At 34.6% G+C, this 72,089-nt stretch overlaps 2 protein-coding genes and 1 long non-coding RNA gene across 3 annotated transcripts; all 3 read right to left on the bottom strand.

Annotated features, from left to right (window-relative positions):
• Nucleotides 1-11,582: 11,582 nt before the first annotated feature.
• LOC109120702 (uncharacterized) lies at nt 11,583-12,101 on the bottom strand. Its single transcript, XM_019214718.1, has one exon. It carries the CDS (start codon nt 12,099-12,101, stop codon nt 11,583-11,585), a length of 519 nt encoding a protein of 172 aa, XP_019070263.1.
• A 31,877-nt stretch (nt 12,102-43,978) lies between these two features.
• Nucleotides 43,979-44,638, bottom strand: LOC138337500 (uncharacterized). The gene has a single exon (XM_069287414.1). It carries the CDS (start codon nt 44,636-44,638, stop codon nt 43,979-43,981), a length of 660 nt encoding a protein of 219 aa, XP_069143515.1.
• Nucleotides 44,639-48,227: 3,589 nt separating this feature from the next.
• On the bottom strand, nt 48,228-49,803 carry LOC112941833 (uncharacterized). The gene is made up of 2 exons (XR_003247475.2): nt 48,614-49,803; nt 48,228-48,429 (listed from the first exon to the last, which is right to left on the bottom strand). It is a non-coding gene; the product is annotated as an uncharacterized lncRNA (long non-coding RNA).
• Nucleotides 49,804-72,089: the final 22,286 nt, after the last annotated feature.

Raw genomic sequence — 72,089 nt, 5'->3', positions numbered from 1 at the left:
AAATGCTAAAAGTCTCATCAATTACAATTTCTCAAAATACACCAACTTTCATCTCTTTCTTCTTTTTTTCATCATGTTATAAAAAACACTCTTTTCTCTATTCCAAATTTCTTAATCTTTTTTTTTTCTTCTAACCACTTCTATTAACCAAAATAAATATCCAATTTTCACTAATTATTGTTATGAGAATCACGGAATTAAAGAAGTACCACATCTATAAAATTTCAATATCAATTTTTCACTAATTATTGTTATGAAAATCATATAATCAAAAAATATGATACCTCATTCTCACTAATTATTATTATGAAATTTTATGATAATACATTATAGTTTTATCTATTAAGTTTAAAAATTTTTAACATAGAAACTTGAACACCTATAGTTTTATCTGTATTTGGCATACTTTTCTCACAGTGTATTTGTTTTATTTTTTAAAATTTTGTATCCTTGCTTAAATTGTATTTATTCCAATATTATACCGTTTGTATTAGTATTCATTCTAGTTTTCATATTTTATTTTGTATAATGAAGCTTGTATTTTTTTATTATTTTGTTTTCATTCCGATAGGTATGTCAAATAAATGTATAGCTATTTAAGAAATACATTTGTATTCGTATATTTTTCACTGTTTATTTATTTTTCTTTTCAAAATCTTGTTTCCTTTTCTAAGTCGTATTCATTCTAATATGTATATTATCTGTATTTGTATTCGAATACAAATAAACTAATAGAAAGTTGTTTTTCTTATAAATAAAATATATAACTAGTTGACATACATTTGGATGAATACAAATTAGGGACAAATACAAGATTCATAGAACATGCAACATGAAATTTTTAATAAATACAAATATTGATAATATATTTAGTGATTTGAATACAAATTGAGAAAGCATATCAAATTTTAAAAAAGAATTATAAATACAAAAAAAACAAATAGAAAATTGTTCGACAACTATCCGATCTTTGTCGTCTTTTTCAATATCCTCACGAGTAGACGAAGATTCTACATTTGCGTTCTGAATTTGAGGAAAGTTTTGCACACCAATGAGTCTTGTAAATGTTCTAATCCTCTTTCTTCCCTCATTTTAGTAGAGGATCATACATTATACAACTATTTCTCGAGTAATAAATAAATTGAAGGATGAAAAATCACTAGAGATTGGTTGATTAAGATGAATACCTCTAGTTAGTCTCTTGGATTCAGCCATTGGAGGGTAAATCATAATGGAAATAGAAAAATACAAACCAATTCTTTTTTAAGATTTGAAAAAAACCAAAATCAGAAAAAGAAATCTGAAAAATAGGATAAAGATTAGGGATACCTTAATCAAAGGGATTCTTGTTAATCCAATTTTTGATTAAAAAAAGACAACCAAAATGTAAGGCAAAAAAATATTTGCAACTTGAATGTAGATAAATATGAGAGAGAGAAAAAAAATTATAAATGGGAGAGAGAAAATGTTTGTTTTTAAAAAAAAAGATATATATAATTAATTGAAAAAGGGAGATAAAATAGGAGGAAAAATGGGATACATAAATTTTTTAAAATAATGACTTTTTTGACATTATAACTAATATTTATAAAGTATGAATATTTTTACTAAATATGTTTTTTTACTAGTTCATTAATTTTTCCTTCAAAGAATTTGATAATCCCATTAGATTTCAAGATGATTAGTAGGTTTTATTTAGTTTTATTTTTAAATCTAAATTTCAATTAAACTTTTTCAATTTTTGGATTATTCATTGATTCTTTCAATCATTTGTAGTTTTGAAGTTATATGAAAATGATATATCATTTGTAGTTTTCAATCATTTGTAGTTTTGCTATCAGTAACTCAACAAAGTCTACAAAATAGTATGATTTTTGAAAGAAAAAAATTTGACTGAAGAAGATGAAGAATAAAACAAATAATAGAGAAATGGACGTAGGGGTGGAACAAGTTGAGGGTGGGAGGTGCAGAAGAAGAAAAAAAGAAAGAAAATGGAGGGAGGGATAGCTTGAAAGTAGGGGGTGGAAGATGAAGCATAATTTAAAATATAATTAAAATTAAAGTTAATAACATTAAATTAATCCAAAAAGTAAGAGAGAAAAAAAGAAAAACTAATAATGAAAAGAAAATTCTATTTCGAATCAAATTAACACGTGTCAGATCGGTGTGTGATAACACCTGCTTCTAAAATATGAAATTGATTGAAAAATGATGTAATAATATAAGTTCAGAATTGTTTAGGGTAATAATAGGACACCCACGTAGTTAAAATGTCTTTTTGAAAATTCAAGACATGTTTAGGTGTTACTTTATGTCTTTTCTATAATTATTTCTATCTTTTACGTTTTCTTGTATTAGCTTTTGACTAATAATTTTTCATATTATTTCACCACCTCTATATATGTGATAACACAGTGTTGTTATTTTTCTTTGGATGAATCATGCTTGATGAATAAATTGAAAATAGTTTACAAGTATATAAACTACATCTTTGTTGAGTGTAAGATAAAAATGTGATTATATATATGATTTCACAAATAGAATGTTGTCACATCTGGGATTACCACCTAGACGTAACCGGTGTCGTCGTCCTTTTTAAGGACTAAGACTAGCCTCTTAGTTTCATGTCATTACATCATAGATTGAAAAATACAGAAAATTTAAAACTTTCATTATAACTACTTAGAGGTTTACATAGAACACTACATACACATAATATATAGTCATATCGAGTATACATAAATCCTTCGTATAGGAAGGAGCTTTCTACTTTTATTGCACATACATATATATGAAATATAGCAATAGTCTCAACGATTGTGTCTTCTCTTACCATCTAAACAATTTATCACAATATGGGTAATAGCCCTTACATTAATCCAACAAGACCACATATAGGTCATACACAAGTATAGTACTCAATTGGAAAGGAAAGAAATTGAAGCGTCATTAAGATCATAACAAGTCTGTAAGATAGATGATGAAATTACCCTCAGAAGTTGAGGACCTACCTTACTTGGATGAAAGGAAGAATCCAAGCCTTCAACAATGTCTCCTTCCGAACTCTTCAACAACCGGAACCTAAAATGTTTGGGAAAAGGGAGTAAAATGGGGTTAGTACTCCATATATACTAAGTATGAGATCTTACACACAGACAAAATTAAAATATGCTAAAAGGGGACATTTGTCAAAGTATGTCATTTTACCCCCTTTAGGGACCTAGTGCAAAGCCAAAAATGTCATATCAATCAACCAAACATGCTTACTTTTACTAACTCAACAAGTAATACATATCCCAACATGCTTGAAAACCATGATTTACTATAACCCTAACATCAAGGAATAACATCACAAGAATGAACAAGAGTCAATCATATCATAATAAGCAAGACAACTACTCATGAATCCTTATCAAGTCAACATGTGCAATTATCAAGCAAAGCCCCATAACCTTGCTCAACCAAGTAAACTTAAGAAGAAACATAACCAATGTTCAACTTTAACAATATAGTCCAACCACATATATCAAGAGGATATTCATCATAATATGTATAGACATTTACATTGTAGTATCAACATATTATCATCATACACTTCATTATAATATACATACATAATATCAACTTCCTAAAGCTTCAACCAAAGTCAACTAGTGCAAGGCATAGGTAGAGTCCCATACCCCTACCTAGGCTAAGTTAAACCTCTCAAGTCACCTTAGGTAGTTTATAATCCATTACTTTATTTTACTTTAAGGAATACTCTTCTTAACCGACATAGATCACATGAGCTAAGTGTGGAATCAGGTGTTGTAAAACCTTACTTCGATGGAAAGTGGTCTACCAGCCAAAGTAGAACCAAACACTAACATATATTTCTAGGTGGATCCACTAGCTAGTCTACCTATAGGGGCAACATAGTTTAAGAACTAAGAGATAGTATATTCCCTCTTGATACCACTTGGTAGTTGGGACCTCCTCTCATGGGAATCCATTGGATGAGTATTCCTCTTTGGGAAGTCAACATCTCATATAGAGCTATAGGGCGAATTTTCCTCTTTGGGAAGTCATCACCTCCCTTTGTCATGTTCACTCGGTGCTAAGATAAGTCCCTTAATTGAAATGTCTTTAAGCCATTAATTAACAATGATAGCTTAGTTTAGGTCATAGGGTCTACCATTTCTATAATCATCATAATCAAAAGCTCAATAAGAATTGTATGAGTATAAGTCCTTTCATCACAATTCATATAGGCGAGGTTAACACATTAGCGTTTTATAGCATATCAAGGCACATTGATAATTTTAACCATCCTTATATTACCTACACCTTAATCAACCTCACAACATAGTCAATACATTTCAATTCAACATCATACTATCCTAAAAATCCTAATACGAGGCATACTCCAATATAATATCATGACTTAACCACAATTAATCACAATTGGAAGGAGAGATTGAGATTTTAAGACTTACCAAATATTCCTCATAGTTCATCATCAAGGTCTTACCATCAACCCATAACTCAACCCAATTTGGGGAGTAACATAATCTCACAACGATAACCAATAAGATAACAAGGTCAATTGCATCTCTATAACACTATTCAACACTAGATCAAAAACTTAAGACAGGATACATAGGCTAATTTCACAATACTATTCATAACCTTAATCACATCTCAAGAACTAGAATGATAGGACTATAATTCATCTTAATTTAATCATAATAACACCATAGAATAGTTATCTAATCAACAACCTAATCAATTGAATGATTATAATAACTTATAGGTCAAGATCACAATCTAGGGTTAGGGATGGAGGATCATGTTCTTCAATTTAGACAAAACCATCAACAATTACCATAAACAAGTTCAAATTCATTTTAATATACTCAATATAACCTAAAGAAATCATCATCAACTCAATCCATAACTTCAATTTCGTAATTGAATGAAACCCATAAGAAAACTCAACTTTTGAAATTCATTTTGAAGGAACTCTTTGAGGAAAGAGTCTCAAGGGTTAATTAGTTCCCATACCTTAATGTTTGAAAACAATTTGATGGTGAATTCGTACCTTTCCAGCCCTCAAACCCTTATCCTTGCTAGTCTTCAATGGTGAGTTCAAGTAGAGAGAGAAAGAAGAGAGAAGGAAGAGAGTTGATTTGTGAGTTGTTTTTAGATTAATGAGGTTGAGGGTATTTACATTGAAACTTAATCAACTTAATTATACACCCCCCCTAATTAATCAAATATCCCCTAACTAATTAAATGAAACTAACTTAATTGTGCAGGAAGTTTGACCCTCACAGACAAGACCTTGCACGACAGGCCGTCTGTGAGTAAACGGTCCCTCACCCCTCAATCCCGCACTCCGTCAATGAGTTCAGAGACTTTGCAGTCGGAGGCCTTCCTTAAAATGCCTAATTATGGTATGATGGTGGCACCGATTTCCCGTCAGTCCACACAAAAACCGTAGGTGGTCCCGTCGATGCCCACTATCCATGCCGTGTTTTTTCAAACACATGGGTCCTCCTCAACGGCCCTTGGTTGGTCCTAGGGTATTCTTACCCCGAAGTTTTAACCATGAAACAACTTAAACACATATTATCTACCCTTCCACCAATTTTCATATGTTTTTGACTCCTAGAAGTTAGTAAAATAGGCTAAGGTACACTAACATCCCTTTGAACCAACTTCCCGGATGTCATGGATGTTATTGCACATTTTGGTTCTTAAGCTTCCTAATTGACCTATATTCAATAAAATGGACTTAGAAGTAGTACTTAGACCTTATGACACCTATGTTAGGCTTTACGACACGTCTTGGCTTTTCAAGGTGTTACATTATCCCCCCCTAGGAACATTCGTCCCCGAATGACACTAAAATTCTTTTGAAGGAAGGAATAAACTCAAGATTAGCAGTCCAACTAATCAACAACATCGAATCAACATAAACCATGTCATTTCAACAATGCAAATTTCAAAACTCATATTGCTACACATAAGGCTCAAAATTCTTCATCATGAGGCATTTTCTTCTCACAATACTTATGAGCTCAATATACATTACATGAATGAACTAGCACAAAGTTCAACTTAACAACATGCTACATATCGTTTCATAAAGACTCATCATTCCAAAATGCGCAACATAACACAAAACAAGCGAAAGCAAAAATTTCAAGTTTTCAAAGGCAATGCTACAGTAACTTCACTATAAAGCTTCAAAATTACATCCTTTGTGAATCTTCACCCAAAAATCAAAGAAATTCATATTCTAGTCATATTTATATTATTTAAAAGAATGACTAACCTTAATTCTCCAAAAGATGAGGGTAACGGGACTTCATGTCGGCCTCGGCCTCGGCCTCCCATGTTGCACCCTCAACTAAGTGATTCTTCTATTACACCTTTATGGTAACCACCTCTTTATTCCTCAACTTCATGACTTGCCTATCGAGAACTTGAACCAGAACTTACTCAAAAGAGAGGTTATTCTTGATACCAAGATTCTCAATAGAAAAAAGTATACAAAGTATAAATATACCCCTAAACTATCAAAAATGGAATACGAATACCCTCCGTTATACTATGGGGATGCTAGTACCCCTACCGTTGAAAAAGTGGGACATTTATACCCTTCACTCTAACGGAAGAACTCATGTGATCATCCTATGCATCTACCCTTATTATTAACCGTATTCTAAACCCACAAAAGGAAACCCACCCGAATTTTAAAAAAATCACCCAAATAACCCCCTTTTTTCTAAGTGCACCAAAAAATTTCTTTTATTAGCAAAACAAAATTAAAGTGATTCTTGGATCCAAATTTCACATTGTATAAGAGCAACTACGGGAACCACCACTACATCACCACCACGACGACATAGTCATCATCATCCTAATCAAAATCATCGCAACTTTCATACGTATCATCAAAATCCTTCGATTTTCGGTAACAACTGCACAAGTCTAGGATGTGTAGTTCGTCGAATCTAAAAGTGATGAGCATACGAGGTGAGAATGGTGTGCATGAAGTTTTCTGGAAGATGAGTATTGTTGCACCGGTGGACCCAAAAAGTATTCCACAAGAATAGTCATCATGTGCTGGCGGTACGTTTGTTACACGAATTGGAAGAGTGAGATTTTTCACAGACAGCTTCCGAAAAAATAATCTTCATTGCCGGCTACAGCGGCAGCGGAGGAGGAAACGGTGGTGAATGAGATTTTTAGTGAAGTTTTATTGGTTAAGCTTTGAAGCCTAACTAAAACAGCCATGGTTGCTAAGATTGTTTAGCTCTAAAACCTTATCTTCTCCCATCCTCTAATTCTTCCTCAATTTGTTGCTCAATCATGTAATCTTCTTCTTCTTCACTCAAATCTGAGTTACTAACCCACTCCATCACGAGAATCTCCCCCGTATATCATCTTTTTTTTCATGTTTGAACTTGAATGCAAAATCAAATGCTTACCACTCCTTTCAATACCAATTTTGGGTTGATTAAGTTTTCTATGTGTTTTTGAGAAAAAAAAGAGTAATCGACAAAATTGCGTGAGATTTTTGAAGAACAAAACAGAGGATCAAGGTGAGTATTCACTGCTCTGAAGTGGGAAGAGAGAACTTAGAGTATTTTTGGTTAGTTTGGGTATATCATTAAGTGTTAGTAATGGTTGAGTTGGGGGCTATTTGGGCAGGTCTTTTAAATTTGGGTCGTGGGTTTAGGATTTGGTGAATAATAAGGGTATTTGCATAGGATGATGACACATGGCATTCCGTTAGGGTGAAGGGCATAAATGTTCCACTTTTTGAACGGCAGGGGTACTAGCGTCTCCATAGTATAACGAAGGGTATTCACATACCATTTTCGATAGTTCGAGGGTATATTTGCCTTTTTCCGTAGAAAGACTGGATTTGGGATCAGAGATACACTTCTTCAACATAGAAACATGGAAAAACGGATGAACCGAAGCCAATTCACCAGGAAGTGTCAATTCATAGGCAACCTTACCAACCCTTTGCAAGATTTCATAGGGACCCACATAACCAGGACTCAATTTCCCTTTCTTTCCAACTCTAACCACCTCTTTCATTGGTAAAATTTTCAAATACACCTTATCGCCTTCTTCAAACTCCAAATCCCTTCTCCTATGATCGGCATAAGACTTTTGCCTACTATAGGCTATTTGCAACCGGTTCCGTATCATATGAAACCTTTTCCAAAATCTTATAAAGAAAATCGGGACCAAGAAGCGATGGCTCACCCACTTCAAACCATCCAATAGGAGACCTAATCCTCCTACCATACAAGGTTTCATAGGGATCCATGGAAATGGATGTATGAAAACTATTATTATAGGCAAGCTCCACCAAAGGTAGATGTTTATCCCAATTCCCTTTAAAATCAATAATACACGCCTTAAGTATATCTGTCAGGGTTTGTATCGTATATTCCGCTTGACCATCCTTTTAGGGATGAAAAGAGGTGCTCAACTTCACCGTAGTACCCAACCCTTTTTGGAACGACCTCCAAAATCTAGATGTGAATTGTGTGCCCCGATCTGATATGATGGATAACGGAATGCTATGGCGGTACACAATCTCATCTAAGAAGATTCTATCATAATCCTCCGCCGAATATGAAGACTTGACGGGAATAAAGCGAGCGGACTTAGTCAATCGATCCACAACCACCCATATGGAATCATATGACTTTTGAGGATGAGGTAAACCTACTACAAAGTCCATATTGATGTCTTCCCACTTCAAAGTAGGAATTTGGATCTCTTGTAGTAAGCCACCCGGTTTTTGGTGTTCTGCCTTCACTTGTTGGCAATTCAAACACTTAGTGACAAACTCCGCTATGTCCCTTTTTAGACCTTCCCACCAATATATCTCCCTTAGGTCATGGAACATTTTTGTCGAACCCGGGTGAATTGAGTAGCGGGACCCATGTGCTTCTTCTAGGATTCGATCCCTCAACCCATCTACATCAGGACACATAATCTCCCTTGGTACCTTAGCACACCATCCCACCCCATGAGAATGATTCATTTAACTTGATGAGAACCAATTCTTTCAACTCCATTAAAGCTAGATCAAGATGTTTTTTGGAGTTCACCTCAACCACTAGAGATGACTCGGAGTTATGATGAACTATAGCACCCCCATCTGGAGAACTTTCCAACCTCACCCCAAATCTAGCTAACCTATGTACTTCGCTTGCTAGGTCCTACTTGGCTTCGTCAAGATGGGATAGACTACCCATAGTCATACGACTTAGGTCATCCGCAACTACATTAGCCTTGCCGGGGAGATAAAGGACACTCATATCATAATCTTTTAGCCACCTTCTTTGTTGGAGATTCAACTCCTTTTGGGTAAAAACATATTGGAGACTTTTATGATTGGTAAAGACATCAAATGAACCCCATACAAGTAATGCCTCAAAAATTTTAAAGCAAACACCATGGCCGCTAACTCAAGGTCATGAATGGGATAATTTCTCTCATGTACCTTAAGTTACCTAGAGTCATAGCTATCACTTTCCCGTGTTTCATAATCACACACCCCAAACCCACTCGGGATATGTCACAATACACTACAAAACCCTTTGTGCCCTTCGGTAAACTCAACACTGCAGCAGAAGTAAGCCTATCTTTCAACAATTGTAAGATTTTCTCACATGCCTCCGACCACTCAAACATCTTACTCTTTTGGGTCAAAGTAGTCAAAGGAGATGCAATGGATGAAAAACCATCCACAAATCTCTGATAATAACCCGCTAAACCCAGAAAACTCCTAATGTAAGATTGGAGTCAAAGGTCTAGGCCAATTGTTCAGCCTTTCCGTTTTCCTTGGGTATACCTCAACTCTTTACTAGAGATGATGTGCCTAAGAAATGTCACTGACCTCAACCAAAACTCACACTTGCCATATTTGGCAAACAATTGATGTTCTTTAAGGGTTTGCAATACCGCCCAAATTATCACCCTCATTCTTTGAATATACCAAGATATCGTCAATGCAGACAATCACAAATGAATCTAGGTAATTTTGAAACACTCTATTCATTAGTTCCATAAACGCCGTCGAGGCATTAGTGAGACTGAAAGACATGACCAAGAACTCATAGTGCCCATACCTAGTCCAAAAGTACGTCTTTGGTATATCCTCACCTCTCACCCTAAGTTGGTGATACTCCGACCTTAAGTCTGTCTTTGAAAAGTAGCTTGTCCCTTAGAGTAGATCAAACAAGTCATCAATCCGAGGGAGAGGGTACTTATTATTAATGGTGACCATCTTTAGTTGGAGGTAATCAATACACATTCTAACGGACCCATCTTTCTTCTTCACAAACAAAACCGGAGCACCCCTTGGAGAAATACTAGGCCTTATAAACCCTTATTTAGTAAATCCTTGAGTTGAGCCTTCAACTCCTTCAACTCGGCTGGATCCATCCAATAAGGAGGAATTGATATGGGATTTGTATCCAGTAGAAAATCAACGCCAAATTCAATTTCCTATTTGGGAGGAATATCGTGAGGGTCATTAGGAAAGACCTCCGGAAATTCACTCACTACGGGGACCGACTCAATGGGAGGAACTTCGGAGTCTAGATCTTGGACTCTTACTATATGATATAGACAACCTTTTAAGATAATTTTGCATGATTTTAGACAACAAATAATATGACCATCTAGGAATAGAATTTCCCCCTTCCACTCAACAATAGGTTTATTTAGGAAGTTAAACCTCACCACTCTTGTCCTACAATCAATGGAGGCAAAACATACATGTAACCAATCCATATCCAATATAACATCAAAGTCAAGCATATCGAGTTCTACTAGATCAACATGTGAAATTCTATAGGGCAACATTATAGGGCAATTTCTATACACCCTTTTTGCAACAACCGACTCTCCAACCGGAGTAGACACTACAAAAGGTTCATACAAAATAATAGGTAAAATATCAAACTTTTTAGCTACTAGCGGTGTAACAAATGATAAAGTAGCGTCGGGATCAAGTAAGACATATACATCAAAATAGAAGACTTTCAACATACCCGTCACCAAGTCTGGTGAAGTCTCTTGCTCACCCCTAGAGCGGAGAGCATAGAAGCGGTTCTTCTTTGGAGCATCACTAGAACCACTTGCTTGAGCTTGACCACTATCGTTGTATTGACTCTTCAAGTTTGGATAATCTCTCATCTTGTGACCTTTCTTTCCACAACTAAAGCGATTCCCCATTCCTAGAAAGCACTCACCAAGATGACCCTTTCCACACTTGGTACAAGTAGGCTTCTCATCTGGTGAATTAGTACCTTTTACCCTCTTGAATTCTGGGTTAGACACCCTATCACCCTTAGCTTTTGGAAACTTGGAAGGGACTGGATTTGAAACTTTCTTCTTAAATCTAGGATTTTCTTGTATGTCAAGCCTATTCTTTGAAGAATTTCCCTCAAATGATTTTGCTCTTTTAGCATCTCTACCTTTCGCTTAGCCCTTTCCTCCCCAACCCTTCTTGCATGCACCATAAGATAGAAAATATTCATGTTGCCATGTAACATAGCCTAATGGCACTCCTCTTGCAAGTCCTCTGACACACCCTCAACAAAATGGCTCATTTGGTCTCTAGGATCAGAGACCAAAGAAGGATCATATTTGGACAACTTAATGAATTTTAAAGAGTACTCATGGACAGTCCTTCCTCCTTGGAAAAGGTTGATTAACTCCACTACGTTTTCCTCCCTCATCTCTCTAGGAAATAAAGGATCTATAAAAGCCTCCTTAAAGATCTCCCAAGTCACCGGACCATCCCTTAATGGCCTATTATCCCTCAATTGAACATACCACGCTTGCGCCACCTCCTTGAGTTGATATGTGGACAACTCGACCTTCTCACTTGTAGACAATCCCATAGCCAAAAGTATTTTAGAGACTTCATCGATGAATTTTTGTGGGTCTTCATCAACCTTAAACCCATAGAATGTAGGAGGGTTCATTCGATTGAAGTCCCTTAGACGGAAAGCCATAGTAGTTACTTGTTGATGAGGACACGGCACAACCTCCTGATTTGCTTGAACCGTCATAGCTTAGGCTTGAGTCATGGACGCTTGTGCTTGAGTGGTGATAGATTGGGCCATTTGAAGAAGAGTGGTCCTTATATTCTCATCCGTCAAAAGAGGAGGATTGGCCGGTGCTTACTCCAATTAACATCTTCATCAAGTGGAGGAACTTCCTCACTATGGGGATGATCTGCCGCATTATCAATGTCCTCTTCAAGTCTTTGAGCCGCATTCCTTCGAGTGTTCATTCTTCCTATAAGCACAAAAATAGGATTAGATGTAAAATCACACCATAAGTATACTTTATCGGCATGATATAAGATTTCCAAGAAGGAGAGTGATTCCTAATCATCATATAGGATCCTACTCATAAGTGTGGCGCGCTTCACAATTATGAATACAAACCAACATAACGTGGTAGAGATAGAGAGATATAAGTCAACAATATTCAACCTCATGCTCTACTAACAAGTTTCTCATATCCGGGTTTACCCCCTAGACGTAACCGGCATCGTCGTCATTTTTAAGAACTAAGAATAACCTCTTAGTTTTATGTCATTACATTCATAAGTTGAAAATGCGGAAAATTTTAAAAATTTTCATTATAAATACTTAGTGGTTTACATAGACATCTACATACACATAATATATAGTCATATCGAGTATATATAGACCCTCCGCATAGGAAGGTTACATAGCCTTCTACTTTTATTGCACACACACATATATATATAAAATATAGAAATAGTCTCAATGATTGTCTCATCTTATACCATCTAAACGATTTATCACAATATGGGCATAGCCCATACATTAATCCAACAAGACCATATATAGGTCATATATAAGTATAGTACTCAATTGAAAAGGAAAGAAATGGAAGGGTCATTAAGATCATAACAAGTCTGTAAGCTAGATGATGACATTGCCCTCAGAATTTGAGGACCTACCTCACTTGGATGAAAGGAAGAATCCAAGCCTTCAACAATGTCACCTTCTAAACTCTTCAACAATCGGAACCTAAAATGTTTTGGAAAAGGGAATTAAATGGGGTTAGTACTCTACATGTACTAAGTATGAGATCTTACGCACATACACAAGAAAAATATGCTAAAAAGGGACATTTGTCAAAACATGTCATTTTACCCCCTTTAGGGACCTAGTGCAAAGCCAAGCAAGTCATATCAATCAACCAAACATGCTTACTAACTCAACAAGTAATACCTACTTAGTGATCCCTAGCCATAGAGATGTGAACCTAGAGCGTCGGACCCTATATTTTATAAAAATGTATGCAATAGTATGCATTGGTACAAAAATGTATTATGTATGATATCTATGCATAAAGTAACAAATCATGGTAAAAACACATTTTTGTGACATGCAGTGAAAAAGCTAAATCATGATATAAAAGGTTTAGAAACATAAATCATAAAACATTGTCAATGCAAGCTATCATATTTAGAACATTCATGAGATACTTATAAAACTAACCTTAGTTCATTCTTTTGAGAATTTTTTCTTGAACCGGCATTTAAGACCATGTGAGCTATTAACATAGATTTTGGTGTATACCCCACATTGAAAAGGGGTGTCCTACTTCCCAAGCTAAGACCTTGAACTTCTAGCTTACATGGATCCACTAGCTTATATCAATCTAAGACAATGATCCTATGAGGGCACATAGGTATGGGATATGAAGATTTCTACTAGAAACTCAACCTGTAGCTACGGGAGAGCTTCCATCTCAATATTTTCTAGTACTAAGCGTAAATCTCACGGAATAGTTATTATTGTTAACTTGTATTATCATTAAGAGGCATGGGTATCACCATTTTCTTTATTATCTATGGAAAGGTACAATTAAAAAACCAATCCAAGCTAGAGACATCATTAGAATAACACCTTAACTTTGATTCAAAGTTTAGTTGAGACAACCTTTCAACTCTAAAAATTCTTTATGTGAGAAAACCTTTCATAATCATGCTTTCATGTGTCTATGAAAAATCCTTTCATAACACAAAAAAAAACAACATGGATGCTTACTAAAATAATTTTTTCATCAATTTTATAAGAACATGCATATCTTTATAAACTTAACTTTCATGATTCAAAAGGTTCATCATTGATCAAATCTAGAAAACATGGATCATTCATGAGTTCATGGAGAATTCAACTTAAATCATGCAGATTATTCAATTTATGCATACGAAGACATAAAAATATCGATTGGATCAACATTGAAAAGAGCCCATAATAATTGAATAAAATCCTAACTCAATTGGGGAATCTAACTTTACGAAATTGGAGAATTTGGGAACTATGGAGGAAACGACTTCATAGGTGAATACTATCATACCTTAATGCCAAAATCTTGAACTCAATGGTGGAATTGGAGACTTGAATTGAAATCCTAACTTTACTCTTCAAACTTTAAAGAGAGAAATATATGAGAGAATGACTTGATTTCTTTTGGGAATTCGAGATAACGAATTGAATTGAGTAATTTTGGGAGTAAAATCCTTATATAGGTATTTGGGTAGAAGGTAAAACGACGTAGTACTGAGTTATAAAAATTAGAAAAAGACCCTAAAGACCTTGAATTAAAATACTAAATTGACTCACCAGAAGGCCTAAATTAAACGGGTCATCTAGAGCACCACCGCCCGTCTAACGGGTTGTGAAGAAATTCTTCCAGAAAGAACTTCACTATTCTAGGCATTACTTTTTACTCTGAGCTTGGAAATAGGCAAACTCGGTGGCATTGGAAAGAGAAATGTGAGATCTTTAATTTGATAGGTCATAGGCCGCCCAATTCATTTTGCGCTAAAATATATGACCATTTGAATTTATCCTAAACTTTAAGATGATAAACCCCATTCATGGTGTTTGTGGGGCTTCACAGGTTGTTTAGACATTCGTGGTCCTTGACCAGTGACTAGGAGAGAAGAACCTTCTGAGTGGGCAACTTGACGAACCCTTGGACGGCCCGTCTACCTCATCACGGACCGTCAAGGCATTTTTGGGAGGGATACTAGTCTAGGCAGGTTCTGGAACTCCTAACGAGCACCCTAACAGACCGTGGTCCCCTACACGTCCCTTATAGGGATCCGTGGAGGGTTCCATGGTCCACCTTTGGGTTCTTAACATGCCCATTTGACTCTTTTCTAGACTTTCTCTATTAGGAGGTGTCACAATCAGTTAGCAGGAGAATTAAATATTATTAGATTATTATTGTTCCTAGATATATGCATGTTTCAGCTAGAGTATACTTAACGTTAAGTGAACTCTAGGGATGAAGGTTTATGTTTGGGTTCGTGGACCTTTAGTATCAATCTCAAAGCCCCAGAACTATGTCCCGCCATAGGATTTGTCTTTATAGGCTTTAGCTAGTGGATCCACCTTAGCTCAGATATCAAGTCCCTTACCTTGGCAAGTATAGGACACTTTCATTTTGGTGTGAGAGTAGTACACTAAACTATATATAGTAGCTCACATGGTATATATACCTTGGCAAGTATAGGACACTTTCTTTTTGGTGTGAGAGTAGTACACTAAACTATATATAGTAGCTCACATGGTATATATCGATTTTAGTATCTCACACATTTAGATTTTCAGATAGTGCATGACCTTTTATATAAGTATTTTGGATCAGATTATCCCAGTTTGATGTTGTTACTTGGTCATTGCATCAAATATCATGTTATTTATGCCTTTTCTCCAGACTCAATACATTTCAAATACTGACCGCATACTTCTGCCTACATTATTTGATAATATAGGTTATGATGCTTATCATCCAGCCCACAGTTATTACATATTCAGTCAATATTGAAGCAGCTTTGGTGAGTCCTTATTATTCGAGGATGACCTCTTTGTCTTTGATTTCAGTATTTTTCTTCCTATTTCAGACAGTTAGATGTAGCTAGAGGTTTGTCCTCGCAACTCATGTTAGTAGAGGCTTTCAGACATTTAGTTAGATTTCGCCATATTATGTTGTCTTCCAGATTTTGTCGAATCTCAATATTTTGGTTAGTTTCCTACATGACAGAGGAACAGGTGAGATGAAGGCCCATGGAATGATATTTCTTTTGCGATTCCTGCCAGTTGAGTTTAATTTCACTAACTATGCAGAGCATTAATGTTGCTTTTAATTCAGTTTGTTTTGATTTCGAACAGAGTGTTTAGTTTAACAGTGTGAAATTTGTGTCTCAAATCTACATTGTAGTCCTCCTTCCCATGGCAAGAGCTTAAGTATCAAAAGTGTAATCTTGTGAACTAGCTAGCCATCCCTATATATATAGTAGCTACTGTAATTGCTTGGTCAAATTGTGTACGAAAGTAATAGGCTTGCCCTTTACAAGAGTGATACAGTGATATTTACATACTATAGTTATTTATGCAGATTATCATTAATTATGGTTGCTGTTTACCCAATAGTATTGATCCTATGGGAACTCATTGTTGTTGTTGTACTCCTTGTGATAAAACTTATGCATTGTGAACATTTGCAAGCCGCGTGGAACATATATTAAGTCTGCTTGGTTGCTTGCTCCGACCTCTCTGTGTTCTCGTTAACTGAAACTTAATTCACTAGCGAAAGAAAATAATAAACTGGTTGTGTTTCTGTTACTTGTTCTTTCAGAAAACATCTGCTGAATTCAAAAGTGGGTGAGTGATTACCTTCTCAACCTTTTTAACGGAGGCATTTTTATAATGAGGATATAGATGATGAAAACAATGAACATGATTTCTTTCTAATGTTTGATTTGTTGAACATGGTTTGTTTCTGATTTTTGATTTTATTTTGAATATGTAGGAAAGTGAAAGTGTCGGCGATTCGATTGATTGAGGAAGATGATGAAAATTTTTTGAACTATTATAGAAGTTTGAATATAATATATTTGGTTTTGTAAAATTTATTGGTAGCACATAAAGCATTGCTTTACAAGTACGTGTAGTACAAGACACATTGTTCTTTTTTTGTTTTATGTTTATTGCAAATATGTACATTTGAATCATTTATTAGCTAATTTAATGTTTATTTATTGTACAAAAATATTCTCATGATTTTTCAGTTAAAAAGTTTTAGCATTCTAAAATCGTTTATAGCCAAAATAACATTGCAACCCTTCAAATTGAAGGTGTTGCCATAGGATGCTAATTGTGTAGCTTATTAATTGAAAATCGTCATATGTATATTGGCAAAGACTAAATTCAAAGTGTTGTAGATAATTTAGAAAATGACACGCTTTAGAAGTGTAGCCAATAAGGAAGCAAAGGCTAAGCTTAAAAGTATAGTTACAGGAGCTAGAAATGTTGCTACAAGATGTAATGCAAAGCGTGACTTTTTTTTTACATTATAGACCACACTTTTGAAGCATAGTCTCGGGATATGACATTACCCTTCATGGGTTCATAATTTACCAATGATTTAGAAAATATATTCCTGGTCCGTGGTTAACATGTCATGTGATACATTGAGTATATAATACTCATATTATAAAGGTTCCGCTTCCTTGTCTGTGGTTTACATGCTACATGAAACATTGAGTATGTACTACTCATTTTTAAGAAGGTTCCGCTAACTTGTTATAAAGTGTGTACCTATCTATATGCACTCCTCGAACAAAAACTCTACAACATTGACAATTTTCACAAAAATCCAAATTAAAGGAATACTTGTTATAAGTATTTTGTTCTAATAGTTGAGCATAGTTTTGACTTACTGCTTCACACTGATCCTCCTATTCGAGTTATTAAGAATGATTGATATTCTTGATCACTTGTTATATTTCTTTTAAAGGAAAATTACGCGGCTAAACAAACTTATATTATTTAATTACTCATCATAGCTATAGTTTACTATAATTACCACTCGCGACTAATGTTATACATTAATTATGTGGGCTGACTTCGAGTTTGTATAATTAGTCACGTTTGTATATGTATAATTATCCGGGATATACAAATATGTATGATGTATAATTATTTAACCTATTTACATCTACAATTCACCTCTCTCTCACTCTCTGCCCTCTCTCGCTCGCCTCTCTCCTCCCTCTCCCAATCTCACTTTCCATATATACAAATGCATATGTATAATATACAAATATATACATATACAATTCACCTCTCTCCCACTATTTGCCCTCTCTCTTTGACCTCTCCTCCCTCTTTCGATCTCGCTCGCCTCTCTCCTCCCTCTCCCAGTGTCGCTCGCCTCTCTTCTCTCTCTCCCAATCTCACTTGCTTTTTATACAAATACATATGTATAACATACAATTATCTAACCAATATACATAAACAATTCACCTTTCTCCCACTCTTTTCCCTCTCTCTTTCGCCTCTCCTCTTTCTCCCAGTCTCACTCGCCTCTCTCGTCCATATAACATGTAGCTACAAATTGTAATTATCAAACAATAGCTATCGAGAGTAATATGCTATTTTTATGTGGCTATATGTGAAAGTTTCCCTTCTTTTAAAGATATTGACATATCATATTATCAGCCACAAATACTTGTGGGCTCCTTCCATGGAAAAAAATAGGGCAACTTTCACATATAGCAAACAAAAAATTCATATTTGTATATGTTATAACAAAGTTTGCATAATTGCGCTCCATAGCAAACATAAAACTGTATAATTCGCTATACATATACAATTGTATAATTCGTTGGCCAAAATTGTATAATTCGATGGCCTATTTCGCTGCAATTGTATAATTCGCTATCCTATTTCACTGCGATTGTATAATGCACAATTGTATAATTCGCTGCCTATTTCGCTGCAATATTTTTATAAAATTTGCTTTGCATACAGTTGAATCGAATTAAAATGTATGTATATTGCATAATTATAAGTTTATAGCAAGAAGATATATGTTTTTCTCTCACTTTATACAAAAACAGAAACACAATATATACACTTTTGTTGTATAGAACTAGAGAAAATTGTATTTCACTGGAATTGTATAATTCGCAATTATATAATTCGTTGGCCTTTTTGTCTGCAATATTTGAAGTAAAATGTTTGTAAATTGTATAATTAAGTGTATAACACGAAGATATATTTTTTTGCATGTGTATATACAATTTTCTCTCGCTTTATACAAAACAGAAACAGAATTATACACTTCTGTGTATAAAGCGAGAGAGGCGAGCGAGAATGGAGAGTGGCGAGCGAGATTTCATGGAGAGAGACGCTGACAAATTTTATCTAATGTTTGCTATGGAGCACAATTAAATCAAACCCTAGCTATTCCATTTATTTTAGGTTATTAGTTTGCTATTGTATACAATTTTCCCAAAAAAAAACACTTTATAAGACAGTTTCTACAATATCAAAAAAAATTGGTTTCCCATCAGGTGTCCAGAGCCCACATTGGAGCCCCGATTAAATTTGAATGGCATACTACAGGATACATTCGGGGGTGGCACTCGATCCCAACATAATTTTCTGCATACCCAAGGCTCGAACCCGAGACCTCTGATTAAGGATAAACCACTCCCACTTGTGTAGCACAATCCATGTTACGTTGGTCAGTATTAAATAATTAATGTCTCCCGTAGCTACAAGGAAAAAGTTTATAATGGGCCCCGTCCATACTAGAAAACAGATTATGAGAGTCCACTCTATCAGAGTCTTGTCTTGTAGTTTTAGGTGCTCCATCCTACCAGTGGACATTCTATCAATTGCCTTTGGCATATCAAGCTGATTTTGACCATGACAACTAATTCATATTTTGATCAAGTAGTTCCTTATTCAATTCACAGGGATAGGTTGACTCCTTAGAGGCATAGTCATAAGATAGTATTTTTATTGGGGGATATCCTTTTGGGGTAATAAGAGAAAAAAGAGAACTACGTAATCCAAGAAAGTATATATCACTAATATATGCATATACTAGATCAAAAAGTTATAGTACGGGTCCTAGAATTTATTTGAGAGTCACTTTAACTGCTGACATGTAAAAGGTTTACTTGCTATCCGTTGAGGTTTAATTTTTACTTGTATGTTATCAATATTTCTTGCAGATTTCATGCAAAATAAATTCATGTTAACATGTTATACACTTCGCAAAGAAACTATTTTCATGTTACATTTCTTATAAGAAAGATTACATGCTACATGGATAACAAATTACAATTGCTTACATTTTATCTGTCTTTAGAACACTTGATCACATGATTATGAGCTTACGCATTTGAGATTACACACTCATACGTTGTAGGTTATATGATCATACTGTAGACCTTATAAGCTACATGTTTATACGACAGGCCTCATATGTCATTATTTAATTATTACTCATTTTCCAAAGTTTTCATGATTTAGGAGTAAGTTTTTTCTCTTGAAATATGTACGATAAGTTATTTGTGAGATAAAAGTGTATCCATTTTGAATGTACAATTTATACGATTTTAGGAAACTACTCTTCATATGCAACAACTCATCTAGTTTTGTTGTTATAATAGTTGATAGAATTTTAGTATCTAGGTGGAGTTTTCCTAAGATGAGACTTGGCGAAATTCTAGGTAAAACCAATTTTGATGAAAATTTGGTGTTGTGAAGTTTAGGGATCTTCTGTGAGCCTTGATGTACGGTTTGATGATTTGTAACTTAGATTTTAGTAGTTGAGAGAATTAGTAATTGATAGAAAGTTTTAGAATGAGAAATGGATTAGAAGAACTCCACTTAGGGTGATTTCCTTTGTGGTATGTTTCTACATTATCCAAAAATCTTGAGTGTGTTATGAAAGGGGGGAGGGGGGGGGGGTCTAAGGAATTCTTCTCAATTTAATACTAGTCATCGTCATCGGAGGATCCCTATCGTCATGGCAAATGGCCTCTGCCATAGGTGCATAGTAGAGATCAGTTACCTGCCATAGCGCATCAAGGCCTCCATAGTGCCCATATCAATCTTTTATACCCAAGTCATGTTGTTTTATATTTATTTCTTCCTAATATACTATAACCTCAGTCTTGCAATGAGCTAAATTTAGAAAGAACAAACTTAGGAAGAGCTGAATAGAGATTGGTGTAAGTTACTCTAAAATTGTGAGTTTTGGGTTAACTTTAAATAACAATAACTTTTAGCATAGGATGAGTTAAGTGTCCCATGAGATATCAAATTGAAGATCGTCAAGTCATCTTTCCAACCCCGCCAATTTTGCTAAATTTAGAGTTTGGATAAAGGAGATATACCTGTTTGAGTTCAGCCTACTTAGTAAGATATTTCCATCCGTTTTAGGGAGGGTTATTTTGGTGTTTTCCATACCCTACTAGGCCCACACGTTCTTCTTCACCCCTTTTAGGGGTCTAAACTGATTGGAATCGGTATTAGTCATTCCAAAAACAATTGAAGGGTTAGGGAAAGTTTCAAGAGGAAGAAAAGGGAGAACGCTTCAAGGTCTTTGAGTTCTTAAGGTGAGGGTTATATGAATGATTCGAATGTCTTGGTAGATTTTTGTCAAAGGTGTCATTACAAACGTCAGGGTTATTAAATTTAGTGAACTTGAGCAATGGAATTGTAGTGGGTATGATTTGATAAGAATTCGAGAGAGGAAGAAAAGATCGAGCAAAAATATGTGCCCAGGTCCGTGTCACACAACTGAAAGACAATCTCTTATATTGTGATCCATCTTACTACAACCAAAGCAAGCAACGGAATTGTCTATAATCTACCTTCATGCTTCTTTCCACACTTAGCAGAAGTAGGCAATGAAGATCCACAACCATTTCCTCCTTGAGTCCTAGGGTTAGACACCCTATCTTAATTGAAGTTAGGAAGGGCGTCGGGGGAAGCTTGACCTAAAAACCTTTGTTGGAACTTGGAACGACCATGACCATCCGACCTTGAGTGGGAGAAGTTACCATCACCAGTTGTAGCCCTCCTTGACTCCCTAGACCTTTCCTTAAATTTCTCCTCTTTAATTTACTGAGCATGAACCATAAGATGAGAAATTTCCATATCACTAATAAGCATGGAGGCAAGACATTTCTTAACCATCATTTTGGACACACCCAAAACAAACTTACTCATTCTTACCGAGGATCGATAACTATAGTAGGAACATATCGAGACAATTGTGTGAACTTAAAAGCATATTCATTCATACTCATGATTCCTTGATGAAGGTTGATGAACTTAAGTACCTTTGCCTAGGTAATGTCAAGGGGAAATAACCTATCAAGAAAAGGAACCTTAAAATTTTCCCAATCGAGAGGATCCACAACAACTGCCCCCCTTCCTTCCATTAGTTAAACCAAAGTTGAGCAACACCCTTTAAGTTGTTTAGAGGTCAACTCCCGTGATCATCAAAACTTTATACACTTCATTGATGAACTCTTGAGGGTCTTTCTCAGCCTTACAACTATAAAACTACAGAGGATTCATTCTAGTGAAATCTCTCACTTAGTTACTTTTAACCCAAATTTGAGTTCACATAGACCAAAACTTCCCTATTGGTTTCAACCGTCATTTCTATCCAACACTTGAAAGAAACCCTACACTCCACATTAGTCATTTGTTCGACCAAAGGGTCTCCCAAACCTTGAGGAGCTTGAGAAGGATCTTCTCTTTCCACACTCTCCCGCATTTCTTCTAGATTATGCCCTTCCAATGGCCATATCCTGTAGAGGATCAGATAAGAATTGCGAGAGTAAATTAGAGTCAAACTTTATCACACCACCTTAGAGCAATGAATGAAAAGGCATTTCCTAAACATATTATAGACTCTTATTCATAAATATGACATACTTCACACTCATGAACAAGACACTATTCGGCATGGCTTATAAGACTTTCTATGACCTTTCTAAACCTCGTGCTTTGAATACCAAGTTTGTAACAACCCAAGGTAGACCCTAGGTGTAATATGGTGTATAAGACCCTGAGAGGCCTCATACAATTCACTTAGAATACATCATGCAAGATAATAGAGATCAAGAGACTTAAGAGACCATTTCAAAACATAAGAGTTTAATATAGTAAAGGCGAAGTCTAACAACGTCTCAAAAGATATCTAGTACAAAGTAGTGATGGGGACATAACCCGTACATTAAGTTCATAACTAAAATTTAAAGACAATAAAGAATAAAGGTTAATTCCTCGGTACATGAGGAATCACCAATCTTCAAACATCTACTTAGAGATCCCTAGCCAATGAAATGTGAATCTGAAGCTTCACACACTACATTTGGGAGAATGTAGGTAAGAGCATGTGTTAGTACCAAAAGGTACCAAGTATGATAGAGATGGATAAAGTATGAAATTCATGCTAAAGGTAAGTTTTCATGATATTCAATAACCAATCTCAAACATGAGATAAAAGAGTTAGAAAACATAAATCATAAAATATGGTCAATGTAAGGTAGCATCGTGAGATACTCAATTAAATAACCTTGATTCATTAGTGCGAGATATTTACCTTTGACCGAAATTTTTGTCAATGTGAGCTATAGAGGTGCCCTCGCTTACTAAGGTAGGAACCATGAACTTCTAGCATATTTGGATCCACTAGTTAATCTCTATCTAGACAAACTATGGTGGCACATAGTTTATAGGACATGGGTAACCACCACTTATCCACTCGGTACTAAGAAATACATCCTACATAATATTGATGATTCTTAACTCTTCTTAATATTCATGAGACATTGGTAGTCTTCACATGTCTTATCATTGGACTTCATGGATAATCACTGCTTGTCTCATTCTTATAATAACTCCTTAACTTTGATTAATTTTAAGTGAGAAAACCTCAACCTTAGAATATGTTATGTGAGAAAATCTTTCGCATTCATATATTGAGTAATTACGTGAGAAATTCTTCCATAACAATCAAACAACAACAACATCATTTATACTTTACTCCCAAAGCAATATATATCATATTTCATCAATTTTGTAAGAACATGCATATTTCCATAATTCACCTTTCATGGCACAAAACCCAATTTCATTTATCAAAACCTAGAAAACAAGGATCCAGCAAGGGTTCATGGGGATTCATCTTAAAACATGGAATTATCTCAATTCATGCATAACAGTTCATAAAACAATCAAATAAATTAAAATTAAAATGAATTCATGACATAAAAGAAAACCCTAACTTCAATTAGGAATTTCTAACTTCAAAATTGGGAAATTTAGGAACTTCATGGAGGAAAGAGATCCATAGATGAAGACTATCATACATTAATGCCAAAATCTTGACTTCATTGAGGAATTTGAGACTTGAATTGAAACCATAGGCTTCTTCAACCTTCTCTTGAGAGAAATATTTTAGAGGTTTACTTGTTCTTGCTTTGAGAATTTGAGAGAATGAGTTGATTTAGATAACTTTGGGGATAATAATGTGTATATATGGCTTCTAATAAAGGTCAAAATAACATAGTATTGGGCTAGAATAATTAGAAAAATACCCAACAACCCTTTTAAAAAGTAAATATCAACCCCATCGAAAGTCTACAGTCTACGGGTCCACCTACATGCCATCCTGGTCGAGCGTTGATAGGGTCAGAGGCTATGATTTTTGGACCCCCAATGACGGACCCATGTATGGTTTGTGGTCCACCTACGAGTCGTACATGCCTAGTCACGGGACTCATATTTGACCCTAAAATTTCTCTAAGGTAGGAACTCACCTACGAGACCTACCTACGACTCGTGTGATAGACAACAGACTGTACTGTTGAACCATTGGAAAGTACTTGAACTTGAAATACTTAGGAACCGTCCAACCACGAGCTGGCCTATGGACCATGTGTCAATCCATAGTCTATGGGTGGCTTCATTGGTACTGGCATAAGATCCTACAAATGATGCAATTTTTACCCTTTTTGAATATGAGGTGTTATAATTATCATTATAATATTTAGATGGTCCATTTTGAGGTGTTGTATGGCACAAAGTGTAGATCTTTGATTAGATGGTTTGTATCAGATGAAATGGAATAATTGGATTCATATTTTTTTAGAGGTGCTATGGGACAATGTTCATATGATCCAAGGTGGGCTATTGACACCCTAGAGTTGATTGAATAGTTATGTGGATCAAAGAGTTTAAGCCCTAATGTTCATAGAGGGTGATCACGTTTGTCTCTAAGTTTCACCCATGAAAGGAGTGATATGGTTCAAAAAGTAGAGCATGATTAACCCTGTATTCATTGAACCCTATCAGAATTAAAGGTCGTGTTAGAGAGGTGGCCTATAAGTTGTCTTTTCAACCTAGTTTTTGAGTTGTGTTTCATGTTTCCATGCTTTGAAAGTACATGCCGGAGGAGTCCCATGTACTTTCCTTTGATTCAGTTTAGTTGGGTCAAGACTTTATCTTTTGAGAAGGACCCAATAACTACATTGGATAGGTATATTCGAAAGCTTAGAACCAGAGAGATTGCTTCATTGAATGTGCAATGGAAGCGGTGTTCAATCGATGAGGAAACTTGGGTTACACAATTTAATAGGTGTGCCACATATCCTCAACTTTTTTAAGCTCAAGGTACTTTCGTTTACTTTATGTTTGAGGACAAACATGGATATTAGTGGTGGATAATATAATGACCCGAATGTTCACTTTTAGAAAGTTTTGTGAATTTACCATTTTTACCTCCTATGATCGACCCCGAGTCTTCTATCTTTGAGTTAAGAAAAGTTGATTTTGAACTTTGAGTTAAAATTGAGAATTTGGTAAGTTTTGTGTTTGAAAAGCTAAATTGTAAAGAAAGTGGCTTTTGGTATCTTTTGGAGTTTAGAGTGTTTGAATGAAATTCAGTTCTTTCCATCAGTCTTGATATGTGGAATCAGAGTTTTGAGAGTACTTAATTTCACATTTTGAGTCTCTTTGAGGATTTGAGGTCCCATGTTGTGAAATTGAGAAATTTTAGCCTTTGAGTTGATTTTGATCAATATTTGGGGGTTCAAATTCTTAGATCAGAATTCAGAGAGTTTCATTAGTTTTAGGAGATGATTTTAGGCATAGGTGAGGTCTTGATTAATTGTTTAAGAGGTTCCAAACTTGTTTAGCCTTTTAATGTGTTATAGTTTCTTGCGTTTTCCATGCATGTTGGTCTAAGAGACCTCAAATTCATGTTTTTATGGTTCCATTGAGTCTGAAACATCAAGTATAATTGATTTTCATATGTGATTTGTGTTCACGGGATTCCAAACGAAACCTGAGGGTCTTTTTAATGTTTTGAGAGTTGGTTGTGTTTTCAAGTGTTATAGGCTTCATTTTAGCTAAGAACGTGTTGCGAAAACAACCTCCGTATAAGAGAAGTACTTGTTCGCTTAAGTGACCTCGGCATTAGTGAATGTCGTTCGCTTTTGTGATATTCGAGATTTTGGTTGGGTTCCCTTGTTTTCAAGATATCCGAGAGAGGTTTAGACCTGCCATTTTTGGGGTATAAGCGATCCATTTTCCAGTTTTGAGCTTGGGGAATCCTTGGTGGCAATTTTGGAAAGGTTTTCTTGTTCTAATTACTAGGGTAAACTTCTATAATCCTAAACCTTCATTCCCTTTGATTATTTATGGATTTAAGTATCTAAATATGAGATTTTGATTGATGAATGATGAGTTTTTCAAGAACTCGAGTTCTTAGCTAAAATGGAGATTTTTAAATATTTCAAGTCCTTTTTTTGAAATGATTTTCTCTAACGAGTTTCTAAAGCCTTAGCAAATATTTTCAAGTATTAAATTTCATATTCAAACATTACTTTCGGTTTGAGTTTTGTTTTGATTGGTTTACTTTTCAAGAGATTTGATATGGATATTTTTGTTTCTAGAAATTTATTATGCATACTTTCTTGTGTATAGATTGTGTGTCTTCAGAAGTGATTCAAAAGGGAAAGACTCAGTAATTAGAGTGAATATTTATGGAGGCAAGTGATATTCTAAACCTTGTATTCTAATATTATTTGTGTACTTTATATGTTTCTTTGTGTTGAGAGTAATGGGGATAAGGTAAATAGTTTGATTGTCCACCTGATACATCTAAATGAATAAAAGTGAGTTGAAATGGAAAGTCTATGTGATGAGCATGATGATGTGAATTACCTCATTGTGACCCCTGTTGATTGATTGATGAAATGCTTGAAAGCACGATTGTGGACTTGAATGGTATGAATTGTTCCCTCTTTCGTGTGACATGATATTGCTTATCTATATTAGTTGTAATCGTCGTAATGAGACATGTGATGACTTATGATACCGAGGTCTTTGCCAGCGAGTGTTGTGATGCCAAGGTCATTTCTGACAAGTGTTTATATAGTCAATGAGAAATGATTACAGCTAGTGATTTGATATAAAGACAATCTTAAATGGTTTTGACTAGTGATTTGATATAAGTACTATGGGAAATGGTTCCATCTAGTGGAATTGTGCTGACGGGAAATGGTTATTGTGGATTGATGCATTTGATGCTTATATGTGACTTGCTAGTTACATGAGATCGATGTACTTGTTGTGTGTAACTGAACAACTTGACTTTGAGAATGACTTGATGCATTTGATTGTTGATTGTGACGCTTGAACTATAGATAATTGGCCTTATGACCCGTGTATTGTAGAATTGCTAGGTTGAGTTGATTTATGTGCATGATGTAGTTTGAAGAAGTTCAATTGAAGTCTAAGGGGAATACAATTTCTTGTTAGATGGCTTGTTTATTAGGTTGCTTGTTAGATATTGTGTTTTTGGTACTCACTCCTTTCTTTTACACTTTTATTGGTACCAAACCCGATTTAGCGTGATCACCCTTCTTCTCTTTTCTTTTTTTGAGTCTCGTGAAGAACTTGAGAGGCAACTTCTTGTCATCCTGGTGGCCCTCTTTTTCTTTTTTCCTGTTTGTTCTACTTGATGATAAAAGACATTTAAATCTTGTATTTATCTTCTGAATCATGTATTTTCATTAGTGGATTGTACACATGATAATCAGATTTTGAGGGTTATAATGAAATGTATATGATTTTCGACTTTGTCTTGTTTTTGATTTATTATATTTTGCATTTATCTCTTTTTGTAGGGTTGAGGCTTACTTGTTTTGGTGGGAATAGCCAGATATCATTACATCCATTTTTAATTCGTAACATTCACTTGGTCAGGTGAGGCACTGGATGCCTATCACACCTCCTAGTTTTGGAGTATGGCATTGTGTTATTAAAAAGGTTCAGATCCTAGGTTTTGATACTATTACCACTTCTCATCCAATATTTTATTATCATATAGGTAGCGGTTAGATAGTGGTTGTCCAATCATTAAATGTTCGTCCTTTGACTAAATCACACATTTTAAGCTTACATTTTGTATTACAGTTAATGAAGATAGAATTTTGTTCTTTCTTAAAAGAACATCAAGCTTCCTAAAGGGTGCTAGTTCAATGTAAACAACTATTAAAAAAAGAATATAACTCCATTTGCTTAATACAGTTTTAATTAATTTACAAATTAAAATTGATTATGCTTTAAAAATAAGATGGGTGAATAAAAAACATAGCTAACTTCATATTTAAATAGTTGGTGTATAAAAGACACATATTATATATTATTAGTCTGAAAGTAAATCAATTTGTGTTCGATACCAACTAGTGAAATTATAGGGAAAAAACATTAAATGTTATTTGCACGTCATAATAATAGTAAGACTCAAGGTTTGGACTCTTACAAATAAATTTAAGTGAAGTCAGTCAACTTTCTTCTACATCTATTACAACATAAATTGTCTTAAACAAGTCTAAAAACTTTATAGTGTTGTAATTTGATTATTATTTTCAGTTAAATTCATACAATATGTTTTTTCTATGATTAAACTAGATGACTTTACAAGTTTTGTAATCAACCTCTAGATTCTACATCTTATTTCTTATGTGAAGATATGCATAAATTTTTTAATTTTTAATTGTTTCTAGTTAATTTGTATTTTATAAAAAATAATTGTTATATAATAAAAATTTACCTGTTTACTCTATTTATTTTCTTATTTAAAAAAATGCAATGAAATAGTAATTTCTATGTTACTTATTTTGTGAACATATACTAGAGGCTCAAAGATAGATATTATTTAGGCCAATTCCAACATATTTTTGGTGGAACTTTTCATAATTTTTTTCCCTATAATATCTAAAGAATATAAAATGATCTCAAGAAAATGAAGAAAAATATTTAAACAGTCAAATTAAACGAAACTTGTGGTATTGTTCTTATAATAAAAGCATTTATTACATATGAATTTAGGTCCTCAATTGAACTGGCAAAACTACAAACTTAAACAGAATAACTCTTAGTCCAATGTCAGAATGGTAGACACTAAATTGTTTTAGGCAAACTTTTAGGAGGAATCCATAGTTTTCTTTTGGGAACAAACTTTCGCATCCACACATGCTTTCCGTTGATATTAAATTTAGCTTTGGAATCATCTTTGAGAATAAACTCAATAATTTCAGGCACAAGAAACACGATTCGAGCATAAAGAGCTTGTTCGTGAGAATGCAGTCTCCAAAATATAATTTAAAGAATTCCCTCATTTCCCATTCAGCAGCAGGATAGCCCTTGGATCGTAGAAAGTAACAAACATGGTACGTTCTTCATCTGGTACATACTCTCCGTTCATCCTTAAAATAAGACATGTCACCTCCATGTCCTAATTGAGAAAATATTTCAATTGACATGTTGCTATCTGTGAAAATTTGTTCAAAACTTATTTTCAAAGATTTCTCCATACTATCTAACAATGCAATGAAACAAACCTCATTTACAAATCTTTCTTATCCCAATTGTTAATGGAAAAATAAGAGCGATAATTTCCTTTTTAGTGACGTTTTGAGTTAGCAAAATCTCCCTTGCATAAGTTGAGGACAGGAACTGAATGTTTTCAATGCTAATATATCTGAGACATGTTTCACCCTCATCAGCAAGTTGATTCTAATTTAAAAAATGAGGTAAGGATAATATATTTTTGATAACATTCTTTCAACGATATGTTCTCTCCAACCAAATCCACAATGCGAATGTTTTCATTGATTCAAAAGGATCACACAAGAGGTCAATAACTAAAACATAATAAAGTTTTCTGTCAATCTTATGAAAAAGTTTGAATTCCTCCTTGGTGAATTGAAAAGTTGTATCAATCATACCAACTCGCGTTTAAAGTGAAATACCCTGAAAATATCACAAATTAAATTAGAAATGATCAAGATAAAAAAAAAAAAAGAAGGCATTCCTAATTATACAATTGAAAACAAAAAAAAGAGAAATTGACTAACAAGATTACAGTATGAATAAGACAACTGTGTGATCTGATTAAAGATTCAACTTTTGTGTTGTAAGGTAACGAATAAAAATTCTATGATAAAATCAAGAGAGAAAGAAAAATAAACTAAAGGCAAAATTTGTATGAGGATTAAAAAGGCTCATTCTTGAAACCTATAACTCAATCAAAGGGGGTATTTCAAGAACCTATTGAGAATTGCACATTTTCATCTATGTAGAGATTTAACCATATTCAAAATAAAGTAAAGTTTAGAGTACATAAATAGATAAAAGAACAAACCAAATGGTAACGTCAAGAGAAGGTTGTTCTCAAGAACTCAACTTGATAGATAACTTGACAATTCAATCCAACCTATTTATAGATGAAAAATATTTACTGAGCAAAGATCTAATGAAGTTGGTCTTATCTCTATACAACCAAAATAAAAGAAAGTAATTACAATTTTAAAAGCATTTACAAAAAGTATTGAGCAATAATTATAACTTTGGAAGTATTTCAGGAAAAGTCTAGAGTAGTAACTACGACATCGAAAGCATTTATGAAAAAACTCTTGTATGGTAAATTGCAATTAATGCACCTTTATAGAAATCTTGTTGAGAGAACTTCACACATGTTATGTACAAGAAATGGTGAGAACATAAAATAACAAAACTATCTATACTTTTTTACGGTAATCGCGAAGTGTAAAAAGATGCAACACTTTCTTTTCTACTTATGAATGAACTTTTTTTGGTTAATATATAACGAAATTATTCTAATAAATACAAGTTTTTAGAACGATTTGATATATAAATAAATAATTTGATATCATGATTATACTCCACATTCTATGAGAGTCATCTTAATGAATCATGTATTCTAAAAAACCTGTTAGATAACATAAATTTTGTTGACTCTAGTATAAATTGGGTAGAACCACTATGGTTGAGTTTTCAAAATCTTAATTCAAAAGAGACTACCACTAATTATTTTAATAAAACGAATCATCCATGTATCACAAACTTCTAGATTTATGTTCTGTGATTACTCATACTTGTCGAAAGACAACAAACATGCATTATATTTTCTTTTTGGTAATTTATCAAAAATTCAATATATTTTATGAAAATGACATATTTGCTCTTAGGAAATACATTATTTGTTGTGAAATTACTATGTGCACAAATGTTAAAACTATTTTTCTTTGACATAATTTGTTCAATGGTGAACTCAAAGCTTGTGTATTTACTACTCTTTCAAAATGGGGAGGAAAGTAGTTCAACGCGTCTTTATTATTCCTCAGATAATTATTAATGTTCTTCCATGGAAGAAGTTATCAATTTTAGTTATGTTATTACTTAATCATCTAATAGAAAGAATGTAATTAAGTTCATATGGTTCAATCCTCAAGTTTATTTCCGTGATTGGAAATACCTTGTAATTAGGTTTTGTAAGATATTTCATAATCCAAATTCTAATATGAGTTGGTTTTCTTGCAATGACGGTAACAACTCACAAAATTGTGCGCTTAAGATCTCAATTGTTCATGATAAGTGTATTATCTTGGGCAGGGTGATGTCTTAATAGATCATGAGTTTAAAGGTACGTTTCCAAGTGTATAAAATATATCATTTGTGATTTAGGATCATAGCGGACCTGTAGCACTAAGTCAAGTTTATATCTTTTATGTTGGTTAAATTTTGTATGTGTTCATGTATAGGTCAATTTCAAACAATGATATCTCCCACCATATCAAGAGTTAGTGGTTTACAACCTTCTAAAGTGTTGGGTATGTAGCAAGAATTGATGGAAAATAGAGGGAAAGGAGAGGAATTTGAAAAGTTGAAAACATAAAGAGTTGGGAACTTGAAAAGTCCTTTTATGCTTTAATGAAAAGGCATTTGTTCCTCATCGGTGATGAAAAGAAAATAGGAGAGTTTAAATACAGAAACACTCTTATTAATTGTTAAAAGGGTTGGATTATCTCAAATATACACAACCTTATGCTTTGAATTATAATACATATCCTGTTGTAATTAAAGGATATAGTGATGCAAATTACATCACCGGGTCAAAGGATGTAAAATCTATGAGTGGTTATGTCTTCATACTAGGTGGAGGAGCAGTCTCTTGGAAATCGTCCAAACAAACATGTATTGCTCACTCCACAATGGAATCTAAATTCATTATTTTGGATAAGGTTGCTGAAGAAGCTGATTGGCTCCAGAATTTCCTAGAGGATATTCCATTCTGGCCCAAACCTGTTGGACCAATTTGCATACATTGCGATAGTGAAGAAGCAATACCTAGGGCAGGGAGAGTTATGTACAACGGAAAGTCTCGTCATATACGACGGAGACATAACACCGTAAGACAACTGCTCTCTAGTGGAATTATCACAATTGACTAAGTAGAGTCAAGCAATAATGTGTCAGATCCACTAATGAAAGGCCTAGTGAGAGAGGCAGTTGAAAGATCATCTAAGGGAATGGATTTACGGCTTAGGACAAGTCAGCATGACGGTAAATCTATCTAGCAGATTGGAGATCCCAAGAGCTAGATTCAAAGAGAAAAACAAAGTTGTGGCTGACGATTAAACATTGTCAATTAACTTAATCCATTCTCATGATGAAGACAATGTTCAATAACAAGGTTAAGACTTTAAGGCTTGTTAATGAGGTAATAAATCTTAAAGTTTTTAATGATTTGCTATGTTTGGTAGATTTGACCAAATAGTGTATCTACGAGATGACATGGTTAGAAATCACCTATGTGAGTGTGAAGTGGAAGCCGCTTCAAAGAAAATTTTGTGTCAAGATTCTATTTTTCTATACACTCATGAAACCAATAGGTGTTCATGGCTGAAACGAACACAACTGTAAGAACCATAAACAGAAAAGGGTTAATTGTGTGACATATGGTTGTCTAGGTATATACCAAAGCTCGACGGTTCAAAGATATCACATCTACCGATTGACCGAGTATATCTGACATATGTTCACTACGGAAAGTCCAAGTGGAAACCTACTTATCCATATGCAATTAATCCTTGCTTGTAAAATACACAATCGTTCGTGCATTCCTATGTTATAACCATTCCCCATCAATGTGGGGGATTGTTGGGTATGTAGATAGAATTGATGGGAAATAGAGGGAAGTAGAGGAATTTGAAAAGTTGAGAACTTGAAGAGTTGGGAACTTGAAAAGTCCTCTTATGCTTTAATGAAAAGACATTTCTCCCTCATTGGAAATGGGAAGAAAAATAGGAGAGTTTAAATACAGAAACACTCCTATTAATTGTTAAAAGGGTTGGAAAGAGGTCCCCCCTCACGCCGTCGTCATCGTCGCTCGCTCGTCTCGTCTCGGCTTTGGCAAATGATCGAGGCCAAAAAATGTTTTCAATTAATTAGTTGATAACAGAAGTTGAAACCGAAATATTTCAAATTTTTGGTTGACTAGCCCGACCTGACTCGGATCCGCGCGCGATTCATTTTATTTGAACTTTCCCATTTTATTTAAATTTTCCGTCATGACTTTTCTAAAAGGTTGCAACTTTCAGGAACACTCAGCACCATTTGAAAAGTTTCAAACTTTCATTAATGGTCGTGTGAATTTTGAAAGTTTTAAAACTTTTCAGAACATATTCTTCTTTCCTATAAATACCACTCATTCTTCAGAATATTTCCTAACAAACTTTTTGATCTTCTTATTCTTCTTCTGCACAAATTTTTCTTTGTCTACTTTCTTGTTTTGGATTGATTCGCTGACAGTAGAGTTTTTTGTATCTACACTGTGTTGATTAAGATTATTTTACCCTGGAAAAGGTTATATTCCAAATCAAACCTCGGATACTAGAGGACAATAATTTCCTTAAGGGGACGCTGTGAGTTCAGTGGACATGATCTTCTGCCGATTTAAAAAAAATTCAAATTCTGATACGTTCTTACAAATTTTAGTTAAATTTATGTTCATCTTTCTTACTGGTTTTATAAGTTTTAGTAACTTCGTGTTTCTTAACAATTTATTTGAATCAGTAATTTTTGGTTTTGATAACACAAATCGCTTACAATCTTAAGAAAATTATAATTTTTTAATCTGTTTCTGGTGGAGACAAAAATCTTCGGGATTTTATATTCCTTAAGTCTGCAATTATAGTTTATTGCTTACTTAGATTGTATCAATTTTTGTTTATAAAAAATGGCAAACAATGGTGTTACAGTGGTTGTTACTGCACCGACCCGAACTCTTGTACCACAAGCAGAGAAACCGGGTAAATTCACAGGTGTGAATTTCAAAGGATAGCAGCAACGAGTATTTTTCTGGCTTACCACTCTTGGTCTGCAGAAATTTACAAGTGAAGATCTCCTAATCTTGCTGATGATATGCCAGACAGAGAAAAATTCATGATTATTGAAGCATGAAAACAAGCAGACTTCCTATGTAAAGGCTACATTTTGAGTGCTTTAGAGGATGACTTATATAATGTCTATAGTGCAATAACAACTTCATAAGAGTTGTGGGATACACTTGAGAAGAAATATAAGACAGAAGATGCATGCTTGAAAAAGTTTGTGGTCGCAAAGTTTTTAGACTATAAAATGGTAGATAGTAAAACTGTTGGATCACAAGTGCAGGAACTTCAACTTATTCTCCATGATCTGATTGCTGAAGATATGGTAGTAAATGAAGTTTTTCAAGTGGCTGCAATGATCGAGAAGTTGCTTCCTTCGTAGAACGATTTCAAGAATTATCTAAAGCACAAGCGTAAAGAAATAAAGATTGAAGATCTTGTGATTCGGCTCATGATTAAGGAAGATAACAAAAATGCTGAAAAGAAGTCGCGTAAGAGTTAAACAATCTTTGGAGTTAATATTGTTGAAGAAGTTCCTACCAATGACAAAAAGAGAAAGAAGTCCAACGGGCAGAAGTCAGAACAGGCCAAGAAGAAATTCAAAGGCAACTGTTACAATTGTTGCAACGCTGGTCATAGGTCTTCTGATTGTCATGCTCCAAGAAAGGACAAAAACAAAGGCAAAGCCAAAAGTCAAGCAAACATCTTAGAGAAGATGGAAGATGCAGATGACTTGTGTGCAATGATATCGGAGTGTAACTTAGTTAAAAATCTTAAGGAGTGGTTTCTCGACTCATGTGCCACAGACATATTTGCTCTGCGAAAGAAGCCATTGCAACGTACAATCCTGGTGAGTACAATGAAGATTTATTCATGGGAAACACAGCAACAACAAGGATTGCGGGAACTGGGAAAGTAATGTTGAAAATGACATTCGACAAGGTGTTGACTTTGAACAATGTTCTGCATGTCCCTACTGTTAGGAAGAATTTAGTTTCTACTGCACTACTCGTTAAAAACGGGTTTAAGTGTGTACAAGTTAGTGATAAAGTTGTAATAAGTAAGAATGAAATGTTCATAGGAAAGGGCTACCTAAAGGAGGGTCTTTTTAAACTAAATGTAATGGTTGTTGACACTATTAATAAAAATTATGCTTCTGTTTACTTATTGGACTTAAGTGATTTATGGCATGCCCGTTTGACACATATAAATTATAAAGCCTTGCAAAAATTGGTTAATCTAGAAGTATTGCCTGATTTTAAATGCGATAAGCCGAAATGTGAAATTTGTGTGGAAAGTAAGTTTGTTAAACATCCTTACAAGTCTGTTGAAAGAAATTCTAAAACTTAAGAATTAATTCACACAGATATATGCGATATGAAGTCAACACCATCTCGTGGTGGGAAAAAGTATTTTATAACTTCTATTGATGACTGCACTCGATTTTGTTATGTATATTTGCTTACTAGTAAGGATGAAGCAATTGATGCATTTAAGCAATAAAAAAATAAAGTGGAGAACCAATTGAATCTAAAGATAAAAATGATTCAGAGTGATAGGGGTAGAGAATATGAATCCCCTTTTGCAGAGTTTTTTTTTGGGATATGGTATTATTCATCAAACTATTGCACCTTATACATCACAGTCAAATGGTTTGACAGAACGAAAAATAGAACATTAAAGGAAATGATGAATGCCTTAATGATCAATTCTGGTTCACCGCGAAACATTTGAGGGGAAGTCATCCTTACAGCTAATAAAATACTCAATAGAGTATCCCATCGAAAAACACAACCAATTCCACATGAGTTGTGGAAATGAAGAAAACTCAACTTGAAATATTTCAAAGTGTGGGTGTGTTTAGCCAAGATAGAGGTTTCTTTACCGAAGAGGATTAAAATTGGACCCAAAATAGTATATTGTGTCTTTATTAGGTATGCTGTGAACAGTAAAGTCTGTCGGTGTTTTGTTTACAAATCTCATAATCCTGAGATTCATGTTAATACGATAATTGAATCAGATAATGCAGAGTTTTTTGAAAACATTTATCCGTATAAAGTTGAAAGTGAGTCAGTAAGTGAAAGACCTAAACGACCACGAGAAGAATCAATGGAAAATATTCTAACTAGTGAGGAACCTAAGATTAGTACTCGGCAACGAAAATCTGCTTCTTTTGGACCAAATTTTGTAGCACTATTGATTGAAAATGAGCCTCAAACATTTAAAGCATTTATGTCTTCGCCTGAGTCAACTTATTGGAAAGAAGCAGTCAACAGTGAGATTGAATCAATTTTAAGCAATCACACTTCGGAATTTGCTGATCTTCCTCTAGGAAATAAACCTTTAGGATCAAAGTGGATGTTTAAAAGGAAAATGAAACCTGATGGGACTATTGACAAAAATAAGGCTAGACTGGTAGTCAAAGGGTACAGACAAAAGAAGGTCTGGACTACTTTGACACATACTCTCCAGTAACAAGGATAACATCAATTAGGATGTTAATAGCACTAGCAGCAGTGCATGATCTTAAAATCCACCAAATGGATGTAAAGACATCCTTCTTAAATGGAGTGTTGGAGGAAGAAATTTAGATGGAACAACCTGAAGGGTTTATAGTTCCTGGTTAAGAAAAAAAAGTGTGCAGACTTGTGAAGTCACTTTATGGACTAAAGCAATCACCCAAACAATGGCATGTTAAATTTGACCAAACAATGTTGGCAAATGAATTTAAGATTAACGAATGTGATAAATGTGTTTACATTAAAAATGTTATGAATCATGAAGTCATTGTTTGTTTGATGTCGATGACATGTTGATAATGATTAAAGAAATTGACGATATAAATGCTACTAAGCGCATGTTGTCCAGCATGTTCGATATGCAAGACTTAGGAGTTGCTGATTTGATCTTAGGGGTCAGGATTATCAAAACTCCCCAGGGACTAGCATTATCTCAATCTCATTATATTGAAAAAGTATTGGATAAGTTCAAGTACTTGAATTTCAATGTTGTCAAAACTCCAATTGATTTAAGTTGTTCATTTAAAAAGAATGAAGGTCAAAGTGACTCTCAATTGGAATATGCCAGAGTGTTGGGAAGTTTGATGTATATTATGAATTGCACGCGACCAGATATAGCATGTGCTATTAGTAAACTGAGTTGGTACACTAGTAATCCAAATCAAACTCACCGGATGGCAATGAAACATGTGTTGGGTTATCTAAAATATACACAACATTATGCTTTGCATTATAATAAATATCCTATTGTGATTGAAGAATATAGTGATGCAAATTGGATCAGCGGGTGAAATGATGTAAAATCCATGACTGGTAATGTGTTCATACTTGGTGGAGGAGCAGTCTCTTGGTAATCGTCCAAACAGACATGTATTGCTCGCTCCACAATGGAATTTGAATTCATTGATTTGGATAAGGCTGGTGAAGAAGTTGAATGACTCTGGGATTTCATAGAGGATATTCCGTTTTGGCCCAAACCTGTTGGACCAATTTGCATACAATGGGAGCAATAGGTAGGGCATGGAGCATTATGTACAATGGGAAGTCTCATCATATACGACGGAGACATAACACCATAAGACAACTGCTCTCTATTGGAATCATCACAATTGACTACGTAAAGTCAAGCGATAATGTGTCAGATCCACTAACGAAAGGCCTAGTGAGAGAGGCAATTGAATGCTCATCTAAGGGAATGGGTTTACGACTTAGGACAAGTAAGCATGATGGTAACTCTATCTAGCAGATTGGAGATCCCAAGAGCTAGATTCAAGGAGAAAAACAAAGTTGTGGCTGACGGTTCGACATTGTCAATGAAGTCAATCCATTCTCATGATGAAGACAATGTTCTGGAACAAGGTTAAGACTTTAAGGCTTGTTAATGAGGTAATAAATCTTAAAGTTTTTAATGATTTGCTAAGTTTGGTAGATTTAATCAAATAGTGTATCTACGAGATGACACGTTTAGAAATCACATTTGTGAGTGTGAAGTGGAAGCCGCTTCAAAGAGAATTTTGTGTCAAAAGCCTATTCTCTATAAACTCATGAAACCAGGAGGTGTTCATGGCTGAAACGAACACAACCGTAAGAACCACAAATAATAAAGGGTTAATTGTGTAACATATGGTTGTCTAGGTATACACCAAAGCTCAACGGTTCAAAGATATCACATTTACCAATTAACCGAGAATATCCGACATATGTTCACCACGTAAAGTCTAAGGGGAAACCTACTTATCCAGATGCAACTAATCATTGCCTGTAAAGTACATAATTGTCCATGTATTCCAATATTATAATCATTCCCCATCAATGTGGGGGATTGTTAGGTATGTAGCAAGAATTGATGGGAAATAGAGGGAAGAAGAGGAATTTGAAAAGTTGAGAACTTGAAGAGTTGGAAACTTGGAAAGTCCTCTTATACATTAATGAAAAGACATTTGTACCTCATCGGTGATGGAAAGAAAAATAGGAGAGTTTAAATACTTAAACACCCCTATTATTTTTTAAAAGGATTTGAAAGAGGGACCCCCCTCGCGCCGTCGTCGTCGTCGCTCGTCTCGGCTTCGGCTTTGGCAAATGATTGAGGCCAAAAAATGTTTTCAATTAATTCGTTGATAATAGAAGTTGAAACAGAAATATTTCAACTTTTTAGTTGACTAACCCGACCCGACCCGGATCCACGCACGACCCATTTTATTTGAACTTTCCCGTTTTATTTAAATTTCCCGCCATGACTATTCTGAAAGGTTGCAACTTTCAGGAACAGTCAGTACCATTTGAAAGGTTCCAAACTTTCATTAATGGTCGTGTGAATTATAAAAGGGTTGCAACCTTTCAGAACATATTCTTCTTGCCTATAAACACCACTCATTCTTCAGAATATTTCCTAACGAATTTTTTGATCTTCTTCTTCTTCTTCTTTTACACACATTTTTCTTCGTGTACTTTCCTGTTGTGGATTTATTTGCTGACAATAGAGTTTTTGGTATCTACACTATGCTGATTAAGATCATTTTACCCTGGGAGGTTATTCCAAATCAAACCTCGGATACTTGACGGGAATAATTTCCTTACGGGGACACTGTGAGTTCAGTGGACTTGATCTTCTTCCTATTTAAAAGATTTTTTCAAATTCTGGTATATTCTTACATATTTCAGTTAAATTTTTGTTCATCTCTCTTACTAGTTTTATAAATTTCAGTTAATTCGTGTTTCTGAACAATTTATTAGAATCAGTAATTTTCGATTTTGATAATACAGATCGCTTACAAAAAGGTACATGAATCTTCTTTTAAACCCTCCTAAGTTTACATCAGTTGGAGTTGGAATAGAAAGTTATGAATGTTTTGGTGATGACGTTTGTCAATTTAGAAAAACAACAAGTAGCTTAGCTTACTACTAAATTGATCCCATAACCTTCAAAAACTATTCATCTTAGCAATATGAAGCCCCCATTTTCATTGATTTGCTGAATATTTTGCTGGTAAGATTTGTAGATCACCGATTTAGGTGATAAGACTCATTAAAAAGCCATTTTAATTAGTTTTTCAGCTTTTCTTAAGTTCCAAGAGTGGTATTCTTAACCTTTTGCCCTAATTAACTATGTTAATTCTATTTTATAGCCTAATAATCTTCCCATTCATGCCTAACACTCTGACAAATAAATTCAGTATGTTCTAAGTTCTTTAAATCAAAAAACTCGGGTTCTTCACCTTCTACCTTCCGTTCAGAAATTTCATCAACTGTGTTTATTTCAGGTATATGAGATTTCATCAATGGATATCATTTCACCCATTAAATTTCAAACTAAACTTAGTTCTTAAGTATTTCACTACTATGAGTATCTTGAATTTTATGAAAACATGATTTCTTTTTTTCAGTCTATTCTCATGCATACATGCTTTTGCACATGATTTGATGTATTTACTTAAAGTATGTTTTCATAAATCTCAAAATATTGATGTTTCGTGTTTCTTTAGATTATGTTATTTTGAATTGCATATTTCCTTCATAATACATAAATTGTCATGTTTAATTTTATACTCAATTTATCAATCCCACATATTTTAAGATGCTTTTAGATATATTATCTTTCCTTGAATATTACACATCAGAGTTTGTGGATTTCAACGTTATTAGTTAAGAAGACCAATAGGGTGATTTTGGATGAAGTGTACTCTTAACACTATTTTTAGATAGTATATGTATATTGTTAGGCTTAGTAATTTTATGATTCAATATTTAGAATTTAGGTCCAACCTTCTGTAATCCTTTTAAAATATCAGTCCTAATACATTTTTATGCATTTTATTCTAGCCATATCATATATTATCTATACTCACAAGTCTCTCGATTCATAAATACATTAGTTTTATATATGTTGAGTAGATAGTAATACCTAATATCGAGTTGGACTAAGGTCAAAATACCTAATCCCTATACGTATGTGTCACTCTAGAAAGCATATGCTTTCAGTTTACCGGTACCACATCACATTAGATCAAATGAACCTGGTATATTGGACTCTGTTTTATAGGGATTATACATCAAACTCCATATTTATCTCATTTGTTTATATTTCAATCAATAGTATCTCTCATAGTTCAATCTTTTAGATAGGGCGCGATCATATATTTACTAATTTCATTTGTACCACTTATCAATTGCATTCCAATTTGCTTGCTTGTTGTATCATTTAATATTATTCAGCTCAATAAAGCTTCCTAGCAAATCATCATAGTAAAGGCTCTCAAACAAATAGACAATTGGTAGTTCTCAACTTTATGTTATATTCAGATGAACTCCCTTTTTGAGTATTATGTTTTACTCCCTCCGTTTCAGAAAGAATATCTTGTTTTGTCTTGGCACGGAGTTTAAGAAAATAAGTAAGACTTTTGAACTTTGTGGTCCCAAATTAAAGTTATGTCAAATGTACAAAATTACCCTCTAATCTTGTGATCTTAAACATGTCACGTGGAAAGCTTAAATTAAAATGTTACCAAAAAAAAAATCATTCTTTTTAAAACAGGCTAAAAAGGAAAAAAAGATCATTCTTTTTTGAAATGGATGTAGTATAATTGAAACATTATATATCATTCAATATATGATCTCCTGTCTTGAGGGATATGAAAACATGAATTCACCAATTTGTTAACTTTTCTTTGATTCATAACACATGTCATGCTGGTATTAAACAAATGTAAGTGAAAATCTAATTTAGCTAGAGAAAGTTAAATATGAATTACACCAAAGAGAAGTTTTTACTCAAAAAAGAGTTAGCTCTCACATTATTTATATTTAGTTTTCATTTATATAAATCTTATTAACATACCATACCATTAGTTAGCTTGGGATCACTTCTAATTCAAAGTGTTACAAATAGGGGTAGTCTTGTAGGAAATATGAAAGAAAAAATAATATCTTAAGAAAATGCTCAAGTTTATTATAGGCTACTTAAGGCCACTTGAGATGATTAAAATCATCAACTACATCACTATTTATACTACACAAAATAGAAAACAAAAACTTTTGCACAAATAACTAAATACATGTATCACAATTTACTAGATACATGTATTACGAAATTTTAAAGAGACTTCTTGAAAACTCAAGAGACAATTTTGGAAGACTAAACATTGATGCATTAATTCCAACACTCCCCTTTAATGCATTTGCTTGATAACTCCAATGCATTCTCGAAGATAGCAAAAAAAATTTTCTAGAAAGTGCTTTGGTGAAGATGTCAGCAAGTTGTTCTCCTGTCTGACAATAATGCAACTGAATTTCGTCTTTCTCTTGTGTTTCACGGATAAAATGATACTTGATGGAAATATGTTTTGATCTTTCATGGCTGACTGGATTCTTGGCAATTGCTATTGCTGATTTGTTATCACAATACAGAACAATCCCTTTTTTTTTGTTTTTCACCAATGTCTTCAAATATTCTCCTAAGCCAAATAGCTTAAGAAGTATGCACTGCTTCTGCCCAAAAATATTTTGGCAACCCTTTCTCATTCATCATAGTTCTGGTCATTTCAACAATTGTTCTATTTCTTCTTTCAGATACACCATTTTGTTGAGGAGTATACCCTGCTGTAAGTTGCTTCTGAATGCCTTCATTTTTGCAATATTCTTCAAATTCTCAACTTGTGTACTCACCTCCTCGATCACTTTTGATGCTGCAACCTTTTTGCTTCGCAACAAGGGCTTTAAATTTCTTGAATGTAGCAAATGCTTCTGATTTTTCTTTCAAGATATAAACCCAGGTCATTCTTGAGAAATCATCAATAAAGATTAGAAAATACCTTTGACTTCCAAGAGATAGAGTCTTCATTGGTCCACAAATGTCAATATGAATTAGTTCCAAAAATACACTTGCTCTCCAAGACACCCCTTTTGGAAAAGACTTCCTGTGCTGCTTTCCCATTATACAACTTTCACATGTATCCACCTCAGTATGTATCTCAGGAAGGCCTTGCACCATGTCCTTTTTCTCGAGAAGCTTTAAACCATGAAAATTCAAGTGAAAAAATCTTTTGTGTCAAGTCCATGAATCATCTACAATTTCATTTTTTAATGCATTGTAATGAAATTGCAAAGGGAAGTTTCTTTTTATCATCTTTACTTCAACAATGACTTGATTTGGCTCAAAATTATCATAAATCTTGCAATAATTATCTCTAAACACAAGAGAATAACCATTTTCCATGAGTTGACCAACACTAAGCAAATTTTCTTCCAAGTCAGTAACATAAAGAACATCATGAATTTGCTTACCGCATCCTTTCATGTTGATCGAAATAGTACCTTTACCTTTCGTATCAACTAAGGTTCCATTCCCCATCTTCACTTTAGTAGTGATGCTATTATTAATTGAGAGGAAAGTTTTTTCATCTCCAGTCATGTGATTACTACAACCACTATCAACATACCATTCATTACTTTTTGTTGAAGCATCAGATTTAGAAGCAAAGAAAAGATTTTATTCCCTTTCTTCCTCATGTTTTTCACAAAAATTTGTTTGCTCCCGTTTCTTGTGCCAACAATCCTTTTCAACGTGGTCAAACTTTTTACAAAAGTTACATTGGGGCTTGGCTTTGTGCCAATATTTTTCTGCATTGTGATTAGTCTTTTTGCAAACTTTACAAAAAAGACTAGAGTTTTTCTCACATTTTTCTTCAACCTTCTTGGAAGAACCATCACGATCTTGCTTCTTTTTTGGCTTTTGATTTTTCTTCTGATAATTTTTTGAGAAATTTTGAGAACTCTCATTTATTTTAGACTAGAAAGTCGTCTCTTTGGCTTGATCTTCAAGAAAAAATCTTCGCTTCTCGTGTGCACGAAATGATCCAACTAGCTCTTTGATGGAAAGCTTAGAAAGATCTTTCGTCTCCTCAGTGATAGCAACGAAGTACTCATACTTTTCTGTGACACCAATTAGAATCTTTTCCACAACTTGTTGGTCAGAAATTGTATCACTATGATTTCTCATTTCATTAACAATATTCATGACTCTTGTGCAATATTCATCAATTTTTTCAGATTCTATCATCTTTAAATTTTGAAACTCTCTTCTAAGAGTTTGAAGATTTATAGTGCGTACCTTTTCGTCACCATACACCACAGTTTCCAGAAAATCCAAAGCTTCCTTTGCAGTCTCACAAGTAGCAATTTTTGCAAAATATGCTCTTGAGACTCCCATTTGGATTTTGCTCAAGGCTTTTGCATCTTGATGATACTTAGCCTCAAGATTTTTCATCTCTGTCGCTATAAGATCACCATCGTTGTCTGGCTCTTCAAAGTCATTTGCAACAATAGTCCACAAACCTTCAGCTTTCAAATGTGTTCTCATTCTTATCTTCCAGTATTCAAAATCAGTTCCATCAAAAAATGGAGTAAGAACAACTGAAGAATCAGCACCTTCATTTGTTTTGGATGCCATATTCTTTTCTTCACCTAACCCCAGTTTAAGAACGAAAACCTGCTCTTGATACCAATTTGTAGGAAATATGAAAGGAAAAATAATATCTTTAGAAAATGCTCAAGTTTATTATAGGCTACTTAAGGCCACTTAAGATGATTACAATCATCAACTACATCACTATTTATACTACTCAAAAAAGAAAACAAAAATCTTGCACAAATAACTAAATACATGTATCACAATTTACCAGATACATGTACTACGAAATTCTAAAAAGACTAAGAGACAATTTTGGAAGACTAAACATTGATGCATTAATTCCAACAGATTATTCTGCTCGTCTCTATTTATGTAAAAATATTACTATTATCATAATTTAAATAGTTATTGCACCCATTAATGGATTTCTCTAACTAAAACTAGTTATCAAATAAATAAAGGAGCAGTTAGTTGAATCAAATGATGAAAGTGAAAAACTAGATCAAATAAATTTTCTGTGTACTTTGAATTTGTAAGTTGAAATTTAAGTTGTTACTTACTTTACTAGCCTTATTTCTAAGTAGTAGTGGTGTAGTAAAACTTGGTGGTTTAATAGATTAGAGTTTATAGTCTTTGAAGAGATAATACTTGAGTGAACAACGTACAGTGAGTTAGTCCCCGAGATTAATCAAATTGTAATATGAAACTGTTCTTTGAAGTCTAATGAAGTTCTGTTGAGAATCCTACTCAGAATAGGTTGTGTTTTTTTCTCCCCTGAATCGGGAGGTTTTTCACAATAAACGTTTATATGATAAAGCGATCTATTGAAATAATTGGTCATTAAAATTTTTGCAACATTATATTTATGCAAGAATTGAACAAACATGAATATTTATGGCTTACATAAAAAAAAAAAAAAAAGTTTATACTTGTTTTATGCATGTATGAAAAATTATAGCTTGTTAGTCATTAATGTCAGGGATGACAAACTGGGCGGGTTGGGTCTAACCCATATAAAACCACACAGGTTTTACCTCACTTCACTATAATAACCTTCCAGTTATTTTCACCGTACCTTTCTGCAATCTTTTCATTATGTAGATCATTTTTTAAACTACCCCAAGTCATCATTTATAACTTGGTGGGACTGGTACTTCAGTTATTTAGTCATTTGTTTGGGTTTTGTGCAAGCATTTATGTTTTGAAGCTTTTAAAATTTGAACGATTGACTTTGATCAAAAGAGTTTAGGTAGATGGACTCATAAGATAATTCTAACAGTTGATTAGCTCTAGAACATCGAGTCTGGTCTAAAAGGATGTTCAGTGCATATCCCTAGGCTTACATGCTCATTCTGACCCCCATGTGGAAGTTAACTTAAAATGTAGTTTGAGTGTGGGATTCATTTTTCATAAATACAACCTCAGTTGAAAGTTTTGACATATCCGATGGGTTCAGAGTATAGAATTTGATGGGTTAGTATATCTCATTTGTATGTACAAGGTTCCAAACTAATCCTAAGCACCCGAGCAGAGTTTGTTCGGACTTGGCTAAATTTTCAGGTGCCTCATACTGATGCACACTCTTTTGCAGCCCAAGTATCGGTTAAGAGGTCTCCTCTTTAGCGGCTAAGGGTGTACTTTCGCCGGTTTAGCAGCCATGGCTTTGCTTGAGCAATCGCTGCATTAGTGGGCAAAGGCTCGCTATGGAATTATTTACCAAACTAAGTCATTATATAAAATAATTTACCAAAATAATATATTTTTTCAAAATTTTACAAAATTAGTATAAACGTATTTCACAGTAACGTTTTAGGGTATATTTCAAGTTTTAAAAACTAACGGTGTTAGGTTGATATACGTTACTGTGAGTAACGTTTTACTCCTAAAACGTTTTTTTGAGTAACGTTTTACTCCTAAAACCTTACTGTGAGTAACGTTTTAAGAGTAAGACGTTACTCACAGTAACGTTTTAGGAGTAAAATGTTACTCACAGTAACGTATATCAATCTGACGCCGTCAGCTTTTAAAAAATAAAATATACCCTAAAACGTAACTGTGAAATACGTTTATACTAGTTTTGTAAAATTTAAAAAAAACATATTATTTTGATAAATTACTTTATATAATGGCTTAGTTTGGTTAATGCTTCGCTCGCTATGGGTAGTCGACCTGCGTCTAGACCGCTTTAGTGGTAGATTCTACTTTTGTGATGCCGTGGTGCTAATTGCAAGTAATGCCCATCTTGTTGAGCTTTTTCTCTTATGTTAAAATCGATTATACGAGCTTTAGACCTTTCAAATTGAGTTGCTTCTTATTGGGTATTGGTGGAGCTTCATTTTGGACCCTTGGGGAAGTCTTTTAGGTCCGTTTCAAAGGTAAATTCTTGCTCCCAAGACATTTTCTTTCCCTTTAATGGTGTTCTTAAAGCCTTTTCTGAGAATATGTTACATAAGATTATTTCTTTCTTTTCTATGCCTCAATTCTGTGCCATTCTGGAAGACTAAACTTATTAGGACATTTTGACAGAGTTAATCACTGTATAGGTCCCACATTCCCATTTTGACTTAATTTCTGGGTCCATTCTAATTGTTGTGACCTTATTTTTGATAGTGTGGCAGTGATTGGAGTTTTTATGTTGTGGCCTTATTTTGGTAGTGTGACAGCAATCAAAGGCCTTTATGACGGTGAAAGCTCCAAAATTGTGCTTTTGGAGTGTGCACGATCTGCATTGAGGTAGGTTGTGGCCTCCTAGTCTTTGATTGAGCTTACAAATGTAAATTCATGGTGAATCGCTAGAATTGGGGTTGGCTTTGTATTTTATTATGCTCATTTAGGTGTTTCTCGAGATATTTTGGGAGTGCTCCTATGTATATGCTCCTATTAGTTTTTTGTTGGTCTTAGCCTACCACTACAAAACAAGGCATATCTTGCTATAAATTTTTTTTTTTAGCTAAATATTATATTTTTCGTGGCTAAACACTTCAGTTACAATATTTTTTTTCGTAGCAAGATGTAGGGTGGCTAATAGTTAAATACAAACTTAAAATGGCCTGTAGATAAGTACTTATACTTATTGCTACAAAAATATTGTGGTGTAGTTGCGATGTAAAAAAGGTTTTGCCACGAATAATATACTTATAGCAAGTAATTTTATTCTTGTGCCACAATTAATAAAATTTGTAGCTATCTTTATATTATAGCTACCAGGTGTTGTAGTGTAGCAAAAAGTTAATTCATATGCCATGCAAACATTAATTTTGTGGTTATTTCTATAATTTAGTCTTGTGGCAATAGTACTCTGTGAATTAAATATTTGCCACAAGTACTTTTATATTGTAACAAAAAACTCATAACTATAGCCGTGAAATCTATAGCTAAAGAATCATTATTTGCTAGGAAAAGTGAAATATTTTAGCCATGCTCTTAATACGTTGCAATTATATATAGTAGTATATATCTAGCTACAAATTCAACATTTCATGGCTAAAAGTATATCCTTTATAGCTCACAAGATATAAATTGTAGCAAAAGATTTTCTTCAATTACTATGAAAATGAGAATACATATACATTACAATTTGCGTGGCAATTATTCTATCTACCGAATGAAAATTCTACCACAAATATTGTTAGCCGCAAAAGATTATTTTTGAAATGAAATATATAGAGAATTATAACACAATATCTTAAATTGTACTAAAAATACAATATATTAGAGAAGAGATTTAATAAATTTCAACAAAATACATTTAAAATAGTGAAATAGATAAATAAACTTTTACAAGTGAAAAAATTAATAATTCATGTCCTCGTCCGTTATTTTTCCATAAGCTGCAATAACAATTAAAAAAATGAATAAGAAGATTCATTTAAAAGAATTGAATTTTATTTTTTATATAATACTAGAGGAGTTTCTCCAATCTTTTGATAATTAAAATAATCATTATTACTAGTTGAATTTAGAGAATGAAATAAGAGTCTTTCAACTCTGTTGTAAATATAGTTTGCATCTTACAATCTAGTTCTTGGATCATGCAGATTCATCTTATTCCCAATTGAATGTTTGACATCTTACAATATACCTACTTCATCCTTTCGCTGCACCTACTAAGCTCAACAAGGTGATCTTTGGAAACTAGAACAATTTTAGAAATATGCCAGACAATGGAAGCCTTATAAATTACTAGAGTACTTAAAAAGCAAGCCTATTAATTTCATATTTTTAAATGTTATTCATTTCATGTGTGAGCCTCAAATCATATTAATCTAGTTAAAAGATAAGAAATGCTAATCAACGACAAACAACAAAGGAATAATCACATTCAATAATCAATCTTGCAGTATGTTCCCTTAGAAAGAAAAAAAAAATTGCAATCAACCAATTCTCTATTATATGTATGTCAAGTCAATCTCCAACTATTGGTGCTTCTAGCTCTATGAATAGCAGATAGAATAAAAATTTTACATTCCAAGTATGTGTCTCGTGGAAATACGAAAAGCTTTTAAGGAAAGATTCAAGTGACGATCTTCTTTTTGAAAATTAAATATGTTTAGTTGGAAACTAAAGGAGATGCATACATATACAATGAGAAAATAAAAATACTCACAACAAAGGTATGGAAGACATTTTCAGCATTCCTTTCAAATGGTGTGGCACAAAAGTTGAGAATTTGAAAAATCCATTCTTGTTCCTGAACATTATTGAATCAGTAAAGAATTCACAACATCCCATCAATTTAGTTTAAGATGTTCTCTCAGGCATTTAGTCAAACACTTGTAGGGAAAAATATGACATGGTAACATTCCTACAAATCTTTCTTCAACAAACTCATTTCCTATTACAACACCATAGAAAATCACTATAATTAGATTTCAAGTCTTTCACTGTGAACACATAGGCCAAAAACAAATGCGCAATAAATAAACATAATTCAATTCATCTGTGAAATCAAAATGTACTACTCTAAAAAGAAGTAACTATTCAGATCCAAAATAAAAATTATTGAGAGAGAAAAAAAAAGAGAGAGACAGAGAGAGAGTCAAGCAAGAAAACAATTTATTTTATATAAATTCTCATAAAGCTGCTTGAGAAAATTGGGGAAGGGGAATGAACTTGAATATTTTGCTTTTGAGAGAGGGAGGCCGTAGGGAATAGGATTTTGAGAGGAAAAGATTTAAACAAATAGTTTGTCATATTTTTAGTCCAAATCTCATTTATAATGTTCATGTATTTAGTAATATTATTATTTTTTAGAGTTAAATATAATTAGTGATGAAATAATTTTAAATGATTTAGATTTTCAATAGTAGAGATAAATATCTATTATTAATGAATAATAATATGATATTTGAAGCAAATGTTGTCATATAGTTAACATTTGTATTAAGCGCTATTGTTTTAACAATATTTTTATACCATTTTTAATAACATTATGTGACAAATAATTTTTATTTATGACACTAATCCTAAATATCACTCAATAGATTACATCGTATATTTCTTTTTTTTATTTATTTTATCAGGTTCAACTCAATAGCTAATTCTAATTATTTAATTAAGAAATTTAACTATTAGTCGTTAAAAAATATATTTAAAAAATTATTTTCTTGCTCGAAACTTAAACTACAATTCCAATAAGTATTGAAATAAAAAAATTAATTTCAAAATGACAGAATCTATTATTTTAGTTTGTTATTTATTATTGAAGTTGTGACACATTGTTATTTATTCATTTAACTATATTAAAAACTTATAACTATAAAGTAAAATCTCGTAATACTAAATCAAATCGAATTATATAAGAGCATCTAAGTAGATTAATTGAGACATTATTCTAATAATATATATAGGTACGAGCCAAAAAGAAATTTCTAAAGCATTTTTTCACAATAAATATGAGTGAACTTTGATTCGATTTGTATAAATTCATTTTAAATAGTCAATTAAACTTAACTAAATATAATCTAAATATAAATTACATTTGAAACTTACAAATTAAACAATATAAAATTGCACCACATGAAATAATCAGTACCTAAATACATTAAATGGGTAAAGATATTGTCTCAATTAAACAAGTTCAAGTCAAATAGTAATTTTTAAAATAGTTGATCAAGTTGAACATGAGTGAAACTTAATGCAATTTTTAACTTTAAACTCTATATAATATCACTTGATCAAATTCCATTAGATTATATTTAAACTAATAAGTATATCTGAAAAATTGAATCGAATGAAATATTTATTTATATTGTTTTAATAAATAGGTTCGAATCGAATAACAGTTACATATTCTCGAAGCACCTGATCAAGATGTAGCCTAAATTTGAATTAGTGAAGTTGATTTTATTAAAATTTGATATAATTAGTTGGTCAAAGTTAATTGTATAATAACATCTTATTTATTTAAATTATTTTTGGAATTTAATATTAAAACCTTGAAAATTGAATAGAATAGAAAGATGAACACCGCTAATTATACTAATTCGATAATGTATTGTTAGATAGTAGAATTTTGAGTTACGAGACATATAATAGTTATATAATCTCATGTCGTATGATTTTATAATAATGATTCTCTTTAATTTACTTTTTGACCTTAGTTGGTACATTAGTCTACAATTCAAACAATGTTTTGATGAGTAATTCATTTTATGATCCGATGTAACAACTTGCCTATGACAGCATATTAATATTTAATTCTATGGAATATAAATATTCATCTAATTAGAAAAATTCGTTGTAATTGATTATTGTTATTATATTAGTACTATTATAATTGTAACTTTAATTGTTCGAAATAATAATTGATGAGGCAAAAAGTTTATTAATACTACAATAATTATAATTCACGATAAAAATAAGCAATTAATTACAAATTTTATCACAACAATGACTATTTTATTTTTTCATTACAAATAATTATAGCAATAAAGTCCATTATAAACATAATTTTTATAACTTAAAGGAAAAGTAGTTATTTAGCCACAATAATTTATTTCAAATAATGTATTGCGGCGAAAGGTTTTATTTCAATTGAATTTTTAGTTCATGGGAAAAATAAATAATTAGCTACAAGTTTACTATAGCCAACATATTTATGGGTAATTATTTAATTACTGCTATAATTTTCAAAAACTCGAAGCATAAATATTTATTTAGCTATATTAGTTTGTCTTAAATATATTTATCGTGGCTCAAAGAATACTATTTGATATAATAAGTTCCAACGGGTGGCTTAAGTTAAAACTTAGCTACAAAATTTTGCTATAGCAAAATACATGTGGCTAGCAAAAATATTTATTTAGCTACAATATTTTTTAAAAAAATAAGATACTGTGACTAAAAAGTGATTATTGCTACGATGAATCTTAACTCGTGGCAAATATTAATTATTAGCTACAAAGTTTTATCATAGAAAAAAACTTATGCCTATTTTATTTAACTATTGCCACAATTTATTATAACTTGAAGCAAAATATTTTATTAAGCTACATTAATTTGTTACAAAAAATTTCTAGTCACTAAAGACTACTATTGCTACAATAATATTTATCACGTAGCAAAAATTGATGAACAGCTACAGAATTATATTGTAGCAGTAAATTTGTAGCTATTTAGGTAATTATTGCCACGACTATTAATAATTAAAACAAAAATAAAATATAGCATCGTTAATTTGATTTTTGTGGCTAAGAATTTTTATGAATTGTCGATAGCTATGAAATTCAAAATATTGTGACTAGTACTAGGCAATAGTTATAATATTTGAATTCATAGCTTAGATTTTGTAGCTATAAATATATTTTGTTGTAGTGTACGCTTAGTTTAATGATTGCCTTAGACTCGTGTGTTGGAGTCTATAAGCCTTAGAATTCTTCCGACTTCGCTTCAGACAACTTATGTCCCTATAGACTGATATATCAGGCTTGAGTCTGGTTGTGATCCTTAGCTAGGTAACTAATAAACTCTAATGGCCTTTTCATCCACATTTTACCGTTGTGATCGACTCACACCTTTTCATGCGATATTTCAAGCTTTGGTTGGCTATTTGAGGTTGAATCTTGGATTTGGAGCTGGAGTGAGTCTTGAGAAACTCTAGAGATGCTTCCTTTCTATGGTATGAGTAAGTTGGGGGTTACCAAAGATATTTGGATTTATTTACCACATTTGAGGTATGTATTATTCTTTATCATCCTAGTTTTGAAGGCCCTCTGTATTGTATCTTAGTCAGGTTTGAGGCCCTGGTGTACCCTTTATTAGCTAGGTTTGAGGCCCTGGCATACCTTCTATTACCAGGCTTGAGGCCTTGGCGTGTATCCGTGGTCATAGTTTGAGGCCTTTACTCATCTTTTAGACTTGATTTGAGTCCACGCCCACCTCTATTAGTCGGGTTGGAGTTCTGACTTGGTGATTCTTTGGGTTCTTGGGTTGACTTTATCACGGTTTGAGTTTGTGGATGGCCGTGGAGAATATGAAGGTGATCTAAAGCTTAGCTAGTAGTCCCGTAGCTTTTCTATGATTCCACCTAGCTTATGGGGTCCATTTGGGTGATTTAATTATAATTGTGCAAGAGTGTAGCTTTTGAGCTTATGGGGCCCAGTTAGGTATTAGTTAGATATTTGCTTTCTGTTTATTTGTGTTTCCTACTTATGATTTTCGATACTTTTTTCTTTTCATGATTTCTTATTATTTCCCTTTCAAGTTTCCATTTTTGTTTTTACTTTCCAAGTTTAGTCAACTTATAATGCATATTGTGCACCTATTGTTTAAGTGCTTATACTATCGTCTGCATTTGGTTTTGTGATACAGGTGTGAGCACTAGTTGCCAATGTTGATATCAAATCGATTATAGGGACTTTCATAGACGAGGGTGAGCTTATCATATCTTGGATCAACATGTCTTTTTCTAATATTTTATCTGTATGTTCCTTTGTTTTTTAGACAAGTTTGTATATATTTTGTTCCACTATATATATTTGTTTTTGTTCTTACCATCCGTTGTTGCCTATAATGTATATCATGTATCTCTTGTTTTTTGTTGTTTTTACAATGTATGTCTTTCACTTGTCATTCCAGGTTATAGGTCTCATCTGGTAGGTTAGAGTAAGTGTTATCAGGACTTAAGTTATTGGGTCGTGAAAAGCTGGTATCAGGATCACGTTCACTAATGTCGCTTGTACAGAGCTAATGTCTAGTAGAGTCCTCAAGATCAGTGCAGAGATATTTGTATCCTCTCTTTTGGAGGTTATAGTACATCTTTTGGAAAATTCTCTCTTTTGTATCCGTATTGTGCATCGTGTATCTTATAAGTTTCTTAGAATCGTACTTGCTTCACTTTTTACAAGATGGATCACATATGGAGCTTGGTGAAAATAGATGATGCACCCGAGCCATATGGTAAGGCCCCAACAACTAGGGGCGGGGGAATACCTTGAGTTCATGTGAGGGATACAACACTACTCCAGGGAAAATAGAGGACTCTAGAGAAGGAGGGGCCATGACCAACCTAGCCACCATCAAGACCAGTTGTGGCTCTAGACTTGCAAACCGCTATCGTTAAATTATTATCCATACCAGGGGAATGCAACACACTTCATTGTAGAGACCCTCATAACTAGGTTGAACTAGAGTTTCTCAAGTGTTTCATGAGTTAATAATGTGTTAGAATAGTGAATTTTAATGTTTGAAGTCAGTTTGGTAAGTTTGGAAGTCAAACGTCAAGCGATGACCAAGACATTTGGAAACTAGCCTTGTGTGTGTGTGCTAGTGTGTCCTTGTATGTTGTATGTTTTTTTGTGTGATGTTTGGAGTCTAAAAGAAGTGGGGATGACCGTAACACATAGAGAGACATGTTTACGTTCAAAACTTCTGGTTACGACACCCCAAGGACCAAAATAGAGGTCCTTGAGGAGAACCCAAACATTGGCCAACAAGCTGCCCAAGGCAGCAGGATTTATACATGAAAGGAACATGTACGCGTCGAGGACTTGTTCCTCCCAAGTCCAAATTCTACCTCTGTGTCATGGACATGTGCATACTCTACTGTTTCAAAATTTAATTCCAAAAATCTTGTGGGAAAAGCTTCGCGGTGAGGACTTATTTCCCGATGATAATTCCAAAAATTTAAGTTACGTTTGACTTGTCTACAAAGGTTCAATTGATGTAGGCATATTTTGAATATTTTGTTGTGTATTATATACTGATTTTAGGTCATTTTACACTCACTCCTCCATCAATTACCCTAAACCCTCAATTAGAAATAAAAAATTTCCAAAACCATCAAAAGTTCTTCTCTTCAAAAATTCTCTCAAGCCTCTATTGAAGGTCAAGGTCTTAGAGCTTGGACTATGGATGCCAACGGATTTGTTCTTCAAATCTCATGGGTTTTTTTATATTAAGGTATGGTAGTTCATCCTTGAACCTTCTTTCATTCAAGGAGTCATTTTTTAAGAGATTTCAAAAAGGGTTTTCAAACTTCAACTTTTTTTCTCTTTGACTCTAAGCATGGTTCTTTGCATGAAAATATTTTAATGATTGAAATCTGTTATTTTTAGTGTTACTTGATGATTTTAATGTCAAAACCCCAATGAACCCATGCTCATGCATATTTCCAACTTTTAGCTTATGAAGTGGATTTAGTGCTTATGTATAGATAATGTTAGAGTTGAGTTTATTATGTTGTATTTTGTGTTAGATATTGCCTATTCATGTTTTACTATGATGTTTTGACGAAATGTTGAGAAAAAGGTAGTAAAAGCTTGGATGAATGGTAAGTTGGTTATATTGCTTAGTTCTTCTTGTGAAGTAATCTTGAGTAATATGGTCCACCTTTGGTGGTGGTGTTTAATTAAAGTACATGAATTTATTTGTATAAATGTGTGTATTTAAACAATGGACTTGAAGGAATGAAATGTGAAGTGAAGTGATGACTATAATGTTTATGCATGCTATGTTTTATGAAGTTGTTAATCTGTATCTTGGAGATGTTATGTCTAAATGAAGTATATACATATGTGAAGTATAATGGATGTAGGCGTGAGAATGTTTAGAAGTCAATGTTATGGATTATGGTTATCATGTGAAAGTTGTGTCACATGTACTCATACACAACACTTTGAATGTATGAATGAAGTTTTGAATGAAATGGAGGATTTTGTAGGGTAGACACTCTTCATGAGTAGAAATGAAGTGTCTAGAATATCCCTATTGTTCATATAGTATGAGAAGGGGTATTTTGGGGTGAACACTCTTCGTGAGTTGAGATGAAGTGTTTAGTATCAACCTCATTATTCCCAAGAGCTTTCTAATATAGGTTGGAGGTTGGATACCCTTTGTGAGTTGAGATGTGGTGTTCAAAAGTAACCTGCAGGGATAAGTAACCTTCGTTAGTTGAGATGTGGTGCTAAATAGCTATCCCTTAACCTATATTTAATGAATTTTTAAGACTCTGTGGGAGAGTTATGCGTAGCATCGAAAGGAATTGAATAAGGGGAAAATACACTTCGTGAGTAGAGATGTTGTGCTCAATATGCCTCTTGAGATGAGTACTCCTCGTTAGTAGAGAATGAGTTACTTAGAAGCAATTTCCTTATCCCTTAACTATGCGCCTGTATAGGAGTAGTTATTGGGGGGGGGGGGGGAATCAATGTAAAGGCTCAAGAAGACCCTACCTTAGGCAAGTAGGATCCTGATCCAGTAGGGTTAATACTGAATTCCATGTCTAGCTCTCATGGTCCATGTCAATTAAAGCTAGCCCCACAAATGAATGTAATGAACTAAGTCTTCTAAAGGGTGTACTACTTAGGTTAGGTGGGTGGAATTGGACGCTATCTATCCATTGTACAAGTAGGCACTTAGAGGGAGTCTTGGTGTGTCCTTATATGAAAATGAATAAATGGGTCATTATGTGATATAAATGAAGTAATGCAACTTTATGTTTAATAAAAGTGAAGTATGTTGATTCTATGTTAAGATTCATGAAGTATGATGATTTATGTGTACGATTTATGAAGATTATGTAAATGATGAATTTGATGTGCCTAGTCTAAGGGAATCCTCATGAAGAACTAAGGTGGAAGCAATAGTATGGGATGCTACTTTCATATTGCACTAAGTGTAACTAGGGGGTGGTCTTGGAGGATGGTTCTTATGTGAAGTCCTTAAATGCAAGTATGTTCCTCTAGTGTATTTAATATTAAATGTTGACTTGTTAAATGAGATGAAACATGCCTATCCTTGGTAGCCTTAAGAATCACTTAGGTGTGTATTATTGAGATTGTATGGGTGGTTTCTTTATGTCTTACCCAAGTGAGTCTTAGGATAACTTTGGGTAGGAATAGACTTTATGATTGACGGGTTCACTGTAAAGTATAATCTTATGTTTAAATTATGGGAGTTTTACTTTATGTGTTAAATAATGATCTATTTGATGTTTGGTGACTATATTCATGAAAGTTTTGCTTAAATGGCATGAAAGATTTATTTCAACTAAAATGTCCTCTTTTACATGATTTTGCATAATGTCATTCTTAGTACAATGTTTGTACTAACCTCATACTTTTTTATGCTTTATAAGTACAGGTTGAAGGCAAGTGAAGGTTCCTAGAAGGCAAAGCTTGGGAAGTTGACTCTCTCAAGACTTGGTATGTCCTCATATATTCGAGAACATAGTCTATGTTTCTTTAGTTTCTTCTTTAAGACTTGTATAAGACTTATTATGTATTTCTTTCAACGTAAAGGTTTGTGACCCTATGATACTTAAGATGTGTCTTTAAGTTGGCTTGTGACGATGAGACTTATTCCTTAGTACTTTATAAAAGAGTTTCTTATTATCATTGTTGTGAAAAGATTAGTTCCGCACTACTTTTCATATCTTATGTAATAAATGATAGCTACAAGACATCTGTGAGGTCAAGTATGCCTTGTGACGACTCAAGAGTGCTCCTTTATTCTAGGGTGTACTTGCACGTCGTTACATTCATCTCCAGTTAGGCTATCCCCACAAGATCATTTTGTCGCAGCATCTCCACATGTAGAGATACTCCCAACATCCACTACTGACAACTAGTTATGGCACTAATGGCCATGTCATCAAAGAACCAAAAGATGCTCAAAGTGTTCTTGAGATTGTCACCGCTAAGATATTTTGGGCTATTAAGGAAGATGCTCCTTAACTTTAAACTACTTGTATTGAACGATTTTAACTTTAGGACTTGTGGATTCGATAGGACTAGACTTCACAACTTATCAGCTTTACAAGCCAACCAAATGGTTGTGGTATGCACTCATTGAGTGTAGACTAGATGAGTCAGCTTCTATGTCATTGATAGAATTTTTTTTAGGCATTCTTGGCAAGATTCATAACACAATTTTTCAGATATTGAATCCTGGAATAATTTAAGCTAAAACAGGGCTTTAAGAATGCATTTGAGTATTAAGCTCGGTTCCATTTGCTCTCTGGTCATGCCGTGATTATAATACCTATTTAGCGTAGGAGGGTTTGTTGTTTCATCTGTGGTTTTAGGCTACAAATTGAGATTGAGACAGAGTATGTGGATTTTAGGGAGGAAAATCCTAGATACTATGGACTGCATACTATAGAGGAGCTACATTGAGAGTTCCAAACAGGTAGCAACAAAAAAGCTCGTTGTGGGGGAAGCTCCATTGGGTCCCATTTTAGGGGTTGGGACTCTTATGACATACCTCACTAGCTACTTATGCAGGTTCAGTCTAGATGACTTATTCATGAAAAACTTTAGGCTTCAGAGTGGTTGGGGTGCATATAAGAGTTCTACGAGTTTTTATTTGGGTTTTTCAAGTTGTGGCCGACACTCGCAAAGTTGCCCTACTCAAGGTCATTTTGAGTGAGGTGATATTAATCATTGGACAATACACTATCCTTTATCCATATTCATCTCAGCTAGTGTTGGTAGTAGAACCCCTAGAACCAATAAGGGCTAATCTTTGAATAGGAAAAAGAGTGAATATGTAGCGTCTATGTCAGGATCGGTGGGGTGGTCACCAAGGTCTTGAAGAGGATCTTGAGAAGACAGGCCAAGCGGTAGGATGCATAGTGTAAAGGTGGAGAAGGTGATATACCGTGTTTTCACGGTATTATTATTACTTTTTCCTTAAATTTTAATGTGTCCAAAAGCCTTTTTGTGCTAATTTTATATAAGTTTCTCTTTATTTGCAGGAAATCTATCCAAAGATGAATGCGGAGATTTTGAGCGAAGAAATGCAGAAGAGACCACCTACGGAGCTTGTGACGGTCCGTCGTGCTTGTGACGGTCCGTAGGTGGCAGCGTAGTGCAGCTGCTGAAGGAAGATGGGGAAGTCTGACCAAGTTTGGGGTTACGAAGTCCATGACGGTCCGTCGTGTCTATGACGGTCCTTCCTGCAGGTTTGTCATGAAGTTTAGACAAGTAATCCCAGTACCCATATTCCAAGAGTTGAAGTATTTTGGAACGAAGACCCTCGACGGACCGTCCTGTTTGTGACGGTCCGTCATACTTGCCGTCGAGGGTATGAAGAGAGCAGCAGAAGAAATTGCACAAGTATGGGACAACGGAGTCCGTGACGGTTCGTCGTGACCACGACGATCCGTCGCAAGGTCCGTCGACCCAGCCGAATTTTGACAGATTTCCAACAAATAGAGTTCTTGTTTAATTAGGCATTTATTTTCTATCAATAGTTCGAAAAACCTCGTTTTTGAGGTTAGAATTTAGATCATTAGTAGACTCCGTATTGTTAGACACCTTTTGATTATCATTAGACTTTTTGTGAGATTATTGATTACTTTGAGATTCTTGCAAGTGATTATTGGTGGTTTTTGGTGATTAATCAAGCAAACATTCGGATTTTACACTTTCTCATTGAAGTAAGTACATGAATTCTTATATAATATATTTGAATATTGTGATTATGACTATGCGTAACTAAACTCCATAACTAGGGTTGTGGGAACCATAGGCAAATAATGAGGTAAACCTAACTAAAATAACAATTCTAGAATAGTGTCTTGCATGTATTAATATTTCTTTCGCTTAGAAGTCTTTTTAACGGATGGACAACGTTAGAACTCGCCTTAATGCTACTTGCCGGACCAAGGAGGAGATAATAGGAAAAGAATTATCAACATAGATTTAGTGTATTCTATCTAATAGGCTAGTATTGATTGGTACGAGGTAATAACTTAGTCAAATATCGAATATGATGCTTAATATGAGGTAAAGATAAGGGTTAGGATAGCAACACACGTAGACGGACCAAGGTGCAGAATGAGATTTTCTAGATGCCGGACCAAGGATTTAGAAATACATAACTTATCACTTTGCATGCAAGATACCAGGAAAGAATTGTTATAGTTAGAATTATCAAATTATGAACTTGTAGGGAACACGTAAACCCTAGTTACTTTGATTAATTGATTAAAATCCAACATTCAAAGCTGTTAAGTGTCTCTTTCAATTTAGGTAGTTATTACCATTCATTTAGAAATAGAAACCCCCATTTTATTGTTTTAACTTTCCAAGGAAGTCATTGACTAAACAAAAGTAATAATAGATTGAAGTTAAGTCTAGACTATTTTCCTCATGGGAACGATCCCAATCTCACTAGTTGGGTTATTTACTTGACACGATCGCTTTACTTCTTATTTGAGAAGTAAGTTTGAGCGTATCAAATTTTGGCGCCGCTGCCGGGGATTATAGCTTTTAGATTAACTTGATCTTATAACTATAGTTTAGTTGATATTTTCTTGATTTTACTTTGTTTTATTATTTTTGATTCTTTCAGAACTATCCTCCTTGTATGCCAAATACACGGAGAGGAAGGAGAACCCTTGTTTCCCTACGATCACGAATTAGAGCGTACATTACGCAATATGAATCGAAACTTGAGAATAAATGATGATGATCTAAACCAGAACATCCCAGCTCTGATTGATGTTCATGGTCAGTTGTTACCCGAAGCTCCGGGTGAACACCAACAGAGGGGACAAAATCCCGTTCCACGGCCCCAAGCATACTATAGAGGTTATGATAACATAGCAGACTCTGATGGGCCACTTGTCTTACCTCCTCTACCCACAGGCCACACCTTTGTGGTAATTAGTAGCCTGATGCAAATGCTCACTGCCAGAGGTTTGTTTTCAGGGCTACCTTCTGAGGATCCACATGCCCATATAGCTAAGGTAAGGGCAGTGTGTAAAAGCTGTGTAGGGAGGCCTGATTTGGATTTAGATGTAATAGGTCTCAAAGTGTTTCCTCTCTCACTGACGGGAGAGGCTGCTATGTGGTTCACTGAGCTCCCATACAACTCAATCTTCACTTGGAACCAACTAAGGGATGTCTTCTTAGCACACTACTATCCGGTCTCCAAGAAACTAAACCACAAAGACAGAGTGAACAACTTTGTGGCACTACCAGGAGAGTCAGTTAGTAGTTCTTGGGATAGATTCACCTCATTCTTGAGAAGTGTTCCAAATCACCATATAGATGATGAGTCACTAAAGGAATACTTCTATCGGGGACAGGATGATAATAATAAAGCGGTGTTGGACAATATAGCAGGTGGATCTTATGGGAAATGTCCTTATGCTGATATTGTTGAAAAATTAGAGAAAATCTCCCGGAATAATAAAACTTGGAGTACTAAGAAGTCTGATACCGGGAGAAACACCTTCTCAGTGCAGTCCACTCACAACCCAGCCACAAATGAGATTCGTGAAAAAATGGATCAGATGAGAAATAAGCTTGGGTTGGTATTAAAGCATGTCATTGGGGTGCAGAAAAGATAAATGCAGTCAACTACTTGTCGAAACCACCGCCACCTAATGATGAATGTTATTATGCGGAAGACACATATGCAATAAATGAGCAGACGGGGGGTTTCTGACCGAGCGCCCAAGGCTCAAATCATGATAATTGGCGCCAAGGCCAAGGGAACCAAGGTCGAATCTATGGTAACTACAATCGTGAGGGTCATTATGTCCGAGATGGAAACTACAACTACGACAATAACTTCAACAGGGGTAACCACGGTAACAGAAATGATAGGAATGATCCCTATGTCCCTCCTCAAAATCGTGAAGTTACTCCTAGGGATGGTGGAGATAGTATGGCGCGAGTTGAGGATATGTTGCACAAAATGATGAGGAGGTTTGATGCTAGTGATGAGCACATTAAAGAGTTAAGGTGCTATTTAGAAAGAATTGGGCAAAAATTCGATACACATGCAATATTGATTAAGCAGATCGAGTTGCAAATGGCCCAATTAACTGCGGCAGTGAACACACGGCAACCGGGCACTCTTCCTAGCAACACTGTCCAAAATCCAAAAAATGATGTGCACTGTATGACAATCACTACTCGGAGTGGTAAGCAAAACATTGACCCACCAATGTCATCTAATGAGAAAAAGGTGAGAAAGGATGATGATAAGGTGGTAAAGGGTAGTGGTGAAGCAGAAGAGAGTACTGGAAAAGATGCAGAAGTCCCTATGAAGGTAATTTCCATGCCTAGACCACATCACCCTTCCCTCAGAGATTAGTGAAAAAGACCGAGGATAGTAAATATCAGCGTTTTATAACAATGCTGAAGCAGCTTTCTATCAATGTCCCTTTGGTAGAAGCTCTTGAACAAATGCCCGGTTATGCCAAGTTTATGAAAGATCTTGTTACAAAGAAAAGATCGGTCACTTTCGAGGATGATGATAGACTGCAACATTGTAGTGCTATTGCTACAAGATCTCTCGTACAAAAGAAAGAAGATTCGGGTGCATTCACTATTCCTTGTACAGTCGGGTCATTACATTTTGCGAAAGCATTATGTGATCTGGGGGCAAGCATAAATCTCATGCCCCTCTCGATTTACAAGAAGTTGGGTTTGGGTGACCCAAAACCCACTGCGATGCGGCTAGTGATGGCTGATCGAACAGTGAAAAGGCCTATAGGGATACTCCATGATGTGCCAGTAAAAGTGGAGTCATTCATATTTCCAGCAGATTTTTTTATTCTTGATTGTGAAGTCGATTTTGAAGTGCCTATTATTCTTGGGAGGCCATTCCTTGCTACAGGTAGAGCCGTAGTTGATATGGAAAGGGGCAGATAAAATTTCGGTTGAACAATGAAGAAGCGACCTTCAACGTTTGTAGGACCACAAGGCAGAGTGGTGAGCTCCAATCAGTATCAGCCATATACCACAAAGAAAAGATGAAGAAGGAGAATGAAGAAAAAAGTGTAAAACAAGAGTTTATGGTTGGAGATTCGGTACTTTTAGATAAATCTGGGTTGCCCTGTCTTCCGGGCAAGATCAAGTCCAAACGGACTAACCCTTACTTTATCACCCAAGTATTCCCTCATGGAGCAGTTGAGTTAAAAACCATGTAGGGAGTGCGGTTTAAGGTGAATAGAAAACGAATAAAACTCTATTTTGGGCTTACTACATCGGTGAATGAAATGATAGAGGCATACCATCTTGATGAAGGCTGAGTAATCAAGTGTCCTTAGTCATGCCGCGACGTTAAATCGGGCGCTTGTTGGGAGGCAACCCAATACTTATAGTTTTTTTCCCTTTCTTTCTTTCTAGTAATGGTAGCATTTTCTACTAATGGGTTTTAAATTTGCAGGCACATCACCAGGAAATTCTGCAGAAAATCACTCTGCAACAGTCACCAACGGACACATACGATGGACCGTCGTTCTCTTGACGGTCCGTCCTGCACAACCATTCTGGTTGTCAGAAACCCTATTCCTAAAGGTCTCTCACATTTTCTAAGTGTCCTCCGATGGACATCTACAATGGACCGTCATACTCTCGACGGTCCGTCCTGCATAACCGTCATGACAGTCAGAGACCCCTCTCTTAAGGGTCTCTATTTTTTTTAAGTGTCCCACGAAGGACATCGACGATGGACCGTCATAATCACAACGGTCCGGGCTGATTGTCGGTGCTTTACGCCCCAGGTTTGCTTCACCTATCACTCTTGTATTTCAATTTTTTTTATGCATTGGGGACAATTGCATGTCTTTTTGTCGGGGGTGGGGTGAATGGAAAGTGAGTGCTAGGGTGAATTCTGAGTAGCCCAATTCACTATCCTCTTTTGGGGTTTTCTTGCCTGTGTTCTTTTTCCCAAAGAGACTGATTTCTTTTTCTGTTGAACCGGCATGTCTATATCTTGTGTACATAGTTTAATTCTGGAGCATGATGGCTAAAATGATATCTTGATAAAATGGAAAATGATGCATGACTAGGCATAGAAATTGATAAGTCTGTGGCTCTAAGCATGACATAGAGGTACACCACTGCATTACCCTAAGTGTAAAATTCGAACGAGGTGTATGATAATCTGGTATAGTGATGAGATGTCAAGTGAGTGTGATGAAGATTTGAATAGTCCACTATTTGTACTGAGCTAGAACTTGCCTGGTTAGTCCTGCTAAAAGTAAGCTGTAATAGACAATTAGAAAAGGATCATAGGCCCTTATTCAATATAGCCCATTTTTAGCCTACATAAAAGAAAACCAAATGAAATTTATCCTTCTTTGATCCAAATGATGTGAGCTTAAATTAGACCTTTCTTTTTCACCCCAACTGATCTTTTCTAGGAATAATGTGTTGGTCATGGTCCCTCCTTGGACATGTGCACCTCAGCTTATGCCAAAAGCATAAGTTGAGGGTGGCTAATGCAGTAAACAACCTTCATTATGGCCCTGACCCAACTTTGGGTATTGTGTACTTTGACTCATGGCAAAGCCATGAGTTGAGGGTGGCTATTATGAGGAATGCTCTGGAAAGTGGGGTTGAAAGAACAAAGAGAGAGAAAGAACAAAAGTAAAGTGACTCAAGAATTAGTTGAAACAAAAGTAAAGAAAAAGAAAAATATACAAGAAATACAAGCAAGAAAAGAAGAGAGTCACTTACACAAATGAAGACAGAAGAGAAAATAGCAAGGTAAAAGAATATGAGAAACAGGGCTAGATAAAATGATAGAAAATGGTATGTTTAGCCGATATGTCAAGGAGGGCAAAAAGTCACTAAAGTATACCTAAATATACCCTACCTAACCCTGAGCCTATGTTACAAGCTAAGAAATCCCTATTGTGATCCTAAGGGTTGTATAGCGAACTTAAGTCAGTGAAAATAAAGGCAAGCTTATGGCAATAGGTATGAATGAGTGTGACTTTGTGTGAAAAATGAGGATTTTGTTTTAAAGTGAGGACACTAGTTGCAATACCAGAATTGTTAGCACATCGATGAGAAATTGAAGAGGATAGGTGTTAGTGCATGGTGAGTCTGTGTCATGTTCTGATCCCACATAATTCAAGCCTAATAGTGATAGCATGCTTAGATATGATGAGATTAATCGGTATTGATAGCCAAATGATTGCAAAGGATAAAACATGGATACTATTGTACAAAGATTTTGTATTGAGTCATTGTGCGTCGCTTGAGGACAAACAACGAATTTAAGTAGAGGGTGTTGATATACCGTGTTTTCACGGTATTATTAATACTTTTTCCTTAAAGTTTAGTGTGTCCAAAAGCCTTTTTGTGCTAATTTTTATATAAAATTCTCTTTATTTGCAGTAAATCTGTCCAAAGATAAATGCGAAGATTTTGAGTGAAGAAATGTAGAAGAGACCACCTACGGAGCTTGTGACGGTCCGTCGTGCTTGTGACGGTCCGTAGGTGGCAACGTAGTGCAGATGCTGAAGGAAGATGGGGAAGGCTGACCAAGTGTGGGGTTACAAAATCCATGACGGTCCATCGTGTCTATGACGGTCCGTCCTGCAGGTTCGTCATGAAGTTCAGAGAAGTAATCACAGTACCCATATTCCAAGAGCTGAAGTATTTTGGAACGAAGACCCTCGACGAACCGTCGTGTTTGTGATGGTCCGTCATACTTGCCGTCGAGGGTATGAAGAGAGCAGCAGAAGAAATTGCACAAGTATGGAACGACAAAGTCCACGACGGTCCGTCGTGACCACAACGATCCGTCGCAAGGTCCATCGACCCAGCCGCGTTTTGACAGATTTCCAACAAATAGAGTCCTTGTTTAATTAGGTTTTTATTTTCTATAAATAGTTTGAAAAACCTCATTTTTGAGGTTAGACTTTGGATCATTATTAGACTCCGAATTGTTAGACACCTTTTGATTATCATTAGACTTTTTGTGAGATTATTGATTACTTTGAGATTTTTGCAAGTGATTATTGGTGGTTTTTGGTGATTAATCAAGCAAACTTTCGGATTTTACTCTTTCTCATTGAAGTAAGTACATGAATTCTTATATAATATATTTGAATATTGTGATTATGACTATGGGTAACTAACTCCATAACAAGGGTTGTGGGAACCATAGGCAAATAATGAGGTAAACCTAAATAAAATAACAATTCTAGAATAGTGTCTTGCATGTATTAATAATTCTTTCGCTTAGAAGTCTCTTTAACGGATGGCCAACATTAGAACTCGCCTTAATGCTACTTGCCAGACCAAGGAGGTAGATAATAGGAAAAGAATTATAAACATAGATTTAGTGTATACTATCTAATAGGATAGTATTGATTGGTACGAGGTAATAACTTAGTCAAATATCGAATACAGTGCTTAATATGAGGTAAAGATAAGGGTAGGGATAGCAACACACGTAGCCGTACCAAGGTGCGGAGTGAGATTTTCTAGATGCCGGACCAAGGATTTAGAAATACATAACTTATCACTTTGCATGCAAGATACTAGGAAAGAATTGTTATAGTTAGAATTATCAAATCATGAACCTGTGGGGAACACGTAAACCCTAGTTACTTTGAATAATTGATTAAAATCCAGCATTCAAAGCTGTTAAGTGTCGATTTCAATTTAGGTAGTTATTATCATTCATTTAGAAATAGAAACCCCCTTTTATTGTTTTTACTTTCCAAAGAAGTCATTGACTAAACAAAAGTAATAATAGATTGAAGTTAAGTCTAGACTATTTTCCTCGTGGGAACAATCCCAACCTCACTAGTTGGGTTATTTACTTGACACGACTGCTTTACTTCTTATTTGAGAAGTAAGTTTGAGCGTATCAGAAGGCCACCTATATGCATCTCCATCTACGGACAAGGCTAAGGCATCAAACACTTTTATCACATGTGTATTTGTATATACCATCAAACACTTCAGAGTTGAGTATGTGTTATGAGCCTTTATTATCTTCGTTGCATGATTCGACACCTGTGGGGGATTCTATAGTAATAGATCAGGTATACAAATCTTATTTGGTGATTATCTAGTGGTGTGATACTTTTAATGATCTTACTGTATAGGGTGTGTTAAATTTTAATGTTATCCTGACATAGACTAGTTATCACTCTATCGAAGGGTCATGTATTGTTTTGCTAATATTTTACCGTATTCATGCCTGGTGATTCCCCGGTGGTGTGTTAGGGTTCTTTTGTTTAGACACCGACAAAGTTATCTATTTGGTTTGATCTGAAAGGTTGGTTGTGAGCAGTGTCTATATTATTTGGCTTTCATGCGATATGTTAGTAAAGAGACACCTACAATTGATTCAGCCCCCATCTTGCCAAATATCATAGATATCTTCCCTACTAGATACCCAGCCTTCACAATTGAAATCAATTTAAACACTCGACTGATTTCTATTAGGATATATTGTATGGACCCCAAAAAGATCAAGGAATTCAATGTTTATTCAAAATCTTTTAGGTAAGGGATTCATTTGGTCGAGTGTGTCACCTCGGGGTTCCATAGTTCTGTTAGTAACAAAAGAAAGATGAGCTTGTAAGGATTTGAATGGATTACAGGCAACTGAAAAAGGTAATGGTGAAGAACAAGTATCTCAAGCCTCATATTGATTATTTATTTTGACCATCTTCATGTATCGTGGTGTTTTCTAAGATTAACTTGAGATTTGGTTACTATCAACTGAAGAGAAAGGCATCAGACATCCCTAAGACTGCATTTAGACTCGTTACGATCATTATGAGTTCCTAGTGATGTCTTTTGGGTTAACTAACACCTCGACGACATTCATGAACTTGATGATGCATAATTTAATTCATTCATCATTTTTGCATACATACATTTTTGTATACTCTTAGAGCCAGGAGAAGCATGATCAACATTTGAAGACTGTACTCAAGACTTTGAGAGATCAGTGGTTTTATGCCAAGTTCGCGAAGAATAAGTTTTGACTTGAGTATGAAGCATTCTTGAGGCATGTGGTGTCTAGAGATACCATTATGGTGGATCTAGTAAATATTAAAGATATTCATGATTGGTCTAGAGTGAAAGAAATTCAAAGTTTTTTTTAGATTAGTAGGCTACAATAGATGATTCATGGAGGGTTTCTAGACAATTTCACCACCTTTGACTCAGTTGAATCACTTTGGTATTCCTTTCGAGTGGTCTGAGGAGTATGAGTAAAGCTTTTAAAAGCTCAAGTAGTTGCTTCCTACTAAGGGAAAGGGCTCCAAAGTGTATTTTAATGATGTAGTAGGGTCGTGTATTACATGTGTGCCAAGGTAACTTAGGGTACACAAGCCCAACTACTCCATCTATGATTTGGTGTAGGCGATGGTAGTTTTATGCTCATGATTTGAAGGCATTATATGTATGGGGTCCGATGTGATATCTACACTTATTATAATATTAAACAATATATTATGAGTCGAGAGCTAGAAGGTCCTAATTTAAGGTAGTACATGTGGATTGAGTTGTTAAAGGGCTGTGACTTCTATGTTTTATACCATCCAAGCAACGTGATATAATAGCGAGCACTTTGAGGAAATGGTGAGTATGGGTATTATAGCCTTACTTTATGTTTTAGAGAAATTGTTGTCTTTAAACATCTAGTATTTAGCCACTATGATGATTAAACTCAATGTTTCAGATTCTAGGCGAGTATTAGCCTATGTGGGAGTTTAGTCATCTATGTTGTAACAGATCTGTGGTTGTCAATTTGAGGATGAAGCCTAGGTGTCTATTTAAGATTAGGTTTTATGAGTTTGCGTCAAGTAGGCATCCTTGGATTATGATAGGGTGATAAAGATTTTACCCGTATTTGTGTTTCGTGAGTTAGCTAGGGATTTGATTTTGTTAATTCTTCATAAAGCCTATGATACTAGGTATAATATTCATCTGACTTCTTCAAAGATTTTAGTGACTTGAGGTCGATTATTGGTGGATCAGCAAGAGGAGAGATGTTACAGAACTTTGTATTATGTTTGTTATATTGCAAATAGGTGAGAGTCGAGCATTTGAGGCTTTGTGGTTAGTTTTAGAGATTGCCCATATTCTAGATTAGAAGTGGGTGCACATCACCATGGACTTTGTTATCAGATTACCTCAGACTTCTAGAGGTTTTGGCAACATCTAGATCATCATAGGTTCATTGAACATATCAGCACATTTTCTTCCAATTTAGTTTTCCTTCGGTGTTGTGATGTTATCTCGAGTCCACATTCGTGAGGTAGTTCATGTTCATGGGATGGAAATATCCACTAGTTGAGTACGGTATCTCAGTTTTATTCAAACTTTCAGAGGACCTTTTAAAGAGGTTGGATACCCGTGTTGATCTTGGCACAATTTTTTATCCTGGAGATCGATGGATAGTCAAAGCGTACTATTCTTATTTTAGAGGATGGGCTTGTGTTTTGGATGTTTGACGTTAGTGGGACCAGTTTTTGGCATTGGCAACGTTTTCATGTAACAACAGTTACCACTTGAGTATTTAGATGGCCCTGTTTAAGGCCTTATATGGTAGGCGTTGTCACTTTTCAGTTGGTTGGTTTGAGTTTTCAGATCCTAGGCCATGTGTTATCAATTTGCTTCAAAGGCCTTAGATCACGTGCGAGTGATTTAAGATAGGCTTCGATCGTCTTAGATTAGGAAGAAGAGTTATGTTGACCATAGGCATCGACAATTGAGATTTTTGGAGTTGGCGACCAAGTATTCCTTCTATTCACCCATGAAAGTGGTAATGCGGTTTGAGAGGTAGGTAAATATCATCATGTGTGTGGGGCCATATGAGATTTTGTAAGCTATTGGTAATGTCGCTTAGAATTTGTCCCAACCTTCTGTATTTTCAACTATTCATCCAGTTTTCCATATTGCTACTTTTTGTCGGTATGTTGTTAATGAGTCTTATGTACTACTGTATAATTCAGTTAAGATGAATGATCATTTGACGTTTGTGGAGGAGATTAGTTATTCATGATAAAGATGTACAATGGTTGCATTCGAGATATCTCCATGTGGTTAAGGTTTGTTTGAGGCATCGTCCACTCAAGGAAGGTACTTGGGAAATCGAGCACGAGATGTGAGAGCAGTTTCCTGGTTGTTTGAGCCTTCAGATACTTCTTGACTCTTTACTTTTGAGAAAAGTATTTTTTAGTAGTGAATATTGTAATAACATCCATATCATTTTATCTTTTTCACATTATTTTCTGCATTTAAAGCATTCCTATAGCGACCTAAAGTCATTTATCACTTACTGCGACTGACAATTCGGTCATCTAATCGATCGTTTTAGCTTTGTGAAAGTTTTTGTGTTTTAGAACTTTTAAAACTTAAATGGTTGACTTTAATCAAAAGTTCAGGTAAACAGACTCAAATGTCAACTGTAATGGTTCTGTTCGTTTTGAAATGTCGACCTTTGTTTAAAAGGTTTTTGGGCTCAATTCGAGGCTTTTAAGCTTATTTTGAGCCGTTATATGGATGTTTGATTTTAATAAAATTTGGTTATGCAAACCACTTTTCATTGAGAAGACGTTGGTTTTAACTTTTAACATCTATATGAGTCTAAAATACCGAATTTAATAGGTAGCATATCTCATTTGTGTGCATAAAATTTATAACAAATCCCGAGAACCTAAGTAAGTTTGTTGGGACTTCTTTAAATTTTTTGGTGCCTCTTGATCGTGCAACCTCTTCTTTGGCACTGGTATCTCTTAAGAGTTAATAAGTCTCTGCTTTAGCGGTAGGGATTTTCTTTAGCAATCCAGTTTAGCTAGGAGCCAATCGATTTACTGGTCTTGGCTTCGATTGAGCGGACATCTGTTCGTTTTTGCACTAGCTGGCTTATATGCCTAGTCCACTCTAGCAGCCAAGAGTTTCTTTTGTTGTTCCGCTTAAGAAGACAAAGTGATCGCTTTAGAGGTACCTGCAGGTAGTTATACCCATTTTGTTAAACTTTTTTGTTTATGTTAAATTTGATTTTTAAAGATATATATAGACCTTCAAATTGAGTGTTTTTTGTTGGTTCTTACTAGGAATTGGTAGAGCCTCGTTTTGGGACATCCGCCAAAGTTTAGTAGATTTGTTTCGGAGGTAAATTCTTGCTCCCTAGATTTCTTCTAGCCCTTTAATGATGTTTTTGATGACTTTTGTGAGAATTTGTTACTTGAGATGATATTCTTCTTTTTTTTAATCAAGAAATGTGTCCAATTGTTAGGACTTATTAGGACCTTTTCAAATTGACAGCGTGGAGCTCATATTTTGTTTGACTTAATTATGGGTATGTCTCCAATTGTTGTGTTGGTGTCAAAACATCTATTTTGATATTGCGGCCATATTTTTATAGCATGGCAGCAATCGGAGCCGTTCAAAAGGGGAAAGCTTAGATATCATGATTTTGGAGCATGTGATGCCTACATTGAGGTAATCCACGGTTTCCCAATATTTAGATTGAGCTTAAAAATTTAAATTCATGTTGAGTTTCTGGAATCGGGGTTGGTTTCGTTTTTGATCATGCTCATTTAATAGAGTTAAATTTTAGGATATTTTGGAAGTGTTATTGTGTTAATTCTTAATTTGTAATCATGTCGTACCTTGTGTTTATCATTCGTTTTTATTATTAATTTGTTGTTATCCTTAACCTAAACATAGTCTAGTGATTGTCTTAGACTCCCATGTTGGATTCATATGCCTTAGAATTGTTTCGATATTTTTTTTGGACAACATAGAATTGTAAATTGATGGCAGACATATGATCTTTGTACTCTGATTCTCTTATATGTTCAGATTGGCATTTGAGATTTATACTCCATTTATCTCCTTATTTCATTTATGTTGGTTCGTTCGGACTATCTTTATATTCTACTCACCATGTCACGTCTACGGGTATTCTTGGATCGTGACATGTAGTCATAAGCTTCTCCTAATCCAGGGGGCTACTTAACACATTTTTCATCATCCCACTACTTGTACCATATTTGAGCCACCTCTTACGATTAGTGAACGGTTAAGCTGGCACTATCAATTGGGGTTATGCACATGTTATGAGTGATCTTCCAAATCCTATATCCTTGAGGACCTCCTCCACCGTTCAACTATAAAAGTCGAGAATATTCATCTGAGTGAAGTATAAAACCCTTGGGTTAGCCTATGAATAGCCAGCTGGTTGAAAGAGTGGTCATGGCCTGAGCTAACGCTCTAAAATCAGCCCTGAACTCAGCATGAGAAACTTGTTCATTCAA

The sequence above is a fragment of the Solanum lycopersicum genome, chromosome 7 (genome assembly GCF_036512215.1).
Source record: "Solanum lycopersicum chromosome 7, SLM_r2.1".
NCBI classification, from domain to species: Eukaryota; Viridiplantae; Streptophyta; class Magnoliopsida; order Solanales; family Solanaceae; genus Solanum; species Solanum lycopersicum.
This window is presented reverse-complemented; position numbering and strand designations above follow the sequence as displayed.

Bases quoted from the DNA above. Each gene is read 5' to 3' on its own strand.
- LOC138337500 (XM_069287414.1), bottom strand. From the start codon at position 44,638: ATGGCATCCAAAACAAATGAAGGTGCTGATTCTTCAGTTGTTCTTACT.
- LOC109120702 (XM_019214718.1), bottom strand. From the start codon at position 12,101: ATGACGGTTCAAGCAAATCAGGAGGTTGTGCCGTGTCCTCATCAACAA.